The following is a 59,198-nucleotide window of genomic DNA, read 5'->3' as shown; positions in this document are numbered from 1 at the left end:
CACAACGGAAACACAACGTTAAAATGTTACACACACAGAAACGAACTATAATATAACAATGGGGGGGCGGCCATTTTCCTGACTTGGTACAGGACATTTTTAAAGATAAAAATGGTGGGTTGAACCTGGTTTTGTGGCATGCCAAACCTCGCACTTTAATGGCAATGTTAAATATAACATTGAAAAACCTTCGAAATTTTGGGTTCTCAATGCGTTTCGTATTCGTACTTTATTTGTCTTTTCAAAATTATTTTTATTTGAATTTGTAGAGGAAACGCGGATCCGGCATTCGAAATTAGAATGATTTTTTTACAGCTTTGAACAATGAACAAGTTTCGTACCGTAAAGTAAGCTATAGAAAGCTCCGGCAAGACACAAAGTCAAGCATTTTCAAAAAACTAGAAACAAACGTCAATTTTTTTTATTTATTTTTATAAATGAACAAGTTGAAATATCATGGACTTGTAAGGGCAGAAAAGTCAACACTGATGTTACGATGATAAAAACATATCCAAATGAAATGTAAATGTGGGTTTTTTTTTAACCAAATAAAGTTAAGGCTTGAGAAAACAATTATATATCCACACACATTAACATATTTGTAAGAGGCACTTTGTAGAATAATATCTTTCAGGGTAGAGTCGGCTCGTACATACGTATTTAACGACAAGACCTCAGAAACAGCTGTTTATTTTTGTGGTATTTTTTTTGCAATTTTTAAACAAACAACAAGAGGTCTAAAGCCCTTGTCCCAAAAAAAATAATAAAACTAAAACAATATAATGAAAACTGGTGGTTGACAGACTGAAAGATTGTGGATAAATTCTGACTTCATTGAATCATATACCTATTATTACTTCTTGAACTTCTAGTAGCAATTATTGATAATCTATTGTTAGAGAGGTACATGTCTAATTCTTTGTCCTGATATTGGAACAAAACTATAAACATGTGCCTCTCACGACAGATTACTTCAAAAGACCTTTGCACAACTTAGACGAGTGACCTTACTGAACCAGTATTTAACTACACATATATAGATGCTTATTTCATGCTTATAATTCACATGTAGACATCCTCAAATGTTTCATCTTGAAAAATCTAATTTTTCATTTCGCATGCACTGAAATATTTTCGCATCTATTAATATACCAGAATTTACGTTTAGAAATACTTATATATACATGCATTGAACTAGTATTCTTGTCCCATTTGAAATGATATGTTTTGTGCTAAATTTCTATGAAGAAACGTTTAAGTGTGGTCTTGAGTTTAGTTTGAGGATGAATATTTATAACCAAATGTCACGGTGTAAACTTGAGTAGAATTGGACATTCACACATATTTATCCCCATACTTTTTGTAAGTGCTTGGTCTACACTAAGTGCAAGCAATGCATCGTTTTTCGTTGGTTACTGTCTGTCATTATTGTTCACTGTGTCTAAACCACACCGGTAAAATTTGTTCGGACTCGATGGTATCTTACATCCGGCACAATGACGGAACATTAATTGACAGAAAAAAGCTAGGTTTCTCCTTATTTTTATTTTTTTTATGATATCGAAGAATATATATACATATACAACTATTTTCTATTGTGATATGCGATATTTTCTACAACCGTTCTATGTTAACGGAGAAATAAGTAAAAATGCAGGCAAAAATGGAGAATTAAGTGAACCTTGCTTCGAAACTGTTTAATTTCTCGTTAAATTGTTCACATTATACGGAAAGAAAGGTACGGGAAGATATATACTGATACGGAGATTGCAAAACTTGTTTCAATGAACATCCCAATACTTGTATTTCTGAGTATGGAACGAAAGAAATGGGTCATGTCAAAATGGAACTGGCCGGTTTCGTCAATGTTAACCACCCGGTTTGGTCATAGATTTCACAATGCATAACCCGGTTTGGTCAAATAAAAAAAAATCATTATTGCATTGCATTATAATTGATAATTTAACTTCAGTGTTAAAAAAAGAGTTTTGTGACCGGGTCGTTGGAAAACTTCTGGATATTTTTGTCATTGTCCCAGTCGATATCATGGAACACATTGTGAAAATGGTAAGTTGGTTTTGCAGTTTATTTTACTTTGGATAAAAAAGGAGGAAAAAGGCATCAATGTAACGCTATTCCATAAAGATATTAGGTTTACATTCATGTAGAACTTCCGATAAAAACTGTTTTTCAATTGTTGTTACTGTAATGATCTTTGCATGAAACTGGGAACATACATGCCATAACTGTAATGTTCTTTGCATAAAAATGGTTACATACATGCCGTCAACTGTAATGTTCTTTGCATGAAACTGGTTACATACATGCCGTCAACTGTAATGATCTTTGCATGAAACTGGTAACATACATGCCATTAACTGTAATGTTCTTTGAATGAAACTGGTTACATGCATGCCATTAACTGTAATGTTCTTTGCATGAAACTGGTTACATACATGCCATTAACTGTAATGTTCTTTGCATGAAACTGGTTACATACATGCCATTAACTGTAATGTTCTTTGCATGAAACTGGTTACATAAATGCCGTTAACTGAAATGTTCTTTGCATCAAAACTGGTTACATATATGTCGTTAACTGTAATGTTCTTTGCATCAAACTGATTACATACATGCCGTTAACTGTAATGTTCTTTGCATGAAACTGGTTACATACATGCGTTAACTCCTTTAGATAGTACCTACTATTTTTCCAAAATAAAACTGTGCCGTTAACAGGTCTAGTTAACACTGAAAACATAATTTACTAGAACCATGTATTTTTTTTGCGATACATCAAATGTAAAAGGCTTCATTTGTACATAACACAATTGATGTCATTACATCAAGAGAACTACTCTTTTTAATTGCATATATGGTGTTATATTATATGCCTTTTTGTCATACAGCTCCTCAACTGACAAGTTGTTATACATTCTTGGCTTTCAATTGTTAGGTTTGTGTCATCCGGGGGAAGATTAATCCAGAAAAGCGATTCCGACACATGAAATATACAAAGTGTTATTTTTGTGAACAGGTAGTTCTAAATATATCATTTGTCCGGAACCTAAGTTATCTCGAGATTTATGCTCTTCTATGTCGGTACATTGGAAATTCCAATAATTGTTTCTATCTTCATTGATCGAGACAAAATTATTTGAAGAGCGACTATTGTGTTTGCACAGAAATTTGATTTTTTTTATTAAAAGTTTGTGCTTTTGTTTTGCAGAACTTACACGTAAGTGTTTTGCTCTATTTTTAAATGATGTTATAACAAAACACACTACATCACATTTATAATGTTTTCGCATAGTGGCATTTATTAAGCTGATATTTTTATGTTTTTAATACCATTATAAAACGCATGTTACCAACAAATACAGAAACACCTCAAGCGTTTGTGACATGTTACAAGGCATTTTAATTCGAACAGCTTCCAAATTCCATCCTGCAAAATACAGTACAGAAAAGAAACCTTTTTTCCAAGAACTATTACCGACTGGAACAAACTACCGGATAACATTGTAAATTGCACTTCAATAGACTTTTTCAAGTCTTCAATTTCAAAGCATCAATATTAACTCAATTATAACACTGTATAACATCTTACATTATTATACAAAACATTTTTATTTTTTTTATTTTTCTTATTTTTTAAAAATTGTACATTTTTCAATCAAGACTACATTTTTCAATCTATGTCTTGTTGTAAGTTTCCTCCTGTGACATAATCTTCAATTTGTTGAAGGCGGTCACTATATGGTAGAATAGAATAGAATATCATAGAGCTTAATCACATAACTTACATTTCAATTCTCTAATGTTTATAAAACAATTTATTTTTTAGATTTGGCAAGACACTTAAATTTTAATTCCTTTGATAACATCACCGTTTATGAAAAAGACATTAGTTTATACACTACTTCAAGTTTAAATTTATTAAAACATTGATTTAACTTAATTAAAACTTGTTATATCGTTTCTTGTTGTCAACAAATAGTTTACAATGTAAGATTTGTTTTCGTTCAGGAATCAATGTATAACTTATGTCTGATTACAGCTTGTGTTGATGGACCTTGTTTAAATGGCGATCACTGTAACCAAGATAATATCAACTTTAATTGCCAATGTAGACACGGGTACACAGGGCATTTATGTGAAACAGGTTATTTATTTTTATTTTTATTTTTTTACCTTCTATTCGTTTTTATTGTCTTATAAAGTTTTCATTATGATATATCTGATAGTTCTAAAACAAGGCAGTATCAAATCAAAATAGGAAAGAAGTATATTTGTAATTATATTATCTGGATACCAACACAGCATTTGTTGGTCAGAGTACTTTATTATGCACAGCTTAAGTGTTTATCGTTGGATATTTCTCATTTCAGAAATAAAGGAAGATCGTAAGTCTATCTATAAATCACTTACTAAAATATTAGGCTTTTGATTTTGCACGCCAGAACTCGCGTATTTTGTCTACAAAACACTTATCATGAATGTGTGTTGTAGACGGTTTAAAGAAACAAGTTTTTTTTTGTCAATTTGCAATTTTCTGTCAATCAATATATCGTTATGATTTTAAAATTTGATTAAACAGTCCTATTAGAACAATTCTTAAAGATCTATGAATGATGCATCTAAATTTGTTAGTCATTTGTATATAATATATTGATTCAAATAATGACACGCCATCATACTAAATGTCAAACTATTTCAAATTACTCCTAAAAAACACATGAAATGACATCCGCTGAAGTGTTTGCTGATACTATTGACTTAAGCAAAGATGCATGCCCATTAATTCATTGGAAGGGCTTGAAATGTAAATCTTAGAATAAACTCTATCAGTATTAGAAAATGTAATATAATTTACTGTAACATGTGTAACCAGCATTGAAAACTTATCAATTGTAGAATTGTAGCATGTAAAAAAAACACTCTTCCATGCAAACACGGAGGACATTGTTTCCATGATAACAATGATGTGTTCTGTCACTGTCACTCAAATTATACTGGGAACACATGTGATGCTTGTAAGTTGTACAATTATAATTATTTATCATTATTTTCTTTCCATTCAACAAACAAAAATATCAAATATAATAATCTATTATAAAGTACGTCATTTGCAATTAAAAGAAAAACACGTTCTTGTCAAATGCTCATCATTTTCATCAACACACCACTAAATGGTCTGATAACCATGTTAGAAGAACTGCTCACCCTTCAGAGAAACCATTTAATATAAGTATACTAGGTATAAGTAGTGCTCAATTGTTAGTTATCTTGGTATAAATGTAATGCGGGCTCGTAGTGCTTTGTTCATATGTTGATCTTTTGTTTATGGTATTGTTTGGTTTTGAGATTTATTGTGCCCGATATCATTCCCATTTTAAACAAACTTAGTTGCACTGTTGCTTATTTGACACAGGAAAGACGCGTGGCAATAACTAATACTAATATTATTATGCCGTACAAGAGCACACCGATTCACTTGTAATATTACCAGAACATTAATTTATTGATAATCGAGGGTTTGCAATGAGTTTCAATGAAAAATAGAAGTAATTGTCGTTTCAATTACTGTTTATTCATAATTATAAAAAAAACTCCAACAAATATAAATTTCGAAGCGGGATGTAGTCTTGTAATGAATTAGATATGTTTCAATATTGTACTGTAGTTGATAAAAGAGGAGGGACGAAAGATATCAGAGGGACAGTCAAACTCATAAATCGAAAATAAACTGACAACGCCATGGCTAAAAACGAAAAAGACAAACAAAGAAACAATAGTGCACATGACACAACATAGAAAACTAAAGAATAAGCGACACGAACCCCACCAAAACTAGGCGTGATCTCAGGTGCATTGGAAGGGTAAGCAGATCTTACTCCACATATGGCAACTGTCAAATATGCAGCAGTAGCTTAACTTATATGTCCGTGCTATCTGAACATGGACATGTGATAGTGCGAGTTGATCCGTGGATCATGGACATGTGATAGTGTGAGTTGATCTGAACAAACTGTGCCCCTCTACTCGCCGACTTGTTTCTTTATTATTATGAGGCTGACTTCATGCAGGAACTTCTTAGGAAGAAAGACAAGAAGTTAGCAATATCCTTTAACTCTACTTTCCGCTATATAGATGATGTTCACTAAAGAATTCAAAATTTGGTGACTACGTGGAACGCATCTATCCAATCGAACTAGAGATAAAGGATACTACAGATACAATTAAGTCGGCTTCATATCTTGACTTACATCTAGAAATTAACAATGAGGGTCGGTTGAAAACAAAACTTTACGACAAAAGAGATGATTTCAGCTTTCCAATTGTGAACTTTCCATTTCTAAGTAGCAACATTCCAGCAGCACCTGCATACGGGGTATATATCTCCCAATTGATACGATATTCCCGTGCTTGCATTTCCTATCATGATTTTCTTGATAGAGGTTTGCTGCTCACAAGGAAGCTATTAAACCAAGAGTTCCAAATAGTGAAGTTGAAATCATCCCTTCGTAAATTTTACGGACGCCATCACGAGTTGGTTGACCGTTATGGAATAACCGTTTCACAAATGATATCGGATATGTTCCTTACGTCGTAACTACAATCCCCTTCCCTTTCATGAATATGACCTACCGAATTAGACTATTTACCGGATTTGTAATCACATAAGCAACACGACGGGTGCCACATGTGGAGCAGTATCTTTCGTCCCTCTTTGATCATAATGTTAAAAAGCCATATATTAAAATTTTTTAAGGTGTCCCTTAATTTTTTTACAGAAGTAAATAGTATGATTACCGTGATTCATTTAAAGTTCGATCTTGATAATTCTTAACGCCTTTGTTGATGTTGGAAGAAAGCAATTGTATAGTCCTCATTTTGTTATTTTATGTTTCACGTACATGCGTAATAAGGTTTTGCTATTATTTTCAGTGGTTCCACCTGATGGTGAGTTCATTATCACTTTTGTGCAGTTAAAGCAAACAGTTATATCGTACAGTTATTTTTTGTTTCTATAAAAACAAATCTTGCTAGTAGGGTTTTAATAATTTCATCTGAAGCACACACGTTTTTTTTATGTATTGTAGTTTTGTTACATTTGCGACTGACTACGTCAATATATTGTTGCAAGCCAAATTAACATAGTTTTTATCATTGCAACGGTTGATAATATTTTGCTACCCTCACATACACGTATAAAAGTATATACATTGTCTAGTAAATATTAGTTAACAATAACAATCAAATACTTTACCGAGTTGTCAATCATAATTAAAACTAAATATTGACTTTTACGTGTTCTTGATACCTAGTTCCTTTATTTTACTAACATATTCTGAATATAAGATCAATATTTGTAAATTTCTTCACCACAAATTTTTTTCTCGGATAAGATGTAGTACTTGTTGAATGATTTAAGGTAGCACGATACAAAGATTTCATACAACCAGTTCCCCAGTTTTAAAATAATGTAACTTTTTTCATAATGCTTGAAAAATTATAAAAGTGGTATTTATGAATAGCTAACAGAATACTCTTTCAAGTTAATGCAAATTATGCTAGTATAATACAACAATAATGTAATCAATTATAATGTTAACTGTGTTTATAAAACTGTACCAGAAATTTCCACTTTAAGTTGAAATTAGCTTCTTCATGGATACCCCGAGAGGCTTGATTTTATAATATGTTGTTCGTAGAGCCATTATCTACAAAAGGGTGTCTCAGATTTTGGATAGAATTTATATGACAAATTCTACACCTAATCAAACAATCTCTACTTTTATCTGGTAAGGATGTTTACACTAATTACAGATTTATGAGAGAATGAAATTAGATAGGAATAATTTGAGACACCCCTTTGTAGCTCCTGCTGTTGTCATTAAAATAACGTTTATATTTCTTGTGTAGTAATAGAGATATCAGAGCTACATTCATCCAGGTGAACTGACAAAAATTTTGCCATTAATTGCATAATAATTGATTACATACTGATTGCATAACAAAACTATTTCATTCATTTAAATGATCTATATATATTAATTTATATGGTCATTGAAAGCAACAACATTTTAAAGGTTTGAGATTGGAAGCAAAAAATCTTTGTATTGTGTTACCTTAAAAGCAATAACAACTTGCAATAATTTTACTCGAGTAAAAAGGCTTAAAAACTTGAGGAATATCTAATCAAGCTTCAATTTCCTCAAAGGTTGTCTTTCAAATCCATGTCAAAACGGTGGACATTGTTACCATGACAACGGCGAATTTGTTTGCAAATGCAAATCTGGCTTTACAGGAAATACATGCGAAAAAGGTTTGTAATATATCTATAGCAATTATTGAAAACCAGCATTATAATTATGGCATGAATAATGAGAGAAGAAATCATGATTGAAGTGCTATAAGATAGACGCATAAGCTCAAACTACCATTTAAGCATGTGTACTGGAACTGAATATAATGAATGTTAAAATGAGAAGTGATTAGTTATCAAATGTACCAGTATTATAATTTAGTACGACAGACGTGCGTGTCGTCTTCATAAGACTCATCAGTGACGCTCATATCAAAATATTTATAAAGAAAAAACAACCAAAATACAAACAGTTTTCAAACCAAAAATACACAAAATAGAAAAACAAAAGACTGAGCAACATGAAAAAAACAGGGGTGGTGTAATGTGCTCCAAAATGGTTAGGATATCCTGCATAACATGTGGCACCCGTTGCATTTATGATACAAACCCGTACCTATATTGCATCTTTGTATGATTTTCTTCTGTTTCAGCAATACAGAACGATGGTATGTAAAATACTTTTGTATACAATAAACACGCAATCAGATCACTTTCAAACTCTCGTTTGTCAAAATCTGACTTAGTGAATAACAAAAGAAGTGTATAGTCAAATATAAACGACAAAAAAATAACAGTTGTTCTCTTTCCTTTTAAATCAATTTGTGTGTGTCAATGGGCAATCTAAATAAGGTGTTCAATTTTTCTAGAATGAGAGAAGTTATTGTGTTTGTCTTTCACTGTACTTTATGCGAGTTTAATATTTAAAACGTTCGAAAAGTGTTTATATTTTAATCAACTAAATAATCATCATTTTGTTTGTTTCTTACACTATAATAGATACCAAAGGTATTTCTAAAATAATATATGTAAAGGTTTAAGCGTTTGCCATCTAGGCAAATTAAGTGGGCGTGTAATTTCATTTAAGTTATTAAAAATGCTGTAGTCAAAAATAATTTCAAAAAGTACAAGTTTATCAAAACTGTTAAGTTTCAAAGGATATTTCGTTTTGAAAATGGCTTTTGTACTTATTTCAAAGAACATATCATGTGATGTCAGAAATTTATGTGGTATATAAGAAAAGACGCCAAAGTTAACATAGCATCGAAAATCATTATTCAAGCTAATGCTACATCACATCAGTCTATTTGTGACATTTAAATTTCTTATGTTTTAACTCAAAAGCATTTAAAGAAGAAAAATATTTTCCGTGGTCGTCAAATGACGATTCATAAGTAGAAAATATTTAAATTTCTTTTATTCTTTTTTCAGTTTGTGACAGTAATCCCAGTCGAAATTGAGGTTATTGCTTTGACGACGATAACTCTTTCGTATGTGTATTCCATTCTGGATTTGAGGGATACATTGTGAAAATGGTAACTTTTTAAATCAAAGCAATTAAATCAAAACCAGAATCGATTGTGCCGCATTTAACAATTAATTTTTTCGGCTTAAGTGAAGACATAAAAATAAGCACCTTTTAGTATACTACACCACTTTTTGTGGCGAAAAGTACTTAATAAATCTTCTAATACGATTATATCTGCAAATGGTTTCAAAGTGTCAGTTGTTCTTTATATCTTTTTTCTTACTAAAAATTGCATTATCTTTTCAGTCGAATTAAAGGTACATATTTCTGTCTAATTTTATTTCTACGTATTATGTCATAAAATTTAATGTTGAAAATGATTTCGGGATTTTTCCCGAAATGTTGAAAGAAATTATTAGTCATGAGACCTAGCATATACATTTGATATTTTCGGAAAAAATCCCGAAAATATTTGAAGACATCTGTGTTATACATTTCGTAATTAGTTTATTTTTGTCGGGATATTTCCCGAAATGTGTTTCAGATCTGTTTGTTCAAACACTTTAACAATATATATGTCATAAAATTTAATGTTGAAAATGATTTCGGGACATTTCCCGAATAAATAGTTGTCATAAATACATTTTTACCACAAATATTTTAAAACTTTCATATATTTTGGGAAATTTCCCGAACATTTAATGCAAGTTTTATCAATTATAAGAATAAAAACATGGAATATTGTAAAACTTGTGTATTTCTTTATGAAATCTGCATTCATTTATAGTAAACAAAGAAAAAGATTATAAAAAGGAATAAAATGGATTTTACTCTTTTAAAATAGAGTCTGTTGTACACGCTGGTACACTAACCTGGAATTTTTATCATTGAGTGTTTTGGTCATTTTTTCTTCTTCGACATAAAAACTTTAAATAGTATTATTTCGTACATTGATATTTCAGTCGACTGTTTTTGTATATTTTATAAAACATTAATTGCTAGAACAGACCATAACACAAGCACCAACGACGATAAAACCTTACACGTTATTTTCAGCTGAGCAAGGAACTACAATGCCAAGTAAAATAGATCTTTCAAATGTATCTGCAACTGATGTAGCAAGATATCGCACAAAAACATCTACATTAACGTCAACACCATACCCTACAACAACTGCCACAGATGTATCATCGAAAACACCGTATCCGACAACAACTGCCATCACAGCAAAAGCAACAGAAATAACACACCCAACATCAAAATGTCCCCTGCTACAACCAATGGATCAAAAACAGAAACAAGTACAACTTTTTTACCTGACACAACAAAAAATAGAAAGACTGGTACTATTATTTCTAAATTTCATTTTTCAGGAAAATAGTGGGTTTTTTTCAGAACTTTAAATCATAATTTCTACATTCCTTATTTATTCACCTAATCTTTAGGAATAAGAGAACAAATTAGACTCTTGAAAATCAGCATTTTTTAACATTAACTTCTGAAACTTAACGTGGAATGTATTTATATGCATTTGACCTGTCAAAAGATTTTGTTTCATAATATCTAAATACTTTTTCTGATATTACGGTACCATTTAAAGAGTTCGTATAAGTGAATGAATCTTTAACAAAATAAGACAAGTTGATTGAATCAATAAGACAGCAAATACATTGTATACGACACCGATAAAAAAAAAAAAAAAAAAAAAAAAAAAATAAACAGGTTCCAAAAGTATCCGTAATTTGTCTATTTTCTAAAACAATATTTGAATTCATTTTATATTGAATATGATAGACTTGCAACTATCATCTAATTCTCAAAAGGATGAAGTCATTTATATAAGAAGTTTGAAATTGACTGACTAGATTCATATCTATGAAAGATGTGAATCCTTGCCTTTGCTATATCAATATGACCTTATTGAACCTTGCTTTGTGAATAAAAGCATTATATGTGTTTTCGTACAGCAGGTATTCCGTACAGGTACAAATTGCCACAGATCATGAGATACTGAAATAATGCACATTTACTATTTATTTTTGATAATATTCATTTTATTTTGCAACCATTCTTAGCAGTTGAGACAGGCGCTGGACATAACACGGATGGCAACGTGAATCCATTCATGAGTAAGTATGAAATTAGTTTTTTTTTCAATTATATCCTTTATCACAAGCAAAACAAGAATGTGTCCTCAGTACACGAATGCCCCACTCGCACTATCATTTTCTATGTTCATTGGACCGTGAAATTGGAGTAAAATCTCTAATTTGGCATTAAAATTAGAAAGATCATATCATAGGGAACATGTGTACCAAGTTTGAAGTCGATTGGACTTCAACTTCATCAAAAACTACCTTGACCAAAAACTTTAACCTGAAGCGGGACAGACGGACGAACGGACGGACAGACAGACAGACGGACGGACGGACGAACGGACGCACAGACCAGAAAACATAATGCCCCTTTACTATCGTAGGTGGGGCATAAAAAGTATAAACATTTATATCAATTATCCAGGGAAAAAGCATCAACGGTAATATTTAATGATAACAGAAATGTTTGGACTTATCATACATAAACGCATTTTACTACAAGTGATACCATAAATGAATATTAGATATTCTTGCTGAAGTTATATTTTGGTTTATTTGGTGTCTCAAATGAAAGTAACGATTTTAAAACTACAAATACGATTTTTTTAAAAGTTTAATATGTGTTCGTAAGTGTCACCAGCAGCTGTTTCAACAATGAATTTATTTTTTCAGAGTGCTAAAATCAAATAACTATATAACCACATAAGTGTTAAATTTAACACACCGAAAGTTAAACGCACCTTTTTATTATAATAAACTCCTTTAACATCCCTACACCTCAATTGTCCAATTGTTTTATACCTTTGACCCTAGGATATGTTGACCAATTTACAATCACATGTGTTTGTACGACCAACTATCAATAATGTGACAAAACAACCTTTCACTATCTCTTCTGCTAAAGATGTAGACACCAGGTCAATCCCTAGTCCATCTGATTCCCGTCTTCGCTTTTACATATTCTGCTTTGAGCGTTCCCGATGAAGGTAAATCCATAAAAGCCCCCCGACCGCAACCAATTCATTAAGTGTTAATTTTATATATTTTTTTATAGATATTAAAATGTGTTCTCTCCTTCTAGTGCCAAATGTACAATCTTGTGATAAGCAAAATCTTCTTATGGATTTAGCCAAAAGATCAGTTTTACGAAGTGTTAACGATACAAAATGCTTATCAGGAGAAAGTGTACTATCCCATGCTGTGGTGTTGGCTCGATGTGCCGCACCAAAAAGATAAAATGTAAATAATGTTGAATGAAAACACATTTATTACATTACAAAGTATCGGCAATCACACGGAAACCAACTGTGCTCCTCTTGTTGACTTATTTCATTATTCGTATGGACTGATTTCACACAGTTCTTATGGAATGAGGAATTTGAATATTGATTTGGATGGAGATAGTAGATATATATAGGAAGATGTGGTATGAGTGCCAATGAGACAACTCTCCATTTAAGTTACCATTCATAAAAGTGAACCATTATAGGTAAAGGTACGGCCTGCAACAAGGAGCCTTGGCTCACAATGAACAGCAAGCTATAAAGGGCCCCAAACATTACTAGTGAAAAAACATTCACACGGGAAAACCAACGGTCTAATTTATATAAAAACGAGAAACAAGTATGAACTACATAAACAGACGACTCATTGGCACTCAAACCACATCTTCTTATATATATTGCATTATCCTTTTAATTGAACGCCACCCCGCAATAGAGATGGTGCCCTCTTACTAAGTATTTTGAAGCTTGGTGACGATTTTTCATTCGAATTTGAGATAAAGAATACAAGATTCAACTAGGTCTGCCTCATATCTTGACATTCATCTAGAAATTTACAATGATGGTCTACTGAGAACTAAACTTTAACGACAAAAAGAGATGATTATATCTTTCAATCTTAAATTTTCTATATAGAAACGTTCCAGCAGCGCCTGTTATATATCCCAGTAAATATGTTATTCCAAGGCATCTATTTTCTATCATGCTTTCCATGATGGAGAGTTGGCTGCTTACAGGGATTCTTTTAACCCAAGGGTTTCAAGTGGTGAAGTTGAAATCATCCCTTCTAATATTTTACGGTAGCAATAACTGGTTGGTTTTGAATATCTGTGTGTCACAGACGACGACGGGTATGTTTCAATTGTTGTAACCACAATCATGTCAACCATTCCTCATATATGACCAACCGGATTTGTACTTTATCGACACCCGCGTCGCATGTGGTTCAGGATATGCTCTATCCTTTATTCTGAGTATCCGAGATCACTCCAGGTGTTTGGTGGGGCTCCTGTTTTCTTTGGTTTTTATGTTACCTGTTTTGTATAATGTTGTTTGTCTGATTATTGTTTTCCGTATTTTTGCAATGTTATTGTCACTTGTCAGTTTGGTTTCGGCTAGAGAGTGTGAATATCCATTTGATATCTTTTGCCTCTCTTTTGTAAATCTTTTAACGGATTTACGTTTGCAAAATCTTTGTTTAGTTTAGTTTAAACATATTTATTTATAGTGGATTGGGAAACAAGTTTTGCAACTTATTTTAATCCCTTTCCACTTAGCGGGTGCGAGTGCTGCCTTGTAGCGGCATTAGCCTGCTCTTTTTCGAAATCTACAAGGGTGTCTATAACGTGCAAGAGATATGGCTCCCTCATAACACGGGTCAGCCATTTATCGTCCCCTTCCGACGGACTATCATCGTTTCCTCGAGACCATACTCGCAAATGGTGTCAAGGGAGAGCCGAAAATTCAGTTCCTGAAATTTTCTTTCCAGTCTTTGTTTAACATCAACACGCATGATATTCAATCGCTATGTGTCTAGAACATAGGCAATATTTTGTTTTTAAATTACATCTTTACAATCAAGCGAACAACCGATTAATTTTCTGAAGTACAAATTCGTGAAATATATGTCACTGGAAACATACAACAAATAATATATAAGGAGGAATATAGACACACATTACTTGACGCTATGCAAACGGTTGAAAATCAACAAAACAAACTACCAAACAACAAAATGATTATTTAATTACCTGAAATACGAGTCAAAAGTAAAATCACAAAAATATTGAACTACGGGAAATTTCAAAAGGAACGTCCCTAATCAAACGGCAAAATCAAAAGCTCAAACACATCAAACGAATGGATAACAACTATGATATTCCTGACTTGGTACAGGCATTTCTTTATGCAGAAAATGGTGAATTGAACCTACATTTATAGCTAGCTAAACCTCTTACTTGTATAGCTAGCTAAACCTCTTACTTGTATAGCTAGTTAAACCTCTTACTTGTATAGCTAGTTAAACCTCTTACTTGTATAGCTAGCTAAACCTCTTACTTGTGTAACAGTCGCATCAAATGCCATCGCATTTGTTATGCCAACAGTTTATCAACCATTCTACATTTTATCGTTTACAGAATAGTAGAAAGGCCATTACTCATAAGTATTTTTTTAAGCAATGTGTTTACTTTATTTTGTGTAAATAAATTTAAAGTACGAATTTATTTCCATGTATTAAATATGTAATACAACAAGTTACGTCAAATGAACATTACGAGTAACAACCTGCATATTATTTGGGAATAATTAATAGAGCGCGAGTTAAATAAACATACGTGTATTAATCTTTTGACAGACGTACTTGACTTGAACATTCATTTTAAAGTCTATTTCTACTTAGTAGGTTATACGGTCATTATCATATGCATATGGTAGTCAACATTCTCAAACTTTTTTTTTCGAATAACTTAACTTTTTTGTATTTTCTGTTAAAGCCGTTGTTATTTGTCATATCAAATGGTCTCAAATATATAATTAACGTAAAATAAACGGTATATTTAAAATTGTGTATTTAGCAAAAAGTACAAAAGTGAACATTTACGTTTAATGAAAATAAGAGTAATTTCCTGCATAAAATTATGACTATAATTAATCGAGCGGAGATGATATGTACATGCATGTCATTCATGTATTAACCTTTTGACAAATGTACTAGATTTTAAACTTTCATTTTAAAAAATCTTTCACTTCTTTGTAGGTTATATATGGTCATTATCCTATGGTAGTCAACATTCTCAAACTTAAATTTTTTTTTCGAATAATTTTTGCGTATTTTATCTAGTTGTAGTCCGACATTATTTGGACGTTGAGCAAACCATACAAGAATTAATGAATAAAATTTTATTAGATCTGTTAATATTGACATGTCCACTTCTTGACCCTTTTTATGACAGTTCTCATTTTACTATATATTTTTGAATTTTGACAATTGCGTATATGAAAAGGATATGGAATCAACTTCTTCACAGTAAGTTTATTGTAAAATACGCTGAACATTAAGACATTTTAAGAGTAATCTATTTCTTTGAAAATATCATATATCAAAACGAACCGGCATTCAAAATTAAAAAAAAACAAATATTTCTTGTTTGCTCAATGGCGTATTCCTCTTTTACCTTTATATGTATATCCTTTCGTTCATCGAATTACTTGCTACCAGACTATGTCTTAACAATATTAATGATTTTTTTTTATGACAATCTGTCAAGACATGATTTGACTCACATTCTACACACTTAAATCCTCCTTCAGAGCTTTGTTACGATTGCATTCCCTATGTGAAATTGAAAAATTGTATAAAAGAAAAAATCCACAATGCATTTCAATATAAAAATGGCAAATGCGCTATACACTTGATTAGGATACGATAACGCATATTTTGTTAGTAACTAACAAATAGTTAAAAAAATGCTACACAAAGTAACAATTGATCAGCATACAAGAGTTTATTCAGAGACATATAAAAACAAGAAAATCAATGAAAGAAGCCTGATAATTAATTTCTCATTTAGATTTATTGATGATCTATACATTAACAATCCTGACTTTTCTGATTTTGTTTCTTAAATATATTCTCTAGAACTAGAATTTAAAGAAACCATATACATGGCTTCTTCGGCCTCTTTTTTTTTATAACTTACACCTCGAATTTAACAAAGGAGATCAACTCAATACCAGAATCTATGACAAGCGAGTCGATTTTCATTTTGAAATTTTTACCAGCAATATACTATCTTCACCTTTATATATATAGGACACACATTTTGGAATTCAAGAGTTTGCAGCTACTACTCAGATTTTATAAAACATCAGCGGTGTCTGAGACAAAAGCTGATGAGCCAAGGCTATATCAAAGTACGTCTCGTCCTTTTTCTAAACAAATCTTTATTGTAAAGTACTAAGACCTTGTTGACAAATATTCCATATTAATTTTACAACACATAAATGATTGTTTGATGTTAATTGTATTGCGTTTATTATGTGTGAGAGGTTGAGCTTTTGGTTCTGCCATTTTCAAAGGACTTTTCCGCTATGAATTTCTCTTGGAGTTCGGTATTTTGGTTGTTTTACTATTTGCAAATAAAGTTGATGACGCTCTAATGTGTACAAATCTCAATTTACTACTCTTCTGGCAGAGTATGTTACAACTCATACCACTGTTCCTTAAATGTACAGCACTAGACCAGAAGCGTTGAAATGATCCCAGCAATGCAAAGTATCACAACATACTGAAATAGTTATTCTTGAAGAATGTTCGTGACACATTTCTCACTGGATTAACACATAACATATTGTTTTTCAACATTCAACATCTGTTTTCAGCTTTCAACATTCGTTTTCAAAAACACATATCGTAACTAGGTACTTTTTTTATCAAATAAGTTGTTAAACACTTTTGACACGACTCTAACTTCATAACTTCACATACGGTTGACATGTTTTAAAATAACCATAGACACTAATAGAGGCGTTGGTCGTCCTCATCATTTTTTCCATGAATGATTTGCTTCTTTCTATTATATTTCTTCCAAATAATGTACACACGGTCAAACTTCAAAGTCATCTAATAGTTTTCAGGGTTATATTAATAAAATGGTCATGTTTTTAAGAAAAGTACTATAAAAGGCATTTTGGTTCCGACAGCAACCGTCCAAGCACCCTGAATCTAAAACATTTTGTTGTAATTTATTGACTAGAAGTATTTATATTTTTTTATATCCAAGACTGAGAGGAGGTGGATGCAAATATGTATATTTTGTTCAGGCAAAATATGTATAAGTTGTCTGGTTATGGTTGTGAAAATATTCCGCAAAAATATATCAAAACATGAAATTGCTGTTTCTTACATGTATATTTAGGTATCAGGTTTCCGAAAATATTAACAGATATCATTAAACAAAATCTGTTTTCGCTTCAAAATTACTTTTTGTGACGTCATGCAAACCTAATGGCTGCTTGAAAATTCTATGGTCTGCTTCGGATAGAAGTTTACTAATTTCGGAACCATATTCATGAATCAAAGTGTTTTAAACAGGAAGATATACCTATGGCAAGACTTTGGTTCAACTTCGGAAACTTTTCAAGTGTATTTTAACTTAATTAAAGCTATCGTCCAAGAAAAGTTAACCGTCAAGGTCATACAGATCGGGAAATTTCAGACAACGAGTTGTAAAACTGAATACAAAGTTAACGGTATGAACTTTAATTCTATTTCAAACATTATTTACACTAAAACATAATTATAACTATGAAATTCTTTATTTGTTTTTCATAACAACATCATACTCACGTCAACGTTTTCGTAATCTATAGGTCTATAAACATTGAAATTTGGATGTATACATATACAGTGCATGTAAAAATAACGGAAAGCCATCAGCATAGGCAAGCTTTGGAATATTCTGGGAGAAAAATAGTACAAGAAAAATATAGTTCTGGTCTAGTTCCAGATACATACAAGCAAACCAATTATACTGGAGAAATCTTTGCTGCAGTTAAATGCCTTCAACAAGTTCATCAACTTAATATAGTTGATGTTCACATAAAAACAGATAGCGAATATTTGGTAAGGGGATCTCCAGTGATATTACGTACTAGAAAAACAATAACTGGGAGCTAAAATCATACGGAAAAGAATTATGGTCAGAAATTGACAATATGTCAACAAATTTAAAGGTATCTTGGGAACATGTTCCACGAAATTTTGAAAATAAACAAATCGAGGCTGACAAACTTGCAAACAATGCACTAAAATTAAAATATTAAAACATAATCTACTAACAATATGCAAAGTCAACAACTCAAACAAATCGCAATTGATGAGAGTGAATGTAGTGATAATGAAGATGAAACGATTCCGATGAAACACCGCGCCAAGTTCTGCAAATCAAAAAGCAAAGAACATTAGCAATAAGATCAGCTCGCCATCATTTGGTGTTATTTTCGCATTAAGAATTGAAGGTTAACTTCTATCTACTGCTGAAGATGTCTCAAATTTAAAACAACACTGTAAACTGTCAAATTGACACTACAAATAAACAATTTCAAGAGATCAATGATAATTTTGTTTCCTTGGCAAACACAGTAAAAGTGCAAACTAGCTCAGCATCAGCCGTTGAAGAAGTGTTAGCACAAACCCATATCATTAAAGCGGACATTAACTCTAATTACAAAACTTCCGTTGACAAATCTAAAAGTTTATGGGATAAAGTTAATGCAGTGCTCCAAGAAGTAAAATCGATTAAGACATCTAAAGAAAATTTCGCTATGCAAGATAAAAATTGCCCAAATAAATACATGTACTCCAAATCGCAAAAGAGAAGAAAAGAATACAACCACAACAAAAATTATATCGGGAACATACAGTAATGCCGATAAAAGTGGATTAGTGTAGAACAAGCCAATCAACATCACCAAACACACCAGAACCGTTTTTGAGACAGAGGTGTGAACAAATACCAAACGTTCAGTATCATGTGAGAGAATTGGAACGTCCCAAATATCCATTATTTGAGAGAACAATAACAAGAAAAACTTATTCCTGATAGGAAGTTCTACACTGAAAAGAATGTCAGCAAGCAAAATAACAACAAATAGCATCACAACAAAAGTAAAGACCATCTATGGAGGAAAAATGAGGGATATTGAGGATTGTCTCGTAGAATATATATCGGAAGGCAAACTCGACTCTGATGATGTGATAGCTGTGCATGTTGGAACCAACAATGTGTCTGATAAAGATACGATTCATACTATAGTAAATGATTATAAAAATCTTATTCACACGGTGAAACAGAGCTTACCGAAAACGCAAATATTTATTTCATCAATTCTACCAAGGCCTTCGGATTACAAGTCAAACCAAATCACGGGTAGTAAGGTCGTCATATCGAGGAGCGTTTAGGAGTGATTTTGTCATAATTTGGTTAATAGGCGAGTTACATTTTCAGAAAAGACGCTTAGTTTTCGACTTTAATGCACCCACCTAACACACCTGATTTTTTTTACACGTGATTGGTGAATATCTCAACTTCATTTTATGCCCGATCGTAAAAAAATCGTACGGTGCAATTTTTGTAAAAATTGAATTAAAGTCGAGAAATGTTTTCAAAATCAAAATTGATAACCTGTGTTTCAACGTAAATTAATAGCTTTTAACTTCCCTTTCTTTTAATACAATGTATTGATTTTTTTTCGTATAGTATATCTTAAAATATCACCTAATAGTTTTAAAAATATAATATTGTGTTTTATTTGCAACAAAAAGTAATTTTTGTAACAATTTTGTCATTATTTCAAAAACCGACCCCTTCTTTTCAATTTCTTTTGGTTGTTTTTTCTTATTTGATTTTGTTTTGAATCAAAATCATATCTAGTACCCATGCCAAGTTCATAACTAATTTAATACATATTGTGTTAACTCTATTATTCTGCATTTTGTGCATTTTGCTGAATTTGTTTCTACAATCCAGGAAGATTTGCTTGTGAATAAAAAGGTATTCTACATGAACGGTTTACTAGAACCATATACTCCCTTCCTTCCCAAACATGTGCGGGTAAGTTACACAACGTATAGGCTACAACAAAAATTGCAAAAACACTTTGGAAAAACTATTGTCATACAGTGCCAACAAGGACAAGGACAGTCTAATATTGTTTACAGCAGCTCAATTTCTCTCTCTGAAGCTATCAGTACTGCTAACCGTCTTAAAGCCGATATGAAACCTATCAGAACTCATGATTTGAGTATTGTTTCAACACCTGATTGTGACGAAGATCTCATATTACACAAAGCTGCTGGTATAGTACGTATGCATATTGACGATGTTGTAATCCAAAGTGATGCATATCCGTCACCTGCAGATACCTCCTTAAGGTAGCACAATACAAAGATTTTTCATCCCCAATCAGACACCTTTAAACTGCTGTAATTCCACTCATCTGTCTTTAAATTTTATAAATGAGGTACCAAAAGAAAGAAGAAGGATTAATCTTTCAAATTGTGGTAATTTCATTATGACATAATTATTACATAATTAATTATTATGTAATTAGTTGCCATTCTTTGATCTCCATACTTGAATGAATTTAGCTTTTTTGTTCTTCATAGCATCCTAAACATTTTTATAGATTCTTGCACAACACAGTTTGACCTCCAAAACTGTGTCTCAGATTTTTCCTATTGTATTTCATTCTCTCATAAATCTTCAATGAAGTTTGCAACATCAATTCATTAGAGACCACTAAGTTCAATTGGGTATAAAATTTGTTCTACTGATGTTTTTGGAAATCAGTTTTGGAGGTCAAGCTTTGTTGTACAAGAATCTATAAAATATTTTGGGATGCTATGAAGAACAAAGACGCTAAATTCATTCAAGTGTGGACATTACAATATAGCGACTAATTACATAATAACTAATTATGTAATAATTATGTCATAATGAAATTATCACAATTTGAAAGATTAATCTTTCTTCTTTCTTTTGGTACCTCATTTATAAAATAAAAAGAAGGATGAAATGAATTACATCAGTTTAAAGTTGTCTGATAGGGAGTGACAAAATCTTTGTATTGTGCTACCTTAAGTAAGTCTCAGAAAATTATGCCCCCTATTTTAAAAACCATTCTTATGCTGGATATTAGATGGAGATTCCTATGAAACTGTAAATAAAGACAATGACCTACCAACGGACAAATTGAGAAAATGTTTGGCCTTAGCAGAAACAATAGTTTCAATCAGTAGAAATTCATTTACGCCTTTCAATCTTGGCTTAGCATTACAAATGCATTATTTATATGGTTCTAAAAGTCTGGTCGAAACTTTACATAGTCATGGGCTCTGTGTTTCATACAACGAGCTGAGACGGTTTAGCTTAGCCGTTCATGAGATTGAAAAGATTGAAAATGGAACATATGTTCCTCAAGTTATTTGTGCATCTCCGGGGGAGGTAACCCTCATTCAAGAAGGAGCAGACAATGTAGACATTAATTCTGAAATAATAGATGGTAAGGATACGTTCCACTCAACGGCTAGGGCGGTCTTTCATGTTCAGTCTTTGTCTCATACCAATGAAGCTGTGAATGAGATGAAATCGTGAAAAAAATTACTTACGATCAAATTAACGACTGTACAAGCTTGTTTAGCACACAAAAGGAAGCCGATACAAGAATCGTTTTACATACTCTCCATGCAGACGAACAATTTAAGAAGTGTAATGTTATAGGGAGAACGATTGTCAAATGTTCTGACACTGATGTTTTAGTTCTCTGTTCATTACTTCTCTCAGATACTAAACACATACGAACTATCGCTATTCAAGGGTTCTGTCACTAGTGGTAAGGATGGTAGGCGATAAATCCCCGTGCATGAGTTGTGTAGTTCCCTTACAAACATAACACGTGAAATACTACCAGCAGCCAATGCCCTTACTGGTTGTAACACAACATCAAGTCTCTTTGGCATTTGGAAAAAGTCTGTTTATAAGCTTTTGAATTCGACATCTTCAGATATGGCGGGTCTATCACAACTTCGTAACTTAGATATTGACACCTCCATCTGTGTTGTGAGAAAACTTGTATCTAAGTTGTATGACCCAAAGGGCAAATATAAATCAAGTCACCACGCCTTCCACCAAGCGAAGTTTCATTTAAACAACACGTTCTAAGAGCCAGCATACAAACAAAGATAAAGATGACACCATACCAAGCAAAGCCGCCAATAGGTTCACCCTATTAAAACGGTTGCAAAAAATTTTTGCAGTGGTCCCACCTCAGTTCTGTTCACTGGACTTATGTCATCAGACTTTCTTCAGGATTTAATTTGTTCTTGCAAAGGAAAAAAGATTTGCAGAGAATGTGTTTGTGTTGAACAAAACCTTTGTTGTAGAGAACTATGTCCTTGTTAGGGAAGTGATCTCTGTTCTAATATATTGACGAGCCAACAGAGCCCTGACGATGAAGACGACGAGGAAGCTCTTCAGGCTTGATTTCAATTCTAAAATATGAATTTAAATTTGTTTTAGTGTTAATAAATCACAAGATGAAATGTCGCATTTTGTGATTATTTTTTTTAATATTGCGTTCCGTGAGATAAGAACATGGACATGAAAACTCCTTATTTAAATAATCAAAACCCTCTGTGTACCCTAAAAATTATTCAAAAAAAAAGAAAAATATAAAAAGAAATAAAAATAATAACCTGCCAGACGGTCCCCGACCTTGACGTGGTTGGTAGGCTTTATACAAATAGGAAGCCCTCTTTATAGTTGATGCGACAAAAGACGTCTACTTTTGTCACCATTTTATTTAGATATTTATCTCACTTTTTTTCTTGTATCTTTAAAAAATTATCATTATTATGCATACTAGAACAACATTGCAATATAAAATAGTATTTTAAATGTCAAACGCATTCGTATTTATTCATATCTTGCCAAATGTATTGCTATTCTCGTATCCGTGTAGAAACGTCAAAATGGCGTCAATTATCGCCCTTGCAACGTCCAACGTTTCACCTACCTGCCAACCTTTATTTTTCCATATTTTAACAGTTTTCACAGAGACCCATCGATTTCTGCATTTTGAATTTCATTTTTCAAAAATTATCACGTGACCACGAGAAAACAAGTTATGATTTATGCAAATGACCATATTCTAACACCTCGTTCATTTACGATGCAAGTAATCTTAATGTCCGAGAGCTTCCAATTGTTATCGTGGTTAGCACTAAATGCTTAATACCGATCTCCTGTAAAGGAGGTGAAAAATCGTGGTTGGTTACTAAATGTTAAATATCGATCTCCTATAAAGGATGTGATAAAAGTATAAGTATTTGCATATTTGAGTCTCGAGGTCGCGAAATCCCTCGTAACTTGAAGTCCATTTGAAAATAAAAGAAAAATGTCTAAATCGATGGGTCACTGTGAAATCTGTCTAAATATGAGAAAATAAAGGGCGGCAGGTAGGTGAAACTTTCATAAATAAAGAGATAAATGAAAAATGAACAGATTGATGCCCGATTTATATAATTCCAATGCCGCCAGTCGGCACCAGAAGCTACGAAGCAGCGAATCTATTTTGGGTGGGCAAATATCCACTTTTTGGTATGGGACGAGCTCTGACGTCCCACGGCCCCAGCTTGTCTGGCAAAACAGCCGTTGAACGTCAGAGTAATCTCGGACTAATAGCGTATGTAATTTTCAATTTGAGAACCAACGTTAGTATTTTGCATAAAGTAAAATAAATTAAATTTCAAAACCCTGCAGATTCTAATAAGTTCATAATTCTAAAAAGGTATAAACTTTGAAAATGTTCACGTCTGACCTTTGACCCAGATTAAAACAAATATGCACCATATTTCACTTTTACGACCGGGCAAAATTAATTCTTCACATTTTCCCCTTTCCAAAGATATATAATTTAGCCGTGTGTTAGATAGGGGCATTAAAAATATTTTTTAGGTCTGAATGTTACTCGCCTATAAGATCCTTGAGCGACACATAAAAACTCATATGATGAATTTTCTAAACAAATATAATATTTTGTATGTCATGCAATCAGGCTTTCGTGTATATCATCCCTGTCAAACTGCTATGACTTCTTTATTAGATACATGGTTAAAAGCCATGGATGAAGGAAATTAAGAAGGGGCAGAATTTTTGGATCTGTGTAAAGGTTTTGATCTTTTAAATCACAAACTGTTCCTTCAAAAATTACCGAAATATAAATGTTCTTATGATTCAGTTCAGTAGTTCACTTCGTTTTTGGCTGATAGACATCAAGTCGTATCAATTTTAAATACTTTTTCAGATGTATCTACATTAAAAGCAGGTGTACCTCAAGGGTCCGTTTTCGGTCCTATATTATTCTTAATATTTATTAATGATTTGCCTTTATGTAATCCTAATCATAATACTGATCGTTTTGGTGATGATAGCATTATTTCTGTTATTGAAAAAGACAAAAGGTATATAAGTCAAACACTCAATGTGAGCGTCACTGATGAGTCTTTTGTAGACGAAACGCGCGTCTGGCGTATATACAAAATTTAGTCCTGGTATCTATGATGAAATTATTTGTATTAGAAAATATTTGTCATTGGGTTGATGAAAACAAAATGTTAGTTAATGTGTCAAAAACTAAGACAATGTGTATAGGTTCAAAATAAAAACTGTCTGTCAACGACAAATTAAATATATCTGATTTATCAATGGCCAACAAATTAATGAAAGTCACTGTGAAATAGTCATTGTATTTTTATTGATGCCACTCTTTCTTCGTATTATCTCATATAATAAAAACAGTTAATTCTTCATTAACTTTATTAAAAAGAATCAAGAAATACTTGAATCATAATGCATGAATTCTATTTTACACTGCTTATATTCTTCCACATTTGGATTACTGTTGTTCAGTATGGCGAAACTGTAACAAAAGTGTAGTTGACTTTACTAAAATTGAAAAAAGGGCAGCTAGAATTATTCTAAACGAACACGAATCGATATTCGTAAACCATCTATTGAATTATTTAAGGTTTCTGGTATTATTTCATTTACTAAGAGAATACTTTACCACAAGTCATTAGTAATGGACTAATCAAAAAATGAACTGGCACCAAAATAACCAATTTGCTCAATAAATTTTAGAGGAATACGATACAACGACAATTTTTTTTTTAAATCGTATCATAGAGAACACTTATGATGATGCCCTCGTCTAAACATGAAGTTATGCGCAAAACAAATACGTTGATTGAGAGGGATTAAAGGTGCAAAGCTACAAAAAAAAACTAAACAAACAGCAGTATATATACGGCTGCAGTGCAGGCAATTTGGTGTCACGATATCTCAGTAGCATGGGTTCGAATCCCGGAGAGGGAAGAACAAAACAATTTGCGAAAGCAAATTTACAGATCTAACATTGTTGGGTTGATGTTTAGACGAGTTGTATATACATTATGTACACAGCCATGTATCACCATCATTGCTGGTGATCCGATGGATAAATCTGTTGTAGAGTTGTCACTGACTCAGACGTACTTATTAATATAATTATTTTCTGTGACTGTATCTTGCATTAATTTGTAGAATCCTTTACTATAGATAATTGAGCTGATCTGTAACAATAACATCTCCATGCCTTATATATCATGTACTGTAGTACGACGCTAGATTAAAACTGACGAGGAAAGGTAACACACGGCCACCGAAAGCTTTATTATTGAAGCCCAGGTGGTCGTGTAGTCTAGCGGGACGGCTGCAGTGCAAGCGATTTGGTGTCACGATATCTCAGTAGCATGGGTTCGAATCCCGGCGAGGGAAGAACAAAAAAATTTGCGAAAGCAAATTTACAGATCTAACATTGTTGGGTTGATGTTTAGACGCGTTGTGTATATATATATATCGATCCCTAACATCACTGAAGAGACATTTATTGTCGAAATCCGGATCTGGTGTACTAAGAAAAATATTGACACCGTATGTTTGTGGCATAACATCGTGGCCACAAGTTAAAAAATGTTTTATTGTTTAGTATTAAATTTATATTAAGATCCATTTTGTTACATCTTGTGATCAATTTTATTTGGCAATCGCCAATGGCAGTCAGCAGGGTTAAATAACATCAGTTGTTCGACCTGTTAGTCACATGCGTTTTGTTTAAATATACTTTTTCACCTTTTGGTCTTTTGGAAAATGTTGTTTGTGCTGTTGCGGTTTTTATCCAACGCAATCATAGGTTTGAACGTAGTTTTCAATTTAGACTCGTTTATATATATATGAAAAAGAAGATGTGTTTCTTTTGTTTAAGCCTATGTATTTAAGAAAATGTGGTATGACTGCCAATGCAACAACCCTCCACAAGAGACCAAAATGACACAGAAATTAACAACTATAGGTAACCATACGGCCATCACCATTGAGCAAAGCCCATACCGCAGAGTCAGCTATAAAAGGCCCCAAAATGACAATGTAAAACATTTCAAACGAAAAAACTAACGGCCTAATTTATGTATATTTATTTCTTTTAAGGAGCAGTTGCGGATACAAAACTTAATCGTGTAAAAAAAATGAGGAACGGAAAGACGGAATCTCAATTACAATATACCGCCCGCTTTTTGAAGCGGGTTACGGTATTTTTACGTAGATAATTAATGATGATTGCATTTGTGATATTTTTTTTCCAGTTAATTTCCGTTATGGATGAACATCGCAGATTATCCATAGTGGCATTACCTGCCTTGATGCAGCCTCCACCAGATGATATAAATTTTATTTGTCAGCCAGTTCTGACCCTTGCGACGCTATTTAAATAAAGTCGTCATAGATACCAGAACTAAATTTTGTATGTACGCCAGACGCGCATTTCGTCTGCAAAAGACTCATCAGTGACGCCCACCGCTAGATCAATCATTAACAATCAGGGAAATAATTGTAGGAAATATTGTACACTTTTGGAATGGGAGAGATGTTATCACTTCTTTCGCTAGCAACCGACATTCCTTCTTTGAAGCTACAGGTGAAACCCCTGAATCTTTGCTCCAAATTGTATCATATGTTAACGTTCTTTTCAGCCAGAGTACCGGTCGAAATCATACGCTTTCTCCGAGAAACAGAATATTTGTTTTTATGCTATGGTAACGATCGTATCCGTCATATCATATGCTTTCTGTAATAATTGACGTTAGTGTTTCGAGTATTAAAGATGAAATTCAAGCATGTATACCTATTTTTTAAGACACATATAGCCGTCTCATCCATTGGCCTTCTTTGAGTGAATGGCAGGATAGGCCGATAACAGAACCACAAGAACAATATTATTCAGGACACAGACATTATCACTGCATTCATACTCAAGTTGTTATATCGAACGAAGGCAGGATAAGTTATGTTGAATGTAGATTTCCCGGACATCATAACGATGCTCAGCAATATATGTTGATGCGAAATATTGGACAACAACTACCTTTCTGATGGAGCTATTTTCGCTGGGCGACAAAATATATCCAAACAGACACCCAGTATTGACAGTTTATACTAGACAACAGATTGTTAGAAAAATCCCGGGATATGCAGACAAAATGTAACAAGTTAAATAGACTGATAACCAACTATAGAGTTATGGTTAAACACGCAATCGGAAACACACAAGACAGCGATTAACATCTGTTGTGACCATATGCGCTGCCTTCGTGCGTAGCCGTAAAGACTAACTTACCTAACAAAAAATAATTTTACTATGTATATTTATGTGTTTGTTTTTTTGTTTGTTTTGCTTTTTCATTTTGAGATGACCCCTTTTTTTAAAACTATAATCATAAGTCTAAGATGTAATCCTAGGTATAGACCTAGTTTCCGCAAATGTCTATAAGTAGATTAATTATGTTTTATTTATGTAGTTGGTATTTAGAGAGCCTTATTGACAGTTGATTTAATCCAAATAACTTACTCTCTTTAAATGAAGATATTATTTTTTTATTAGTATTATTATTATTACTGCAAAGTACTGTTTTTTTCAATGCTAAATCTCCAAAAATGTACGGGGAAACTTATAGACTTTGCAACGTGGCCTAGCAACATTTTAGGTGAATGTTTCCTATATGAAATAGATGGTGGTTACAGATATTCTTTATTATAGAAATATACATCTAAAAACATTAAATTTAAGTTATTCATGCATCTTTCCGTTCAAATGTAAACACCAAATTACGTAGCATTAGAATAATGAAAACCGCACTAAATCGAGAGAAAAAAGCTACCAAGATTTGTCAGATGACTGTTCGGAACGTTATGATTTTTTGTTCGTTTAAGACCTGTCATTAACATTCTGTATACCTTCTGTTGTAGCGTATTTTGCAAACCGATAAAACCAAATAAGAGAGAGAAAAAGAAATAAGCAACTTATTTCGCAGGAGTGTGACACTCCAGACAATATAATAAAAAACCTGACCACCTTCAACAACATTGTAGAAGCAAATCATACACATGACAACAAAGAAAATCTAATCTTTGATTAAGACGGTCATCCTAACAAGTGTGTTGATGTGCAGGTAACAAATGCGGATGATTCAATCAGGTACGACCCTTTTATTGTTACCGATTCTAGAGAAAGTTGCGATGACCATGATGTAATGGATGACAATGCAAATTATTCGACGGATACCACGAATTGTTTACAGCTTAAAGCATCAACAATAGATCTACGCGATTTGTGTCGTGACGATTATGATGATGTAAAACAACTTGGAATGCAAAAAAAAAAAGAAGAAACAATTCGAAATTGTACAGCATGAGAAAGAGGCAAAATACTTGGAAAATATTCATTTTGTTTTAAAGTCAAAGAAAGAAAGTGGACGAATTTGAATATTAAAAACTTTACTATCGAGCGAGAAGGACCTACAACATAATAAGGAGATAATTGGTTTTATTAACAAAAAAATAAAAAGACGGCAGAAATAGTGAAATACACTAGGACAAAATGCAAAAAAAAAATACAACATAGAAGATGAGGTCAAGGTACATCTGACAGAACAACAAAATGAAATGGAAACAAATGAGAGAGAAAGGTAAGGAAAAAATGTTAAAGACTACACACATCAGGATATGTGAAAACAAAGCCCAAAAAAACAGAGAAAAATGATAATTGCATTGCAATACTATAATAAGATTCAACAACAGAAATGACCTGTACATAAACACATGATAAAGGTCATAATTCCGCCTCAGCAATGATGAATGGGCAAATATATCACCAAACCCTTCAGACATGGTATCAGAAAAGAAAATGGTTGAGCTTACGTAGAAATTGGAATAAATCTATTTGAAATGAAATTTGCAAAGACAGATGTTTCACGTGTGTTATCCTTCACATCAAACAGGAAAAAAAGAAAAGGTTCTCGAAAAAAAGTATCACAATCCTCTACCGGAAAGGCCAGTTGCAAGCATGGGAAAAGGAAATTGCATATTTATTCATTAACCATATAGAAGAAACCAAAAGAAGGAAAAACATCCTTGAAGTCCTTGTAAAAACGCCATCGAATTGCGTTCACAAAAGAGTTAAAGTATAAAAGAAAATTGGTCCGAGAAAGAAGAGAAGTCAGCAATAAAGTTGAAAGCATTAGCACAACAAACTATAAGTACAATACAATTGCAGGCATGCCATCGGGAGCTACAGAAATAACAACTACACACAATGTTTAACTAAACATGTTTAAGACAGGTCCTGTATGAGGAGGTAAGTTGACATAAACTGTCAGTAGAAGTAGAAAATGAAAGCAAGAAAATCAAAAGATATACACAATACGTTGGTGCCGATCCGTTCACGATCATTTGCATTACAGAAAAGATAATTCGATAAATGCCAGATTTCAAAAAGTATTTGCGATGCGTACTTTACTTTGATGCTCCGGAAAGTAGTTACAAATATCTCATCTTAACAGAATAAGCCCTTGAGATTTTGATTTTGCCTTTATAAAGGACTTTTCGTTTTGAATTTTCCTTGGAGTGCGGTTATTTTGTTATTCTTCTTTTGATTGTAGAGATGAACCTGCTATTCCTGAAGTTTGTTAATGTCAGGGGATCAATGATCTCGTAAAAACGACTAAAATAAATCGTCATGTTGTTATATTGAATGTTGACAACAACAAAATAAACGTTGAAAGACAAATGTTGAATGTTGACAACAAATGCTGAAATCAAATGTGGAATATGGAACTAGAATGTTTCATGTTAATGTTGATAAATGAATGATGAATGTTGAAAAAAGACGAATTTAGAAGGTTTAAACCGAAGATTTAAAGTAGAAATCGAGTGTTGAATGTCGGAAACAAATGTTAAATGTTGGAAAAGGAACGTTGAATATTTCAAATGAATGTTGAGTGTTGAAATCGAAAGTTAAAAATAAAAAAAAGTATTGACATATTAACAAATGTGGAATGTTAAAAGTGAAAAAAATGAAAAAAAAATCTGTTTGTATTTCTTGTCTCAATAACGTTTACACCCTTTTACTTTAATATTTATACCCTCTCGCTCTTCGCATTTTTTGCTACCGTCTAATGTTTTGATACTGAATGCTTACAGTTTAGGACAGGCTGACATCATACTGGTGAAGCATATATGTTGTCCGGTCGATTTCCGCCGCGGGAATAACCAGCGAATTTGCAGATCTTACATTTTAGGTCTAAATTTAAGAAAAATAGTATTGTTCGGTGTTCAGTCTGCATAACAACGTTATTTCTTACGGAGAACGTCTCTCATAAAGTTGTCACATTTACTACAGATACAGTTAAGTCGGCCTCATATATTGACTTACACCTAGAAATTGACAATGAGGGTCGGTTGAAAACAAAACTTTACGACAAAAGAGATGATTTCAGCTTTCTAATTGTGAACTTTCCATTTCTAAGTAGCAACATTCCAGCAGCACCTGTATACGGGGTATATATCTCCCAATTGATACGACATTCCCGTGCTTGCATTTCCTATCATGGTTTTCTTGATAGAGGGTTGCTGCTCACAAGGAAGCTATTAAACCAAGAGTTCCAAATGGTGAAGTTGAAATCATCCCTTCGTAAATATTACAAACGCCATCGCGAGTTGGTTCGCCGTTATTGAACAACCGTTTCACAAATGATATCGGACATGTTCCTTACATCGTAACTACAAACCCCTTCCCTTTCATGAATGTGACCTACCGAATTAGACTATTTACCGGATTTGTTATCACATAAGCAACACCACGTAGTTTTTGGTGGGGTTGGTGTTGCTTATTCTTTAGTTTTCTATGTTGTTTCATGTGTTCTATTGTTTGTCTGTTTGTCTTCTTTCATTTTAGCCAGGTGTTGTCAGTTTATTTTCGATTTACGAGTTTGACTGTCCCTTTGGTATCTTTCGGCCCTCTTTTAAGACGGATACATTAAAAATAAAAAATATAGTCATCCTTAACGACAGATAAAACTAGAGGCTCTAAAGATCCTGTGTCGCTCACCTTGGTCTATGTGCATATTAAACAAAGGACACAGATGGATTCTGACAAAATTGTGTTTTGGTGATGGTGATGTGTTTGTAGATCTTACTTTTACTGAACATTCTTGCTACTTACAATTTTCTCTATCTATATAGACTTGACCCTTTAGATACAGAGGAAAATATTTTGTAAAAATTTACACAAAAATTTACCAAATTAATGAAAATTGTAAAAAAAAATGACTATCATACATGTCAACTCACATGATATTCGCATGTAATACACGCTTTTTCAACGGTTTACACGCGAAGATTTTGTCACATGGCGTGTACACGCTTTTTTCCACTTTACATCCCATTACACGCTTTTTGGTTGTTTTAATTTTTTGGTCGTTAGTGATATCGCTGTTCTCGGGGTTTTTTTTTCACAGTTGGAAGATAAAATCCGAAAATTTCGAATTAGCCTTTGTTTATATTTTTATGCCAATATGGACGACAAAAATAAGCCCTACAGGTAAGTTAGTGAGTAGTTTTTAAGGTTTTGTGACTTTCTTTTTATTTCAAATTCACTTTGGGGAAATGTCCAGAAGAAAGAGGTCTCTTTCTGGTCCCGTACCATCGTCCGAGGAACCGATTGCTAAGAGAAAACGATACTTTTGTACTTATCAAAAATGATGGGAGTCCGAGTTCAAATGGGTAAAGTAAAGCGATCGAGGGCCGAATAATGCGTTGTGCACTTTATGTAATTCCCATATTTACATTGGATCATCTGCAAAAAGTGACCTTATCCGACATTCAAAAACTGCTGCACACTTGAAAGTTGTATTATGTCAAAATCAGTCCAAGTCGAGTTCTTCCTTCCTGTCATGTTCTAAAAACCCTTTAAATGAGAAAATCACCAAGGCTGAGACACTTTTTGCATACTTTGTTGCCGAACACAATCTTCCATTTGCAATTGCAAATCACTTCACAAAACTTTGTAAGATAATGTTTACCGACAGTGAAATTGCCAAAGGTTTTTCATGTGAAAGAATAAAGACTACACAAATTGTAAAGAGGGCGGTCAATCCAAGTCTTTTGAATAGCGTTGTTCAAAAATGTAGGTCACAGCCCTTCACTATTATGTATGACGAAAGTCAGGACAAATGCATGGTAATATTAGTAAGATTATTTGATAATGAATTACACATGCTTCTAACTAGATTCTTGGACATGCCTATTGTCAATATTGGAACTGCTGTTAATCTGTTTCATGCTATGGACCAGACACTCACAAAACAGGAAATTCCGTGATCTAATGTCTTTGGTTTCATGTCAGACAATTGTAGTGTTATGAAAGGCAAAGACAACTCTGTAATGTCACGTATTAGAGAAAGACAGCCGCTAGTAATGGACATGGGCTGTATTTGTCACCTAGCAAATGTGTGTGTAGGGGCAGTTGTGAAGCTGATTCCACTGTCTGTTGAGGACTTGATCTTTGATATATATTGCCATTTTAATCAAAGTTCTAAAAGAAAGGGAGAGTATAAGGTATTTTTAGAATTCCTAGACATAGATCTATTAAAGATTATCAAACATGTGAGTACACGATGGCTGTCTCTGAAGAAATGTGTAGACCGTACTCTACACCACTGGCCAGCACTATTATCTTACTTTAAAAGTCACAAGGACGTTGAAAAGGAAGGCCGAATTAAACGAGTTGCAAAACTGCTGAAAACCCCTGAAATGAAAATGTATTTTCTTTTTTTGATGATGTAATGGAACCAGTGAATGACTTCAAAAGGTCAAAAGGTTGATGAGAATCTTTTTGAAAAGATTTGTGAAGACATCAGTCATTGTTGCTCACACAGATGTAACACAAGTTCCATATGATGTTGGTGACCATTTCCTTCCTGATGATAAACTTGTTGTGGGACTGCCATGCAGAGGTTACATTGCAGACCACCAAGATGAAATTGGTGTTGAAACAGAAAAGAAATCGTACAGGTTGGTATTACTTCTTGTTGTCAGTTGTTGTTGAGGTTGGTAATACTTGTACTTTATAAAGGTATATTAAAATATGTCATATGTAAAGTGTACATGATCAATAACACAAATTTATCTTTATATTTTTCAGAACAGCCAGAAACTTTTATATAAAGATAGTATCCAAGATGATTGATAAGTTTCCCTTCTCGGACACCACTTTGCAGGACATTGCTTTTATAAACCCTAGAATGAAAACCAAGATAGTATCTGACTCTGGTGAGTTTTTCTGTAAATTATTAACAAAGAATTATACATCTTAAACATTATCTATCATTTGCAATCAAAACTACATGTGTGAGAGGACAACTAACTATTTGATAGAGTATTCAATGGTATTCAAAATTTATTTTTTTCTTTCTTTTTCAGTTACAAAGCTGGCTACCAGGTTTCCGCAGGCCATAGGGTGTGAAAATACATCAGAACTTCTAGACAAGTTTACAGAGTACCAGCTGTTATCTCCTGATGATCTTCCCACCCTTGACCAGGACATGTCATCATTCTGGGGAGAAATAGCAGAAGTTGAAGACATCTTCAATGATAAAAAAAAAACGTTTTAACATACTCTCAAAGCTTACTAAAGCATTTTTTGTTTTACCAAATAGTAATGCTGATTGTGAAAGAGCCTTTTCTATCATAAAAAAAAGATATACAAAGAATTTAGATCTGAGCTGAACAATGATACATTATGTGCACTTTTGTCATGCAAATTTAATCAAACTGGCAGTTGCTATGAGTACCAGCCTAGTTGTGATGTGCTGAAAGCAGCAAAACAGGCCACCATTGAATATAATAAAAGTTTACAGTAGAATGTTTTGTTTTTTACATTAAAAAAATTGTATTAAAGATATTAGATATTATAGATAAAAGAAGGTGTGGTATTAGTGCCAATGAGACCACTCTCCATCCAAGTCACAATTTGTTCATTTTAACTAGTCCGCATCGACGTCACGCGTTTTCACACGCTTTTTGACATGTCATGACATGATTTCCCATGGTCAGAGAATGACATGTATGAACTATGAAGGGCAATAACTCCTTAAGGGGTCAACTGACCATTGTGGTCATGTTGACTTATTATAAGATCTTACTTTGCTGAACATTATTGCTGTTTACAGTTTGTCTCTATCTATAAAACTAGTAGTATTCAATAACCAAAAGCCAAAATTTCTTTAAAATCTACCAACTAGGGGGCAGCAACCGAACAACCAGTTGTCCAATTTATCTGAAAATTTCATAGCAGATAGATATTGATCTGATAAACAAATTAACTCTTAGCTATGCTTTCAGAGTACGTATTAACAGTTTACAAAATTTAGATTTTTTTTAAATACTAAGGCTTTTCTACCTCAGGCATAGATTACCTTAGCTGTGTTTGGCAAAACTTTTAGGAATTTTGGTCTTCAATGCTCTTCAACTTCGTACTTTATTTAGCCTTTTTAACTTTTTTGGATTCGAGCATCACTGATGAGTCTTTTGTAGACAAAACGAGCGTCTGGCGTACATACAAAATTTAGTCCTGGTATCTATGATGAGTTTATTTATAAGCCAAAATCTACATTTTACCCCTATGTTCTATTTTTAGCCATGGTGGCCAGCTTGATTGGTTGGCTGGGTCACCCTACACATTTTTAAAACTAGATACCCTATTAATGATTGTGGATGCATTTGGTTAAATTTGACCCAGCAGTTTCAAAGGAGAGCAAATCTAACATGAAGCTATTAAAACAAAGAACGCAAAAGGAGAAGAGATAATAGAGCCTTCAATTGCAATATCTATTGTTCGGGGAAGTCTGGCTGAATAGGGACGATGTATGGCTGAATAGAGACGAAGTACTAGCCACTTCACGTCCCGGGAGGTGTGGTCACCGACCCCCTCCTTTTACATCTGTAAAGCAAATGACCGTGAATTGATTGTTACCACCACATCACTGCAGATAATGCTGACTTGGACGTTCTTGACGAAGCGACAGCACCATGTTTTATAAAGTTTATTGAATTCATATTACGTAGACCTGCATCCGAATCTAGCTAATGATATAATTCTAACAAGGCTTTAACTTCAAATATAACCAGTCGCGCAATTGCATTTAATACATTGATCAGAAATAGGGCCAACATTATTCTACCAAACATACCCAGGCAGATGAAGCTAAGATGTTTTCTAGTCTTCAGAGGACTTGATCTAGACCATAGTTTCGCCGGCAAACGATATTGCAGTCGAATGCAACATTATGTCAGAGTTCCAAAGAATGCAAAGACTATAAGATTGCCTTGACACAGCTAACTTTGTTATAAAAGAATTTGTTTGACATCAGACGTATTAATATGTAAAATAATTTTAAAAAACGAGCTCCGAGGATAAATCAATACAACTGTCATATTCCGGCCTTGGTACAGGCATTGTTTATGTAAAATAAAAAGGTAAAAGGTGGATGAAACCTGGTTTCATAGCTAGCTAAATCTCTCACTTGTGTGACAGTCGAGTAAATTTCATTATATTGACAACGATGTATGAACAAAACAAACAGGCTAAATCGGTAAAAATGTCAAAAATAGATGAAAAGCGGACAACCTTTTGTTATACTCTTATTCGCGATAAAAACAATCAAATATGCCACCCAAAAGGCATATAGACGAAGCTTAATATTATCAAAAAATAAAGACGAGAATACAAGTTTACCATTTCACAATAATTAAATAACGGGATGTATAAGTACCGAGCCACATCACGGATATTACCAAAAATAACTTAACAGTAAAAGTGTTATTCTCTAAGACAAATAAAATAATAGTATAAAATTTTATTAAGATGAAAAACAACGTCAGTACCAGGAATATATACTTCAAGACAATCTTGTGTTATTTGTGACGTTGATACGGAATATTTACCAACAGCGTCTTGGTATCTACGGTTTTTTTATTAAGAAAAGAACGAGACGTTCTTCGACATACCCCTGGTTCGTCAGATTTCTGCTCAGACAGCGTTTTACAAATTTCAAGTAGCAGCTGTAAGCTCTTGAATACCAAAAAAGTGGGGAAATTTATATCCCATATGCAGGTGAAGTTGTTATATTGCTACTGTGGTGTGGAAAATTTCAGAATTAAAAATAGTCTATGTACGAGTCTAAACTTAGGGCGGAGGAAGTTGTGTCTAATTTCACATTCAAATATATTGATGATGGAAAGACCATCATCAATATATTTGAATGTGAAATTAAATGATATGGCTTCTTTGATGTTTTGACAAGTATGTGAAGGAGCTCCGACTATATAACAGTAAGAAGAGGTCGGCTAGGAGAGACGCACGTTTCGTTCACATAGGAATGCCGAAAATAAGTTGAAAAAGTCTACTTCCAAATTCAACAAATATGTTTTCAATACGAAACTCCATACTGATCACTTGTTCTTCTGTGCAGCATCTTTTTGTTTACTATTAACAAAATATGCCGTATGGTATCCCAAAATAAACAAGAATGTGTCCAAAGTACACGGATGCCCCACTCGCATTATCATTTTCCATGTTCAATGGACCGTGAAATTGGGTAAAAAAATCTAATTTGGCCTTAAAAGTAAAAAGATCAACTAATAAGGAACATGTGTACTAAGTTTCAAGTTGATTGGACTTTAACTTCATCAAAAACTACCTTGACCTAAAACTTTAACCTGAAACTCACACTTTTAATTTCTATGTTCAGTGGACCATGAAAATGGGGTCAAAAGTCTAATTTGGTTTAAAAATATGAAAGATCATATCATAAGAAACATGTGTAGTAAGTTTCAAGTTGATTGGACTTCAGCTTCATCAAAAACTACCTTGACCAAAAACTTTAACCTGAAACTCACACTTTTAATTTCTATGTTCAGTGGACCATGAAAATGGTGTCAAAAGTCTAATTTTGTTTTAAAATAAGAAAGTTCATATCATAAGGAACATGTGTACTAAGTTTCAAGTTGATTGAACTTCAGCTTCATCAAAAACTACCTTGACCAAAAACTTTAATCTGAAACTCACACTTTTAATTTCTATGTTCAATGGACCATGAAAATGGTGTGAAAAGTCTAATTTTGGTTTAAAATAAGAAAGATCATATCATAATGAACATGTGTACTAAGTTTCAAGTTGATTGAACTTCAGCTTCAGTGGACCGTGAAATTTGCGTAAACCCTCTAATTTGGCATTAAAATTAAAAAGATCATCTCATAGGGAACATGTATACTAAGTTTGAAGTCGATTGGACTTCAACTTCATCAAAAACTATCTTGACCAAAAACTTTAACCTGAAGCGGGACAGACGGACGAACGAACGGACGGACGGACATACGGACGAACGGACGCACAGACCAGAAAACAAAATGCCCCTCTACTATCGTAGGTGGGGCATAAAAATAATATAGCACACACTACTGTGGATTATTTCTATAAAACGATTTTCAATTTCACATGGATAATGGTGTCATACAGGGTTGAGAATTAAACAATTGCACCCATTTACATATACATGTTATAATGTATAAACATTTAAAAAAAAACAAGCATAACCATTAGCATGACCAAACCTCGTCTGTTGCACAGGCACCTGTTTCTATCCATAGGAAGGTCGACTTCTATGTATATGGATAGGGGACCTTCCTATGGATAGAAACAAGTGCCTGTGGTCTGTTGGTCGTCTTTTTAGATCAATATTTTGATTGCTATTGATTTTCAAGGTCATAGAGAGTTTTATAAATTTAAAGGTTTATAATAGCCTAATACAGACACCTTTTAACAAAACTATCCATTTCCGCTACATTTTTATGCATCTGCCCTTAGTAAGGGGCTTCTTGTTCAGTAGTTGCCGTTTGTATTTTAGACCATTCGATTTACCGTTTAATTTGTCGAACACATTTAGGGGCCCTTTGTAACTTCTGGTTCGGTGTGAGTCAAGGCTCTTTGTACATGGCCGTACTTTGACCTTCAATTGGTAGAGCAGGCTCTGTAAATACATTGTGACTTGGATGGAGAGTTGTCGACCTTGTCTATATACAAAGTGTCAAAAAGACACAGAACAAAAATGAGAATACCAAAATGACGGAGACAAAGATAACCAACATATAACACAAAATACTAATAAAAAGTACACACATCAATGAATAGCTTGAACCTCTAAACATAAAGGGTGAACTCACAAGTGGTCAAGAAGGATCAGTTCCTGCTTCTTGAATGACACCCGCCGTATTGATGGTATAAAGTAATGACCGGTGAAGTCATCTATGACAACTCAACGCAAATCAATGAAGGCAGTTGAAATAATTATTCAATTCAAGATCTGATGGCCTCTCACAGTAACAGTAATGCAAGAAATCATAAATATGCTACACTTACAAGTGGGCATTACATGTCTTGGTGAAAAGGGAAAAAAATACTTCAGCAATTAATAAATTATAGGAATGTCAAAGTACAAGTGGTACACAAGATTCATACTATCTTGTTTTGATCAAAATTGTCAGAACCTATGATTTATGTTTACAAAAAAAATATAGTCGCTCGCCTTTACTTTTTAATCTACGGCTAAAAAATTTGCAAATTATAATTTGTCGTTACAATTTTCAAATTCGTCCTATTTTATGCAGTGGAAAAAAACTGTACAAGAAATTATATGTTTGTGGCTTAAGAGCAAACTTTAAATCAGTTGAAAAGGTTTAACTTATCAGATCGATACGAGGATCGATACAAAGCATAAAAACATCTACCATCAAGAATGTGTCCCCAGTACACGAATGCTCCACTCGCACTAGTATTTTCTATGTTCAGTGGACCGTGAAATTTGGGTAAACCCTCTAATTTGGCATTAAAATTAAAAAGATCATCTCATAGGGAACATGTATACTAAGTTTGAAGTCGATTGGACTTCAACTTCATCAAAAACTATCTTGACCAAAAACTTTAACCTGAAGCGGGACAGACGGACGAACGAACGGACGGATCGACATACGGACGGACAGACGGACGAACGGACGCACAGACCAGAAAACATAATGCCCCTCTACTATCGTAGGTGGGGCATAAAAAGACCGGACGTGCAAGGGTATTTACACATCCATAACAGCAAAAAATTACATTGAGCATTCCATAATATAGGTACATGTATCAACAGATTGCAATACCGATAATGTGCGTACATGTGTAAAAACAAAATTAAATGTGGTTTAAATATACGTACAAGAATATCAATACTTATACAAGTAAAAGCAATGTTTAAAGAATAAGTTACAGTGCTGAATCGGATCATGTCTAAATTTCCTTGATTTGACCTAGATGACTATAAACGGTTGTTTTGAAGAGAAGATTGCAAAATCGAATACATTTCACCAGAACAACATGTTACCAACTAGGTAACAGATTGATTGATGCATCATTGTTTGTTGACCATATATAAAAATAAGAAGATGTGGTACAATTACCAATAAGACAACTCTCCACCAGAGACTAAATGACATAAAAATTAACCATAGGTCACCGTACGGCCTTCGATCATGATAAAAATCCCTCCGCCTAATCTGGGACAGTCATACATCAGAAAAACACAAGAACAAACTGTTAAGCAATTATAAACGAATAAAAATAACAGAAACAAACAAAAAAGCAAAGTTCCTGACTAGAGACCGACACATTCTGAACGTTGCAGGGTTAAACATAAAAGCGCCATTATGATATCATATGATTATCTTACGACATTAAATCGACACTATATAAATCAACAACATATTTGATTTTTAGGAAAGTTTATAGATAGGTATCTGGAGATTTGATGAATTTAAGACAATTTGTGATGATACAGCCCTTGCACGGTAGGAAGACAATTTAAGAACGTCGATTTTATAGTTCAACGACTGAACGAGTCAAATGTGAATGCAAAAAAATTAAAAACATTTGTGACGAATATAAATAAGAAGATATAACATGCCAATACGACAATTCACCTTCACCTTCTAAATCACAATGTATAAAAAGTATAGATCAAATACGGCAATAAACCAGGAGCCTTGGGTCACACCGAACATCAAGCTATACAAATTTAAAAGGGGCTAAAGATACCTGAGGGACAGTCAAACTCATAGATCGAAAAAAAAAACCTGATAAAAGAATGGCCAACAAAGAAAAAGACAAACAGTCTAATAATAGTACATAAAACACAACATATAAGGGACCCCATAAAAAATTTGTAAAATAAATACAGAAAACCTATATTTTTGCCATAAATGTTAATTAATCAAAAAGAACAACAAGAATATAGTGAAACTATTTAAATACTATTGTATTTTTTATTTGAAAATATTTAACGAGAGAAAAATTGCTGCAACAAATGTCATTTCAGCATATTACCCATAGAACCAAACCATGTCTTTTTCAAATCTGTGTTTTGAATATCGGTCTGTAGTGGCCCTTTCGACTAATTTAAAAGTTTATGTGTGTTGCTATGTTTGAAGTCACAATATGGTTCTGCCATGAATATCAAACGGTTGATCTTTGCTGTAAACGATACCAGCTGATGTACAATAATTGGTCTTTTGAACTATGCATACGTTTTTCGTGAGTGATGTAATCGGCATTAAACTGAATCTTAGGGAGGACACACTGTCTCATGTACATTGCAATCACGCAGACAGTATGCTCTTCCTGAGAGCAGATGCCTTTGCTAATCTTGTGCTTTATCGTTGTCAATCACGTGTTATATCTTTCATCCGGGATCTTCTTCTAAATGCTATGATTTATTTTTCTGTTACTTACCATAATTATGTTCTTTTTTCAACGTTCATCCAAAATATTTCTATATTTTGTGGCAGGTACCTGTTCGTCTGGCGTTTCCATTAACTGTTGTCGTCTGCGAGTTTACCTCCATGATGCAATTTGAATGCTACTCAAGGGAGGACACACTGTCTCATGATAAGTTACACATGGAGCCAGAATGTCTTCCCCTGAGTTCAATTCTGTGTCTATTAGGCTCTAATTTTCTAAAAATGCTAAAATGCAATGTTCAATGATTCTGAAGTGTTCCTGAAATAAAGAATGAGATAAAAGTCAACATGTCATATTCTATACATACCTTTCTATTGTTAAGGACTATGTTGACCTCTTGGTGTCGCTTGCTTACTTGTATTGACGTTGTGTTACTGTCTTGTTGGCGTATACCCCCCTACACCTTCTGTTATTATTTATGAATAACATCTTCCAAAACATGGGTTCACTCCTGGCACCGTCGTTCCTTGTCGTTTAGGACTGGGTCATACTAGGTACACAATGAATCTTAAATGTTATTGTGTCTACAATGCTACACAACATTAACTCAATGAATATAGAAGTCGTTACATCGTATATTGCCTTTAAATGGTGTATTTACAATATTTAACGTTGTGTGCAACACAAATGGTTATAATAATTGTTGTTTTAAAAATAATCTATGAAATAACATATCATCATAGTAGTATTGGTTTGTAAATAATATGTATTCTTTTCGTCAATATTCTAGATTCGAAGTAAGTAATTTATTAATTAATAAATATGTTGATTATTGTTTATACTAGTATATCATGTATATTATATGCTGCTATGATTAACGTACATGAACTTGCTTCGTTTACAGTCGATAATGAAACAATTGTTCTGAAGCCAACACAGAAATCATTTCTATTGATAAGTTTGTTTGCATGTACCCCTCAATAGCTTCCCTATTTTTTTTAACTGCTTTTACTAAACAAAACGTTTCACGTTTACTTTTATTCCATTTGAAAGTTTAAAAAATTTGCATTTCTAGTGCATTAATACGTTAATACCATTAGGGTGTTACCAATCTATAGATTTTGTAAAAATGAAACCCTCACTACCAACTGTTGTTAATGTATCAATTACTAAGAGTACATAATTTTACGTTTGTATCCGCATTGCAATCTAGAATTTGTATTAACCTATTTTAAATGCCTTTAAATAAAATATTTAATGATGAGTGACATACATGTATGCCATTGCAAAAACTATATAAAAAATACGGATCATTTTCCTGCACTGAACCTCTCAACATCTCCAGTTTGCGATCGGCAACTATGTTTAGAGACTGTAACATATATCATCAAAATACCTTAAAGGGATGGTTTGGATTTCATTAACAATAAAATTATTGATGTAGAACAAGACGAGGAATTGCGCGTTGTAGCGTTGGTAGATATATTACAAAATTTGAATATTATTTTTCCAGTATATGATAGGAGGCAAATTCAAAGGTAATCCGAAGTTAAATGTCCAAATTTTTTTTTAGAGTAAAAACATTTTCGAAAGTAGTACTACTAGAGTCATTATACGTTGTTCAGAAACATCAGAAAATACATTTGGTTCAAAGTCTTTTATAACAATGTTTAACGTTTTAAACTGCGATGAATCCAAATTTAGAAACTTTCATTTGATATCAGAGAATTCTATTTTTGAGATTTACAGCCTAGTAACAAATAAACTTTTCTGTTACATGCTACGGAACATGTTGCTTCCAAACAATCTCGTGTTAAATTTTTGATTTTCTGCATGTTGCAAGACAACTTTGCACTTATTAAACAGTCACAACAATTCATATTTATCGTTTAATTCATTAGTATTTTAAAGTTTTTGTAATTTCATATTTAGATGGAAATAAAAACATTCAGTGTATCCGATTTTCTTTCGATATTAAAAAGACTGATATGCCCATTATTATTTATCAGTTTATCTTAAACAATTTTTCATTTATGACAATTTTATAATGGCCCTTGAGAAAGGGGTACTTATCTACGGTTAACATGTTAAATCAGCATATCACTATTATGGGACCGAGTTAACACACTCATAAGAAAATGAACACTTTACCGACGGTACAATGGAGTGTTTTATTACTGCCACTTGATATATTCAAATAAATTATAAACCGCCTATCATCTTGGTAAAAATAACAATTTAAATATTTATTGAAGACGGGTAGTTTTACGGCTATAAACAACAATTTATTTGACTTGTCCTTTGGTATGATAGCTATAATTATATTTCGTTATCTTAGTCTGAGTGCAAAAGAGTAAGAGAACATTCATATTTCATTGCTGTAAATTTGTATTTTCCTATCGTTTTTTTCCTTCTCTATATTAAATTCAGTTGTGTCTTTTAAAGTCAGTGATAAATCACATTATGCTTTAAAGTGTAATTTCAGAAGCATTAAATATAATGAAAACAGTTAAGATGTTTATAACATTTCGAAAAAGTTAACTTACAACTTATTTACTAAATATGTATTATATTTTTCTTACCTCTATCCAGAATCATTATTTGACACTAAATGTTATACAATTTTCTAATGTCCACTTGTGTCCAGATAAAAATCGACATTGACTACTGATGAATTGAGATGAGATACTATATATAGTAGATGTTACTGGCAGACCCTGGAGGCAAACGCTGGCCTCTTGTTGTACATCATATCTAGACAGTTATGTGAGTCTTTAATAAAATTAACTAGAACACATAACCGTTCATTTGTCCAGATTCCTAACACCCTGACATGTCTAAACATGGCAAATTTGTCAAATGTACACATTTTATTTGTCTAGCTTGTCCATCTAACCGGTGACAACACCAATAAAACAGATATATAAATTAATTTCATAGATATCAATTACACATATGTTTGATGCAGTATTTATATTTATCACGATACATATATGTAATCAATAGTTTACTAAACATTTAAAATTTTTAAATAATATAAGTAAATAAAAGGTCATAATAAAACAGATGAAAAAGAAAGAAAGAAAAACACAAAATATAACATTTGTAGAATTTTCAGAATCAGTCCCCTCTTTCTAAACACAATAGAGTTGTATATGGCGAAAAGAACTAGAACATAGATTTCTCCTCTAAAAATTATAGATTTCCGTAACATTCCCTCTTAAGTTCAAGCACAATCTTTCTTAAGAAGGGCAATATTTATGAGACGTTTTCCATATCGTTCACCAGATGATGGTACAAAAATAATTTCAAAGATCAGATGTGTCGTTGACATATACAGAGGATTGAACCTACGATTCACTTATTCAAGGCGAGCGCACTATTGCGAACAAATAAATGTGAGTTATAAACGCCAATGAGACGGCGACAACACAAACATTAGTTAGAATGTAGTTTTTATTTATAACAGAAAAACTGAAAAGTGTATGAAAACGCCATACTAAAAAGATTCTATTAGAATAAATAAAAGCTTTGTAGAAGAAAGTGGCTGCAGAAAATAACATCTTACATAGTTAAATACCTTGTTTATTTAGAAATAGTGTATCTATTTCTGCCATCATCCATTTTTTTTTTAAATAAAATACACAATTGTAAAGAAAAACAGGTACAATAGGTTATAATTATGAATTCACGTGTGTAAAAACATTATTAAACACCTTTATGTGGCATTATAAAACATGGGATCATTTTTCTTCTTTTGACAAAGTGATTTCTGTATTAATCCCTACAACATGAAAAAATAAAAGTTCAGATGAATGCTAATGTTACAGTACCTCTGTTGCGTCATGTTTCTTATTGTGCACTTTCTGTATAATGATTTTACAAAATTTCAACAACAGGATAAAAAGCGATACCAGAAACCTATGTCCCGAATCTTTTTACTATAGATGACACATTCATAGAGAAATCTGAATAGAATATTTATAGCTCTTCTCTTTCCCGAACACGTTCATTCATATTTCAAAGTTCTTCAGTGTTTTAATTGTCGTTTTTCGTGTAGAAAAAGAGAGGCAAAAAATACCAAAGGAATATTCAGGCGAAAGATACCAAATGAATACTAAAACTCACCAAGTTGAAAACAAACTCACAATTCCATGGCAAAAACACGAAAAACTATCAAAAATAACCAATAGTACAAAAACATAACATAAAGACTGAGCAATACATGGGGCTGAGCTAAGGTGCTCTGGAAGCAGATCTTGCTCCGAAACTCGGTCATCCAACTCGTTTTTCAGTATCATGGGCCTATATGAAATGAACCTACCCGTTCCTACCGGACGTGGTCGCGTATTTATGAATCCCAAACAACCAAACGTATGACTCCTCAAAATGAGTTGTGTTGCCAGATGGCTGAAGTAATACTGACCATATACCTATACCACTGTCGTACAGCACGTCTATTTTCTTTTCTAACTTATTTTTCTAATAGAAATTAAATGACTTTATTTGATTGATTAATGGCGTAGAATTCGTGCAAGAAGAAAATAATGTTCAAAACTTTAGTGTAAATGTCATAAATACATATATATATATATATATATATATTTATTTTTATCGCTCTGATTTAAATTCAATTTCAAAATAAGCAATATGGTTTTAAACAAAATTAGTGAATTTAAGTCTGCAACGTGTACGTTTGCAAACTTTCAAGTTTCGTGTGTTGGTGCATGTATACTATGACAACGTAAGTACACTGAGAGTACTTTCATTTTTATCGTACGATTGCGTATGGCAAGCCGTTCTCGTCAAAACTATGTTTAAACCATTTTTCGAAAAATATACACACTGAGAATTACAACAAAGCACACTGAGATTTAAAAACTTCAAAACGCACACTAAGAATTGAAAATTACACACTGAGAATTGAAAATTACACACTGAGAATTAAAAATTACACACTGAGATTTCATAAAGACGCACTGAGATTACAAAAATCAAAAACGCACACTGAGAATTGAAAATTACACACTGAGATTTTAAAAAGACACACTGAGATGAAATAAATTGAAAAACACACACTGAGAATTGTTAATTACACACTGAGATTTCAAAATACACACTCAGATTAACATGCAAATTACTAATGAATATTCATGAGATGAATAATTCAACAGATTAATATCTTGATCTCAAGAACTCTTGTCATTATAATGAAATGCGATTCCTTCAACCAACATTCGTAATAAATTTCAAGAATTAACATCGCTCATATTCATAAGTTTATTGCCTATAATTCAGATCATTACTAATAGTGTATCGGGATGATTTTTTTTACTTAAAACCGTGGGTCCCTTATTAAAAGTCTTCCAACTGTTTCCCTGTTTTCGCTAGTTAATCTTGTATATTTTTGTTACGTTTATATGCTATAATAGACAGTTGGGAAAAAATTTCACTGCATTCTTTTGCAGATTGTTCCAATGTTTTCTTATAATTTTAATAAAGTTTTTCACCATTTGGTTATATTTTGTAATAAGAGTAAGTGGGTATTTTTCTTGTTCTTGTATTTCTAAAGTTATTTTATTAATAATTTGGAACCAAATCAAAGGACCAACGAGTTGTGTCCCCTTGTTGTTTTAAGCTTGTAATAGATTCAGATTAAGTATGCTAATTAGATATGTGCGCATAAAAAGTGCGCACAAATCTCAGTGTGTAATTTTGAATTCTCAGTGTGTAATTTTAAATTCTCAGTGTGTGTTTTCAGTTAATTTATTCTCAGTGTGTCTTTTTGAAATCTCAGTGTGTAATTTTCAATTCTCAGTGTGTAATTTTCAATTCTCAGTGTGCGTTTTTCATTTTTGTAATCTCAGTGCGTCTTTATGAAATCTCAGTGTGTAATTTTTAATTCTCAGTGTGTAATTTTCAATTCTCAGTGTGTAATTTTCAATTCTCAGTGTGCGTTTTGAAGATTTTAAATCTCAGTGTGCTTTGTTGTAATTCTCAGTGTGTAAATTTTTCGAAAAATGGTTTAAACATAGTTTTGACGAGAACGGCTTGCCATAATTGCGCGTTTATTTTCTCATATCTATCCTCAGAAATGGTCGTTACCATTGAGAATGTACATTTCGTGCTTCAAGAAGATAGTGTTTGTTTTAGTAAATAAAAAAAAACATGAAGGGGGTTTATGGATCATACATTAACCTTCACTGAAATAAATAAGATAAGTTGTCATTCTGTCACGTGTCATAAACAAAAACAATAGTACTGTCTTATTTAAATGTCAACAAGATGGGAAGTTATGACGTTTCATCTTAACATAAAGGACCTACATTAGTAGTTAAAAAACGTCCCGTCAGAAGTGCAACTTTCTTATATACTTGAACACCTTAGCCGAAAAAAATGAAGAGTTTTCTTCTCTTCTTTACTTAATCCACATCAAGGTGAAAACAAAAATTAGGTGAAGCATCTAATTTATTTAAAAGACCTTTATTTGAAGGTGATGTCATTGACTTTAGCCTAGTGTTTCATCATGAGGAGATTCGTAGGTTGTTTTTTATCTGGAAGATTTTTGTAGGTAACTGAACTGGTTAATAAATGACCAGCACTACACTGGTACATGTTCTTTTCCAACTTTTGGATAACAATACACTTCATGAAAAAAAACAAGAAGTATCTATGAAGTGCCTATAAATTAGATACAAGAATAGATTAAAAGGTTAACATTCAATGTGCTTGAAATGTTCTATTCTAATTCGTTCCTTAGAAAGATAAGATAAGTAGCACGTCGATATTTTGTCGTGGAGAACATCTTTGTAACAAGGGAAGAAACCTCTTAGAGTGAATTACACATCAATTTTGAAAGATTTTATATGACAACAGTGTTTAGTTACATATTTATAAAATTAAATTGTAAGTTAAACTAAATGTTTACAGCATTAATATGTATTTCCTCATAACTAGTGAAAGCCTAAATATATAATAGATATATAAATGATAATAAAATTACCTGTCTATTCAACTTCTGTGTTTATGAATCAAGGTATGCTTCGTGTATTTGAATAAAAACGAAATGAAGTATATAAATTTTGTTTACAAACATATGATTAATGCATAGATGGTCACATCACACGGATAAACGTACATACCTAAGTCGTTGATGAATTAACCGGAGGGTCTCCCAAATCCTGAACGGTCTTAAATTACTACTACGCCGGGGTTAGAAGTGTGTATTTAACTTAAATGTACATAATATAAATAAAATTATGAAGTATATAAATTAAAGATTTATAAAGTCTAGTTAAAGTTTGTATAAACAAATTTATAAATATGATTTGTTTGCAGTAAGTTTTATATTTTGCTTTTAAACGTGTCACGTGATCGATTTTCTAGTTAATGGTGTTTTTATTTAACATCACCAATGGGTATTTTAAAATAGACTTTTTTCTGGCTCTTTGCTTAAAAATGTAAAAAATTTCACATTTTGTTTAGAGATGTATTTTTATGTTTGTTTGATATGAAACCATGCCATTTTCTTCTTGAATAGTAGTAGACTAACGCGACACCAAGGAAAGATGCAAGGACTCTCGCTGATTTTTATTAACATACTATATATAAATTAAAACATAGAAACAGTTTAGACAAAAATCTTGTGGAAAATTGTCACAAATAGAATACAATTAAGAGATGTTGTATGAAAAGTATGCCAGTGAGGCGTCCGACACGAAGGCCAAGATGGGGATATAAACAATAACAGGTTACCGTATTCTCATTCTACAATTTACACAGCCTATAAATGGATCGGGACTATGTTAAAGTTCCCGTTTTCTAACAAATAAAAAATAAAAAATACACAGACGGGAACATATTGATAGTTTTGACCAGCACCAACTTACATCATTGACCTTATGAAGCAAGACTGCGAACAAACACGTAAATTAAACAATTAATTTAGTCTTGAAAGCCCATTGGTACACAACAAACGTAAAAATTAATAACAACTTTGTACCGTAAATTAACGAGCATTTTATGCATTGTAAATTGTTTGTGATACATTTACACATAAGATATGTGTTATAGATGACATTTATGTTCGTCCTGACGTGCGGACCAACTGACATGTTGGACTGTTACCTGACCAGATGGCGAGTAGAATGGCTACAAGCTAAATAGTAACGTTGACATACATTTTGTCGTATTGACATGCGAGTTTCAAATTTAAATTTATTAAGGGATCAGATTTTGCAAAATTTATAAAAATAATGTCTTCGAATTTCGTAGTTTTCAGTAGTTGCATTTAGAACAATGACCTGTAAGTATCTGTCTGTAATTTTAATACAAAATTTGCAAGGCGTATCCTGAAAATAAGAGAAAACCAACAAGAAAAATGCGATACCATCTATATTAATATGAAATATTACTTGTTCGAGAAAAATGCATTTACCTCACGAAAGTTTCATATTCTTATTGGGCTCCACTTTAGCACGACACTGTTTTTATATATTTATGCGGAATCGAGGTGTATTCTTGCATGTTTCCGATCCAAATAGGACAAGCTTACAATTTGCGTTTTCACAACTTTACAAAGCATATGATTTATTTGTTTAAAATTTTCCGGTTTAAGGGGAAATATCTGATTGATAAAACATGTATTACAAAATACACTTTTCACCTTCTCTCGTATCTTACTGTAGCATCAATCGTCGCACCTCGTGCAAAATTTAAAGAAAATAGGCTTCAGGCAGAAAACCATTTGACAAAGAGAAATGAGAAATTATATTTGTTTGTGACCCTGTAGCTACAGATATTAATTACAAGTCATAAGATACGAGGCCAGCAAGCTTCTCATTTTATGACTTTTGTATATACCATATGTAGACTCTCGTATAATATAACTACAAATGATACATGTAAGTCAATGTATACAATCTGGACTAAATAAGATAGAATATGCATGTACGTGATTGGATTCACAGAAGAAATAATTGAAACCATTAATAATCTCTTTAGCAAAGGGTCAGATTGATTGGTAAAACAATTCACCTTTTCTGGGTAGGGCCCCGACAGGACAATATTCGGAATATTATAATCAGATGTTCATATTTTTGTTATAGATTCTGATGTTTATATCTCATTATACCATATGATATATAATATTACACAATGCACATGCAGGTATCTGCATTCTGTCGAGGTTACACGTGTAATTAAAAGTGCATTCATTATCTCGTTTGGCGTCTACTTTTTGGTTGAAAGTAGCCTCAAAGTTTTGTAGTCAAGGGTGTATAAAACGTATTTTTTGTATAGAGTTGCACTATTGTTTTCCCTTTTTCATCAGTTGCCCCAGACTTAATAACACCAGAGAACATAGAGATGCGTTGTATTTTTTTTTATCTGTACCTTCTTTAAGAGTGGTTTTGAGAGGATAGCTTTCTTTTTTTTTTTTTTTTGCAATAAAAATATTGCTGCATCGGGTAAATGACGCAAATAGTGTAATGTCATTTAGGGAAAAAATGATTCTATAGAAAACGCGTCAAACTGTGATTTTGTAACGGTTTAGAAACATATTTTGCACTATGAAATATAGCTGTCGCATAAACAGTGCAGTGGATCGACATTTCTTCTCGCATGTTTGAAATCACATAATTTAAGCTTGGATTAGAATTATCTCCCCCTGAATTTAATTGATAGTTAAATCAAACATTGGAATGTGTAGTCGACATTTAAAACTGCATGTTAGATAAATCACACATCTTCGTATTATCTAAGATCCGTTCTGTTAAATATTGCATGGCGTTAATGGTTTCTTAACATTCCAACATGTGCTTCCATCCTCAACTCTGGCATTTGTCTAGATAGAAAGATGATACACACGGATAAAAGGAAGAATTATACATTATTTAAAGATATTAAATTAACCGTTGAGAGAAATTATTTCATAGTTACTGTTCATATAAAAATAAGATGTGATATGATTGCCAATAAGACAACCCTCCATCGAAGACCAAATCAAGTGGAAATTGGCAATTATAGGTGACCGTACAGTAAAAAAAAAAAACATGCTTAATCATAGCTGCAAAAAGCGCCGAAATGAAAAATGTAAAACGAGAAAAACTAACAACCTGACGAATACAAGGAAAACATTCAGCATTAAACGATCCTGGCTTGGGATGGACACATAAAGGAAGTGGCGGAGTTTAGTATGGCAGTGGCACCAACCCAACCCATAAACTGGGCACATGACGGAAGTGGCGGAGTTTAACATGGTAGTGGCACCAACCCAACCCATAAACTGGGCACATAAAGGAAGTGGCGGAGTTTAACATGGTAGTGGCACCAACCCAACCCATAAACTGGGCACATAAAGGAAGTGGCGGAGTTTAACATGGTAGTGGCACCAACCCAACCCATAAACTGGGCACATAAAGGAAGTGGCGGAGTTTAACATGGTAGTGGCACCAACCCAACCCATAAACTGGGCACATAAAGGAAGTGGCGGAGTTTAACATGGTAGTGGCACCAACCCAACCCATAAACTGGGCACATAAAGGAAGTGGCGGAGTTTAACATGGTAGTGGCACCAACCAAACCCATAAACTGGGCACATAAAGGAAGTGACGGAGTTTAACATGGTAGTGGCACCAACCCAACCCATAAACTGGGCACATAAAGGAAGTGGCGGAGTTTAACATGTTAGTGGCACCAACCCAACCCATAAACTGGGCACATAAAGGAAGTGGCGGAGTTTAACATGGTAGTGGCACCAACCCAACCCATAAACTGGGCACATAAAGGAAGTGGCGGAGTTTAACATGTCAGTGGCACCAACCCAACCCATAAACTGGGCACATAAAGGAAGTGGCGGAGTTTAACATGGTAGTGGCACCAACCCAACCCATAAACTGGGCACATAAAGGAAGTGGCGGAGTTTAACATGGTAGTGGCACCAACCCAACCCATAAACTGGGCACATAAAGGAAGTGGCGGAGTTTAACATGGTAGTGGCACCAACCCAACCCATAAACTGGGCACATAAAGGAAGTGGCGGAGTTTAACATGGTAGTGGCACCAACCCAACTCATAAACTGGGCACATAAAGGAAGTGGCGGAGTTTAACACGGTAGTGGCACCAACCCAACCCATAAACTGGGCACATAAAGGAAGTGGCGGAGTTTAACAAGGTAGTGGCACCAACCCAACCCATAAACTGGGCACATAAAGGAAGTGGCGGAGTTTAACATGGTAGTGGCACCAACCCAACCCATAAACTGGGCACATAAAGGAAGTGGCGGAGTTTAACATGGTAGTGGCACCAACCCAACTCATAAACTGGGCACATAAAGGAAGTGGCGGAGTTTAACATGGTAGTGGCACCAACCCAACCCATAAACTGGGCACATAAAGGAAGTGGCGGAGTTTAACATGGTAGTGGCACCAACCAAACCCATAAACTGGGCACATAAAGGAAGTGGCGGAGTTTAACATGGTAGTGGCACCAACCCAACCCATAAACTGGGCACATAAAGGAAGTGGCGGAGTTTAACATGGTAGTGGCACCAACCCAACCCATAAACTGGGCACATAAAGGAAGTGGCGGAGTTTAACATGGTAGTGGCACCAACCCAATCCATAAACTGGGCACATAAAGGAAGTGGCGGAGTTTAACATGGTAGTGGCACCAACCCAACCCATAAACTGGGCACATAAAGGAAGTGGCGGAGTTTAACATGGTAGTGGCACCAACCCAACCCATAAACTGGGCACATAAAGGAAGTGGCGGAGTTTAACATGGTAGTGGCACCAACCCAACCCATAAACTGGGCACATAAAGGAAGTGGCGGAGTTTAACATGGTAGTGGCACCAACCCAACCCATAAACTGGGCACATAAAGGAAGTGGCGGAGTTTAACATGGTAGTGGCACCAACCCAACCCATAAACTGGGCACATAAAGGAAGTGGCGGAGTTTAACATGGTAGTGGCACCAACCCAATCCATAAACTGGGTACATAAAGGAAGTGGCGGAGTTTAACATGGTAGTGGCACCAACCCAACCCATAAACTGGGCACATAAAGGAAGTGGCGGAGTTTAACATGGTAGTGGCACCAACCCAACCCATAAACTGGGCACATAAAGGAAGTGGCGGAGTTTAACATGGTAGTGGCACCAACCCAACCCATAAACTGGGCACATAAAGGAAGTGGCGGAGTTTAACATGGTAGTGGCACCAACCCAACCCATAAACTGGGCACATAAAGGAAGTGGCGGAGTTTAACATGGTAGTGGCACCAACCCAACCCATAAACTGGGCACATAAAGGAAGTGGCGGAGTTTAACATGTCAGTGGCACCAACCCAACCCATAAACTGGGCACATAAAGGAAGTGGCGGAGTTTAACATGGTAGTGGCACCAACCCAACCCATAAACTGGGACAGTGGTGCAACATAACAACACTATGAAATCTGTTAACTCATCAGTTCGATACAAAGCACAAAAACAACTAAAACACAAAGAACAGATCTGAGGGTATACTTAAAGTTACCGAAAGCTAACCCTAAGCAAATTACAACCATTAAAAAAAAATCATGTATCTTGAAACTAGTATATACATCTACTGGACCAAGAGTAAAGAGTCAATAGCAGTCTAAAACACACATGATCTTCCACCATTCCAAAATATAGGTATCGACACACTGTAAGACCGTGAATATTCACAGTTTTTTTTATAAACAAACACTGTCTCTATATATTCTATATGCAGCATTTCAATATCAGCCTATGGAAATATGTAACCAAATTATGTGATGATTGCGTACAATATAAAAAAAAGAAGATGTGGTATGATTGCCAATGAGACAACTCCCCACAAGAGACGACGGTTAGAGCTACGATCTGTATGCATGATCAAATTTTCAGAGTTATTCTATCAATTTCAGCTTCATACGTCATTTAATGTTTTTTTAAATGACAACAACTTTACCGAATAACAAACTATGCCAAAGCTAAAATTAAAGCATGCTTGAGACACATAAAGAATTAAAATTACTGATTCTACTGTTATTTTATCATTATTTCTAAGGCTATCAAAATTTCATCCAATTATCCATTTTACTATAACCACCGTACAATGTATTCATGTTTGACCCTATCACTAAACATGCAGAGTTACATGCCTTTTATGACAATATATAATGACGATTTTAAATTTCAAGTTGTTTATTTCTGCTCTTCTTTGGCAATCTAACTTTGCTTTCTGATCAGTATTATCGTACAGACGTTTTATGATTACTAAACAAGTGCTTGACCAATTACTTTATTATTTTATATTCCAGTTCAACTTCGTGATCTTTTTTATAAGCTACATGTGCTAAAGTATCGTTTTGTATTTCAGTCTGATTTATGTATTCATAAATATGTGTTGTTTTATGTCTAAAATATGTATGAATCTACGTTAAAGGTCACACAATAGATCTATATGAATAAGATGCGTCCGGATTAACTTTCATTAGGAACGCCCACAATCCAAATAATTGAAAGCTAGGAATTGACAAATACCTTAATACGCGAGGAGCCACATTGTTAAAAGGGACATAAAATGAGAATCGAAATCTTTCTAAGTTCAGCTTTGAATGAGGGAGTTGGAACCTAAGTTCCGTAAAAATGTCTACATCTATTTGAGATGAGAATTGACTATATATATTATATATTACAACGTTTTAAAGAAAAGAGGTATTATTTACCGAAACATTGATAAACTGATAAAATACAAACATGTCACTAACATGCCTGTACAATATAGGTATGTACAAAATATTTCTATACTTTACATAAACCCATCTGTAATTCCTAACCAAAAGTTCAGTCAATTCAAATAATCTTTGAAAATACAAAGGAAACACTAAAAACACATATTGTATTAACCAACACTTAGGGGGGAAATATCAAGATGACAACAAAAAGCCAGAAGTCGATTAAAATCAGACAACACGATGAAACGATACAAAAGAGTCTGTAAAAGAGGGACGAAAGATACCAGAGGGAAAAGAGGGACGAAAGATACCAGAGGGACAGTCAAAGTCATAAATCGAAAATAAACTGACAACGCCATGGCTAAAAATAAAAAGACTAACAGACAAACAATAGTACAGTATAGAAAACTAAAGACTAAGAAACACGAACCCCACCAAAACCTGGGGGTGATCTTAGGTGCTTGAGCTACACGGTCCTCGGCCTCAACCGGGGATGAACTTGTATTCCTATGAGGGTAAGAAATTCCTGGGATGAACTTGTATTCCTATGAGGGTAAGGAATTCCTATTTGTGTCTAGTGGCAACCATATTGCATAGAAGTAAACCTTTTGTGATGAGAAGTAGTCATTAAAGTGGAGGACGGGATTATGACTGAGACAAGTGGACCAAATCCGCGATCACCTGTTTCACATGTATTCCATAATGGATACCAAAATCATGATAGCGTCATGAGATAACTTCGAAACCAATGAAAAGTAGACTGGATCAAAATGCAAATTAGAAAGTTTTAGAAGGTCCGTCTTCAGGATTCATTGTAGCGATCTGCAATTCGTTTTAGAACAGTAAAGTAATAATAATTGATTGTTTTACAAATCCTGATATATTAAATTTAAGAACCTTTTGCGCGTGGCTGTGTACTGATAGACGTTTAACGCATAGTTTACTCTTGGCATGAAGAAAGCTGCAATATTTGAAGACCATAATTATTTCTATCAAGCATGAGCTGTCGTTTTTTAAAAGTCCTTGATTAAGGTATGGATCTTTTTTTTTTCATTGTGTTCTTGGGGCGTAATCATGTACAAATACAAGTGCATAGACGTTCGTTTGTGTGCCTGAAAAAGGGCTGTTTACAGATAGTTTGATTTGACTTAATACTATGCTCTATAGTCGTGTCATTTAGAAAATGATAGATAGGCTTGAATCACATATCGTCCGCAGTCTCCGTATTACCTTAAAATCAACGATGCATCAACCTTAATACAACTATGTGCAATAAAATATATGCTATAGTACTGTCTACGTAAAACATCTTTTGTAAGAATGAATAATAAAATGCATATAAAGATGTCCTTCTCAGTTAAAAGCATCTCATTTTCATGCATTTAAGAATACTGACAGCGACCATTATATGGATCATAAATCATTGAAATTTCACCCCACTAACATAAACTTAATATGTTTTTAAATATTTCAACTTACATCAGGACAGGTAACGTGTTTAGGCCAAAGTCAGATTTTTTAGTTGAAGGTACTAAGATTTGTGCGTCTTCCTCCAGTTTCTGAAAACGAAAAAAAACATACAAATGAATGATAACTGACTGACAAAATCATAAAAAACTAAATAATGATTTCTATAGAAAAAGTTTCAGACAATTTTGTCTTTATGCTTTCGTTTAAAGTACATTATGTTACAAACACACAGGTGCTTGTCGCCTCGTCCTAGTTAATGGCTTCCAGTCAGGCAACTTTACTACTTCTCATGTTCATTTGTCTTATAGAACATAATATCTTAAATGTCGTGCCACATATTATAAGTTTGGTGTAGAATAACAAGAAATATTGTAAACGCAACAACTCACATAAAAGAATATTATGTTATAGCTTGAAAATAAAAAATAAAAACTCTTTTCACGCTATGTTGCCTTTTTACAGTTTTGCTCCACTCTAAATATGTTCCGTAGATTTTTATTATTCCACTTATATTAATTATGCAAGGAATCAACCTAAATATCATAAAATGCAATGGAAGCATATACCTAATGAAAAATTCGTATTAAAATATAGGCTCCTTGACAGTCTAGTTTTAGAGTTCTTATGTACCCGCTGAAGGTTACCTCCGATGAGCCCAGCAATAGCTTTGTGTACAATAAGAACGCATGTGCCGTAAAAGTGATTCGTCATCCTTTTCGTTGGGTCATTAATTTACATAAAGAGATATTGTTTTCAGTGTATTTCAATCTTACTATCAAAACGTTTTTTTATGAGTGAATTTTTAAAATGTGGTATCAGAAACTATATCAGTTCAAGATATTTAGTAGCATTTCACAAAAGGTCGGTTGGTTACAGTAAACAGAAAGTAAAATTCAATATTTCTGTTTCTATAGTATTTCAAAATTGTGCTTTGGAACCACAAAGACCAAATTAAATATGACATATCTTTATGACAAAAAGTCTTAGTAAATCTTGCTAACTAACACCTTAACTGATATGATATATTTTGGTTAAGTTTTACATATATATTTTAATACTCCATAAGTCTTTTATCAGCATAGACTTCGTATATTGGGTTTTAAAATAAAGTTGTTTCACCTACAAAGTTTACCCTCTTTTACTACCAACATTCCAAAGACATTCCGAGTGCAATGTTTGACAGGGATTTTTGGGTTACGTAGACGCTTTATTTGCAAGATGATAATGATTACGACGCATTGTTTTATTTGCGATAAAAACAGACATCATCTGGTAATAATATACTAATGAAGTTGGCACGTGTTCGTTTATTGTAATATAATGCACATGCAACAGGCATGCTGTATTTTTTCATTTCTTGAATAAAATAATCATTTCAAGTAATTATTTATTTTATGAAGAAAAATTTGAAATTGCCGCATAACGTTACGATAATGTCAGTTTGCTATACAAAAATGATTAAGAAATCGTTTGCAATTAGTGTTTTTATTATGCCTGAAGCTTTTTGCAATTGAATAAATAACTTCGGAATAATTAGACGAGTTATTACAGTCATAAAATTTGGTACGCAATTCCTTACCGATAAGTATGTCAACTTTCGTTGTATATTATTTTTAACTTTAATATAGTACGCACATTAAGCTTGAGCACTTAAAATTAAATATGTTTAAACTAAAAAATAAACATTCAACTCTCAATTCAAAAAAGTTATTCAAAGTATTTATATATTGACACACTTACCTGATTTTAATTCATTGACTATCTTTAAAGGATCCCTTAATGCGTTGTGAGATAACATTAAAAGTGAAATTATTCCTCATCATTGCGATGTGCGCTACTGTCCATCTATACGGCGACTGTAACATTTTATTCATTCAGCGACTATTATCTACCGTGACGGAGTTTCACATTACTTATAAAAATGTCATCAAGAAATAGAAACCTGTGTATCACATTCTTCAAACGGATGGTCATTATTGTTTGAAAATAATGTACTAAATAATAAAAAGTTTTTATAAATTTTTCTTACGTGTCTTTATTTTGAGTCAATAATCCTCCTGGGTGATTTCCAGATTAAAAGAGTGTCCAGATTTACATCAATTTCTGTTTTTATACGCAGGTGTGTTAAAGTTGAACACCCCGAGGGATCTCACTGTATTCATATCTTATGTCTCTTTTCTACTCCACTTACATATTTCTTCTAACTATAACATGATATAAAT

At 33.3% G+C, this 59,198-nt stretch overlaps 1 protein-coding gene and 1 long non-coding RNA gene across 2 annotated transcripts; one reads left to right on the top strand and one right to left on the bottom strand.

Annotated features, from left to right (window-relative positions):
* Positions 1-33,805: 33,805 nt before the first annotated feature.
* On the top strand, positions 33,806-34,929 carry LOC143056803 (uncharacterized). Its single transcript, XM_076229965.1, has 3 exons — positions 33,806-34,004; positions 34,135-34,262; positions 34,413-34,929. The coding sequence occupies exons 1-3, from the start codon at positions 33,814-33,816 to the stop codon at positions 34,601-34,603; spliced, it is 510 nt and encodes a 169-aa protein (XP_076086080.1). The 5' UTR covers positions 33,806-33,813; the 3' UTR covers positions 34,604-34,929.
* A 16,257-nt stretch (positions 34,930-51,186) lies between these two features.
* On the bottom strand, positions 51,187-58,995 carry LOC143056742 (uncharacterized). The gene is made up of 3 exons (XR_012972489.1): positions 58,717-58,995; positions 56,986-57,065; positions 51,187-51,607 (listed from the first exon to the last, which is right to left on the bottom strand). It is a non-coding gene; the product is annotated as an uncharacterized LOC143056742 (long non-coding RNA).
* Positions 58,996-59,198: the final 203 nt, after the last annotated feature.

This window comes from Mytilus galloprovincialis, chromosome 13 (assembly GCF_965363235.1).
Source record: "Mytilus galloprovincialis chromosome 13, xbMytGall1.hap1.1, whole genome shotgun sequence".
Taxonomy (NCBI): domain Eukaryota; kingdom Metazoa; phylum Mollusca; class Bivalvia; order Mytilida; family Mytilidae; genus Mytilus; species Mytilus galloprovincialis.
Note: the sequence above shows the minus strand (reverse complement) of the source record. Positions and strands in the feature narration are given on the sequence as shown.

Excerpts from the sequence above, each read along its gene's own strand:
- LOC143056803 (XM_076229965.1), top strand. The coding sequence starts at position 33,814 with ATGAGAATCTTTTTGAAAAGATTTGTGAAGACATCAGTCATTGTTGCT. Across the intron at positions 34,005-34,134 it reads ACAGAAAAGAAATCGTACAG|AACAGCCAGAAACTTTTATA; the intron begins GTTGGTATTACT and ends TATATTTTTCAG. Across the intron at positions 34,263-34,412 it reads CAAGATAGTATCTGACTCTG|TTACAAAGCTGGCTACCAGG; the intron begins GTGAGTTTTTCT and ends TTTCTTTTTCAG.